The sequence below is a fragment of the Chiloscyllium punctatum genome, chromosome 11 (assembly GCF_047496795.1).
Source record: "Chiloscyllium punctatum isolate Juve2018m chromosome 11, sChiPun1.3, whole genome shotgun sequence".
NCBI lineage: Eukaryota > Metazoa > Chordata > Chondrichthyes > Orectolobiformes > Hemiscylliidae > Chiloscyllium > Chiloscyllium punctatum.
Window position 1 is genome coordinate 55,660,336 of NC_092749.1, and position 72,089 is coordinate 55,732,424.

General features: G+C 40.9%; 1 protein-coding gene across 1 annotated transcript; it reads right to left on the reverse strand.

Annotated features, from left to right (window-relative positions):
• Positions 1 to 7,304: 7,304 nt before the first annotated feature.
• Positions 7,305 to 42,582, reverse strand: dusp10 (dual specificity phosphatase 10). The gene is made up of 4 exons (XM_072580848.1): positions 42,409 to 42,582; positions 41,114 to 42,085; positions 11,430 to 11,798; positions 7,305 to 8,270 (listed from the first exon to the last, which is right to left on the reverse strand). Exons 2-4 carry the CDS (start codon positions 42,036 to 42,038, stop codon positions 8,005 to 8,007), a joined length of 1,560 nt encoding a protein of 519 aa, XP_072436949.1. The 5' UTR covers positions 42,039 to 42,085; positions 42,409 to 42,582; the 3' UTR covers positions 7,305 to 8,004.
• Positions 42,583 to 72,089: the final 29,507 nt, after the last annotated feature.

Below are 72,089 nucleotides of genomic sequence, written 5' to 3' on the forward strand. Positions count from 1 at the left end.
CGCATCCTAAACCTATGCTCTCTTGTTCTGGACTCCCCTACCCTAGGAAAAAGATCTTGTCTATTTAGCCTATCGATGTCCCTCATGATTTTGTTAATTTCTATAAGGTCACCCCTCAGCTTTCAATGGTCCAGAAAAAAAAAGTCTCAGCCTATTCAGCCTCTTCCTATAGCTCAAATCCTCCAACTCTAACAACATCCTTGTAAATCTTTTCTGATCCCTTTCAAATTTCACAACATCTTTCTCATAGGAGGGAGACCAGAATTGCACACAGTATTCCAAAATTGGCCTAACCAATGTCCTGTACAGCTGCAACATGACCTCTCAACTACTGTACTCAATGCTCTGACCAATAAAGGAAAACCTACCAAATGCCTTCTTCATTATCCTATTTACCTGCGACTCCACTTTCAAGGAACTATAAATCTGCACTCCATGGTCTCTTTGTCCAGCAACACTCTAGGACCTTACCATTAAGTGTATAAGTCCTGCTCAGATTTGCTTCCCCAAAATGCAGCACCTCACACTTATCTAAATTAAACTCGATCTGCCACTCCTTAGCCCATTGGCCCATTGGCCCATCTGATCAAGATCCCTTTGTACTCTGAGGTAATCTTCTTTGCTATCTACCACATCTCCAATTTTGGTGTCATCTACAAACTTACTCACCAGACCTCCTATGTTCAAATCCAAATCATTTATATAAATGATAAAAAGCAGTGGACCCAGCACCGATCCTTGTGGCACATCACCGGTCACAGGCCTCCAGTCTGAAAAGCAACCCTCCACCACCACCACCATCTGTCTTCTACATTCGAGCCAGTACTGTATCCAAACGGTTAGTTCTCCCTGTATACCATAAGATTTAACCTTGCTATCCAGTCTACCATGAGGAACCTTGTCGAATGCCATATAGATCATGTCTGCCACTCTGCCCTCATTAATTCTCTTCATTGCTTCTTTAAAACATCAAGGTAGTTGCCAAAGTTCATCACTCAACTCTTAAAAAGCTGATTGACCATGGGTTTTCTTAGCACTATTATAGAGCATGGCCTCAGGAAAGAGGGGTGCCAATTTGAGAATGAGACAATGAGGACTTATTTCTCTCAGAAGGTTATGAGTCTTTGGACTCTTTCTCATAGAGTCCTTTTATATATATGGAAGGCTGCAATAGATGCTTGATCAGTAAGGGTGGTTGAGGGTTATGGGAAAATGCAGGAAAGCACGCAAGCAACATTGGATCAACCATGATCCTATTGAATGGTGGTACAGGCATGATGGGCCGAACAGTCTGCGTCTGTTCCTACCTTTTTAAAGTCTGATGGCCACTAGGGGTAGAGGATTAGTTGACACTGAATACACCTGCCACCATACTTGGCCAGAAAAAGGGTAAATTGTGATCCTAAACTTTACCACCCACCCATCCCCATTGCCGATGCTGCCCGACGGTTGAGTTTTTTCAAACTGTTTTTGTTCAAATTTCCATTATCTCCAGTATTTTGCTTTTTACATTCGCTTTACAAGTGTTGTCGTGTCTCATTATGTCATTCAATCAGTATAATGATAAAGTTCAGCATGGCGAACAATACATTACCTGCAATAACATGATTCATTAACAGTATAGATTTTTTGATAATTTCTTTATTCCCATAATAATACTTACCCATCTATATGAAACATAAAAAAATTAGATCAATAACAAAATTGTAAAACAAACACAATACATAAAATTTCAAATTATATTAAATGTTTTCTGCTGGTAAACAACGAATGAAGTTTTATTGTGGATATTTTGAATACCCTGTTCTTCTCAATGGGCAGCATACCAAACTCCTTTGTGGCTTCATATTTTGGAGATTACTTTTGTTACACAGGCCGATCTGCAGGATAAAGCTTTAGCCACAGTATGTAGATGGCTATGATTACCATTAACTGGTTCATGGCTTGTCTGAAAAACAGGTCAAGTTCTTTGCTTGTAAACAGCACCAAAATAGTTTCAGAAGAGTTTCTAATTGCAACTGATGAGCAACCCATCATATTAATCCTCTGCTATCAGCACTGTATACTCGTCTGTATAAGAATAGCCCTGATCTCAGCAGCTCTGTATTCAACCTTGGATTTCTTTTTCGACGTATTTGGAAACACCAGCTTCTTTGCCTGAGCCTCTGTGCACAAGAGGCAGACATGTGCTGGCTTTATATGGTTTGACAGCACACAATGAAATCAGTTTCTGAGCAATTTTTATCAAGCCAAAAACTCGGCTCGAATTTTAAACCTTCTTCCCTTGTTACATCAATACCAGATATAAATTTAAATGAAAGACTTCACAACCCATAAAATGATTTAAAAAAAAAGAAGACACAGACACACAAAAGAGAAATGGTTTTAATTGTTTTAAAGAAGACTATGCCCAGCAGACATCTTGTTTGTACAGCATATTGCTGTTCCCATGCACTATTTATTTCTGGTAATTGGAACATGTAGATTTCTTCCGATTCTTCCACACACAATGAGCTTCCAAACCACAGTCATGCTACTTGGTCTTGGCCAGTCATTGTCATAGGCAAAGAGGAATCAGCTGGTAAACAGCACAACTTTAACATTACATTTCTAATATGTGACTAATTAATAGTTGTTTGCTGGTACAGAAGTCGAGTTCTGTAGTTGAATTACTTTTAAAACAGTAGCTTTGTAGAATTGACAAACTACTTAGGATATTGCTGAAGACAGACATATCTCATCAGATTATTTTTGTCTTGCACTCAGAACAACTTGCAAGAGACACCGAAGTAAAAGGATAACATTTATACTGTTCAAGAAGAGAGGGCTGATTGGTGGAATCAATGGCATAGCTAATTGCAAAGGGTGGTGCAGTGTCATTTTCCCTACCTCTGGGCCAGGAGCCCTCTGATCAAGCCCCACCTGCTTCAGAGCTGTGTAATGAAATCTCAGAATAAGTTGACTAGAAAATAACTTTTTTTTTGCAGTCGAGTTTACTTTTAAATCACAAAGTGTACCCATATCGACTGCATTGCCATGGGAACCCCATGGGGTGCCATGAAAAATGCTTTTGATTGAATGACACCTTGCACTTTTCTAATATGTCGCTAGAATGTTTGCTATGTTTGAATTTTAGGTACATCGGCCATATGTTCCAAAGACTGGCAGTTGTATCAAACAGCAAACCTCTTCAACTGTTCACAGCAGGTGATGGTACTCAACTGACCTGAGCTTACAAATCTCAAACTTCAGTGACCACCCTTAGATACAATTCTGCGATTGAATATCATTTGCTAAGTAATAGGACTCTGCTAATAATTATGCTGATACTATTGTCAATTGAACCTGTGGTATAGTGCACTTGCATATAATGGAAACTACATCCAATCACACACAGCACCCTGCTTTTTCCAGGCAAAGAACGTGTGCATATTCTAACAGCTACAAGTCAGAATGATAGGTGACAGTAAATCACAAGTTCATTTCTCAGGTCTTTGTCTTGACCAGAGTAAAACCTGCATGGTTACAAATTTAAATAAAATTTGGCAGTTAACTATCTGTCATCACCTAACTGGTCCATTCTTCAATGATAATGCCTACACCAGTCAGCACACACTATTCATGCAGTACAAATGCTTTTCTTCACATTGTTATTTCTTCCAAATTGACTTGAATGAATGTTTTTGCCTTTCACTCAAACAACAAAACATGCCTATTCAGCAATAGACTAAGTAATATGCCAATTTTATACAGCTACCATTTTGAAGCTAATTCAATAAAAATATCGCTGGGATCGTGACTAAAAGTGAATATGTTGTAAGGGATATACGAGGCTGGAAGCTGTATACCTTCAAGTCAGTTCGAATAACTGTATAGTAAGAACCTTATTATCATTTGACAGAAACAAGGCTTACAAATAGCAAAGCTGTGGAGGTGCCGATATTGGGACTAGGGTGGACAAAGTCAGAAGTCACACAATACCAGGTTACAGTCCAACTGGTTTATTTGAAACCACAAGCTTTCGGAGCACTGTTGAAGGGGCAGCGCTCCGAAAGCTTGTGATTTCAAATAAACCTGTTGAAGTATAATCTGGTGTCATGTGACCTCTGAGTTTTAACATATAGCAATGCTCTGCCCCTCATTAGAGTTCGCCCACATGGTTATATTTTGCACAAAATGTTCAACTAGAAAGAGCACTAGCAGTGCAATCCTTATTACCAAATTACAGTTCCTCACCCAAGCCCTCTGTTACATTTTCATTCTTCAAATATCTGAAGTTGCTCCTCGTCACCACTTCTCAAAATCCTTGTTAAATCCACTCTGATTTACAAAGATATCTTCCTTCCTTTCATACTTCATGTTCTGTTTTGCAATGTTCATTCCAGATCCCCTTGTCCTCCTTCCTTGAATTCACTGAACTCCTGCTTTTTCTAAAGATCCCCTGTGGCGAATACTCCCAACCATATTAGTGGATGTACCCCCAACTGCCCTATCTTCAGATCAGGCTGACCTTGACAGTGAACTAAATTTATAACAAGAATCTGAAAAAGAGTATTAAACAATACAAAGTGGTTAGAATGCAGCATGTGCAAGAATAAATGCCTTTCATAATCACAATTGTGAAGACATCTTAAATCAATTCACATACAATTAATAATCCTTTCACTATTGCAAAGTAGGTGAAGCAAACCATATACGGCATCAGACTCTTAGATATTATTGCTATAAGATTACCTTGGCTCATAACTGGTACAATGGGATAATGTCAACTAGGAGAAAGTGAGGACTGCAGATGCTGGAGTTAAGAGTTGAGTGTGGTGCTGGAAAAGTACAGCAGTTCAGACAACATCGGAGGACCAGGAGAATCGACGTTTCAGGCATAAGCCCTTCATCAGGATTCCAGCACCATACTCTCGACCAAGTGATAATGGCTGTACTCAGTGGACACAAATGATCTCAGCACCAGGTTATCACTGTAAGAGATCCACAGAGCAATATCCAATAACTTATTATCTGCAGTTGCTTCAGTATTAACTTTTCTTTTATCATAAGGTCCAAAGCTGAGCTGTTCACTAGTGATTGCGGTGTTTAGTTGCATTCCCGAACTCCCACATACAGCATGACATACCACCTATCAGCCCAAGTCTGGACGGTGTGTAAGTAACGGTCAATCCACACCAGTGTCAGGCAAGCCTAGTTATATTATGCAAGATATGGATTACTTTTATTGGATCATTATTGACCTGAAATTCAAAAGAAGTAGCCAAATAAGTACTGCAACTGCTACAGGAGGTCAAATGCTGTGCATTTTGCTTTATATTTGACATCCCAAAGCTACCTGACCATGGTAATTAAAGCCAGATTGGAAGCCTGTTTTGCAACCTATTTGCTTACGCTCAATTTCCACCACCACTCAAGACAAATTTCGTCTCTCAAGAGATTGGTCAATGTTCCAATTTAAGGTAGAGCAAAGAAGATCACTGACTGATGGATCAAACAGGCCTTCATTTCACACAACAAAGTAATGAATGGAAGGTCAATTCCTCTCCCTGCAGAAGTTGCTGGAATGAAAAACCCAGTTCAGGAGGAGGATGAAGTCAGGCCAGCGCTTTGACTGATGTCTGAAGATATGAGGTATAAAGTTACAACCAACTGCATCTGTTGGACAAGATTAATTTAAAATACACATGGAAGCGTTGGTAAATTTGAGTACTCTAGTTTTAGGAAAAAAGCCACTGGAAGCCAATGTTTGTCAGTACCACATTTGACTATCCAGAGCTCTTTTGGCAACTCTCCATGCTTTGTGAACTTCAGTTCATCCGTAATTTTGTTGCCTCTCTGATTCTATTCCCTTTCCACCAAATTTCTTCCTGAAGATTCAGAGGGCCCACTGCTATTGCCAGAAATGGCCAAGAAGAGATGATCTCCCAACAGCTGACCAGGAACAAATGCTACTGACGCTCTGAAAGATATTCACTCTGTCCTGTCAACGCAAGAAAGGACAAAGAACAAAACAACACAGGAACAGGCCCTTCAGCCCTCCAACCTGCACATTTTGTCCCTCCCTATTAAAATTGTCTTCACTTAAAAAAGCTTCTACAACTATGGCTGCAGGACACATCTTGAATGGGTTTCCCTCTGCTAAAGTGGTCCGACAGTTATGGCCATTGATATTCCCCAATTGTTTTGAGAGGCCATTGCATCCTATAGATATCAGGAGCTGGCCAACCTTCCTTAATTGGACAGTAAGTGCATTCTTTGGTAATCCAAAAAAAAAAGGTGAATTTTGGTAATCCAAAAAAAAAAGGTGAATTGAACAGATAATGCCTACACCATACAGCCACCCTGAAAATGATCCTGATGTCTGTGGTCCTCCTACATCACTAAAGAGTTGCCCCTTCACCATTTTAAAAGTCATTTTGGATGGATAAAATTCCTTTATTGGGCAAAATGCAGATTAAAATCACAGAGATTGCTAACAATAAAATTAATTGCTGTACATTTGGATATTGCAATCTAAGCAGTGCCTCTTTGATTGACTAGTATTTATTAATATCTATCTGGTGATCGCAAAGTGAAAAGTGAATCCAGTCTTTATTTTAAACTTGCATCTCTGTACTCATTACAATTATTTTTTCTGATCAGAATGATTGAATTCAGCATTTAATTTTAAATGCTCCCCAAACAAATCCATTACTCACTGTATAGCTTGCACTTCTACCTACAAGTTTAACCATCAATAAAACAACACTACAGCTGAATACAACCATCTGTAAGCTTTGTTCAAATCAAATAAATTAATCCAAACACTTGCTATATTGGACCAGTTTAGAAAGAGTTCATCTATCACCTCAGCCATTTGAACAACTGAAGCCGGTGGCAGGGGAAGACTCTCAAAAGCAGAGACAAATATTTCAACTTCACAAAGCGCACCTGGAAAACCAAGTACTCACTCACCTTGCTATCCAGTCTAGTCATGCTATTTGGAAGAACTTAAAACTGGCAAATCTGATCTGATAAAGATAAATCGATTTTACATGAATTATAAATATAAAATTGGATTTTGCAGGGGCTAAGGAGTGTTCATAAGTGTTGCATAATCCTGTTACTAAAAGTTTGCTCTCAGAGGGTGGCTCATGTATGATTAACTGCTTTCACACTATTTGACAGGAATTAGCTTGATAGTGTGCAATTCAGATGGGTGTCCTTGTTGCTATGACAAATGTTGTTTTATATTAGTTTTACCAATCATACAATAGTCCACAGTTTTTCTTTTATAAAAAAATACACAGCCAATAATCAGATTGTGAAAAATATTAAATAACATTTTACTTTAACATTCTGATCCAACATATTTCAAAGAAGTTGCATCAGTACATATGGTACTCTGACCAGAATCTGAACAAAAATTGCTTTTCATTGTTTTAATTCTCCCCCTAAGTTCGGAGTAGGTGCATGTTACTGTCTATTTACATGAAGGAATAGGCACCCAGTTCCATCCATTTGGTATTTCACACGCAAATCAATTATTGCACAATGAGCCTCAAAAGGGCATGTAATTAATGAGACCATTTTTAATTTAACTCCCAATATTCGCTTTAACCCTCATAGAAAAATATAACCGTCAACAGAACCTGAACATACAAAATCAGGTTTCACATTACATCTTTCTTCATTAGCTTAAATTGAGATTAGGAGCAGCCACGTGTGTTGGGTTTTGTCACTGCAACCAATCTGCTTTGGCAACCTTTGGATAGTTAAAAGGAGATTCCTTAAGTAGTCTCCAGACCATATCATCATCATCAACACTTTCTTCCCTTCACTTCACTTCCAGTTGTTTGCTGCTGTCTATGAACCTGCACAGACCATCAACTGCATAACTCCACAAGTAATGACTGTGCAGTCAGTCAGTCTTAGGTTCTCAGTTCCAGCATTCTATAAGACACTGCAAAGCAGCGAGGGGATCATTTTAAAAATAAACTACAAAAAGGCAGCCAGGTCATGTTAGACAACAGTTTCCACCCCGACCAGCTTTGGTGTGAGAATACGAGGAGTGACACCATTGTTCAGGTCTTCTTCAAACTCCAGCAATTGTCCCATGAAATTGAGGTTCGGGGAAATAATTGGTCTTTTTCCTTTCACAAATTTGTAGGCATCGGTCATGGTCATCCGTGTGTGTTTCATCAGGTAGGCAATAACTACTGTAGCAGAACGAGAAACACCAGCTTGACAGTGAATGAGAAGCCCCTTACCGCACTGGTGTGCTTCCTCTGAAAGCAAAGGAAAACAAAACATGTTAAATGTTATGTCAGAATATGAAGTTAACCACTTCCAACATGTTTTGATGATACAGAAAATAATTAACATTGAATGCACATCTGAAGACAGATTATAAAAAATTTTAACTGATGAAAATAAGAATGAGAAAGGATGGTGCAACATATGAACTCCATAATTGTTACCTTGTTTGTTAATTATTTGAAACTGCATATCTTTACCTTTCAGTCTTTGCCTTTCTATTTCCATTTATCTAATTGTATGTGTACATGATTTTGAAAATGGCTGAAATTACTGCAACTTTATTTTTAGGTCATCAGCAAATAGGTGTTATCTTGGCCATTTATCAATATTAAACAAGATAATATTTGAACACTGGTCCTTTTGGGACTCTACTCAGGACATCGTAGAGTGGCATTATCCATACCAACTGCCTATTTCCAAATTCTAATCAGTTTCTACTATGAATTGACGGGTTAATAGACAATGTCTTTTTCCTGAAGTGGGGGAGTCCAAAACTAGAGAGCATAGGTTTAGAGTGAAAGGGGAAACAATTTTTTTAAAAAAAGGGACCTAAGGGACAACTTTCATGCAGAGGTTAATGTGTGTATGGAATGAGCTGCCAGAGTAAGTGGTAGAGGCTGGTACAATTACAACATTTAAATTACAACAACATTATCTGGATGGGTATATGAATAGGAAGTGTTTAGAGGGATATGGGCCAAGTGCTGCCAAATGGGACTAGATTAGGTTAGGATATCTGGTCAGCATGGACGAGTCGGACAGAAGGGTCTGTTTCCATGCTGTACATCCATGATAAAATTCATATACCTTTTTGTTTAAGTAAAAGTTTATCATGTAGAAATTTGTCCAAGCTTTCTGAAAAAATGAAAGTTGAGCAGCAATATGGGCAAAATAGATTTTTGAGCCAAAAAGTAAAGAATATCTGCAGTAAATGACTGGCTTCATATAAAATGCCTCAAAGTACAAAAAAAAACTTTCATTTAAATTTAGCAACACATTCACCTGAAACATAATGGTTGGCATTTAACAAGGTCTTCAAAAATACAATTTGTTCTTAATTTTTCAGAATTCAAAACATTGCTCTCCGTACCATTTATAACTAACCATCACACAATTAAAAATGCCAACTTTACATATGGACTTAGAACAAATTTGAAAAGGAATCTCTGGTCTAGGAGATACAATACAGAGAGATCTGGAACCAGTAGGGAAGCATTTATTTCCTGATCAAAGAAACATCTTTGCACATGTCAAAATAACAACTAAACCCACTCAACTCTAAAGCTCAACAACATTCCAGGTTTTCTGATCACGTCTGCCAAGCAAAATCTTAATGCACAATACTATAACTGATTATCAAGAGGTTCATAAGGGCAGTGCAGAATAAGTCTAACACATTCGTTAGGCTCAGTGAATGACATATCAAACAAACAGTCTACTCGAGCATAATAAATACAATCAATCCTGAATTTTAGATGCTGTAGCAATTGAGCAGCTGCAATAATCGTACGTGCTCACAGATAAAAGCAACAAAAACACAAACACTATGAAGAAGAAATCTCCAGCACGAGTGACTTAGGGTACATAAAGCAGCTTTACAGAATATGAACTTAGAAATTTTGATTGACCTTTCAATTATTTGGTGCACTTACCACTGCAATTTATGACAGTCTTTAATGTATATTGCTTCCTCTTGAAATAATAAAATGAACAATAAGACCTGCAGATGATGTTCCCTAGTCGATCAACAGTTTTAAAAAACCTTTCATTTCAATGCTACTGTTTAAATACATGCAGCAGCCTAATTGATAGCATTTTCCAATACACCGAATGGCAAGCCCTGCAAAACAGCACTGGCAAACCACAAAGAGGAACTGCTCTGAAATCTTCAGCCACATAGAAAATGCCGGACGGTGCAATGACATCTTGCTTGAGCCAAGCAAAACGACTTGCTAGCATGGAGAAGCATTCCGTATATAACCAGATTATCTAAAAAATGCCACACCAGCAATTTTCATCAGCAAGGGTCAAGTGGACAAAGTTGGGAGCTGCTGTCTCAACATTGCTGGCACCATTGCAGAGCTGCAATTTCATCTAGTCTGGAAGGAGCCATGAGGGACATTAGCACACACTTATGGTTTGTAGGTGGCAATGATGACAATTGGCAAGTGGTCAAAGGGAAGATCAGCTTTGAGAAAGTATAAAGTGCTTAGATATATCTAAAGTGTTATTCTTCATTGTAGAATTGGAGTTTCTGACCTGATGTGTGTAAGACTGAAATATCATCATGGCTTTGATATGTTCTTCCCCTTTGATGCTCAGCTCAGTCAGTTGTTTAGCTGTTTTAAAACCATAGTAGATAGCAGAGTTTTTAGCTGCATTCAAATAATTTAACAGATTCTGCTGAAAGAAGTTTGTTGACAGCTGTTCAGTGGAATCTATTAAGCATGCGTAGCTGACTTCCCACCCATTAATGGATTCTGCTCATCAGGGGTTGTTGAAACAGTGGACAAGGGGAAGGGAAATGTGTACATTTTGATAGATTTAGGAGCTAAGAGAATAAATGTTGTGTAAGTAGATACTACAGAATGCTGGTTTACTTTGAAAGAAAGTTCTGAGCTTCTCAAAGACTTCCCAATATTACAGGGCTTGTGAATTCGGTTTATAGTGGATGTCGACTGAGAGATATTAGAGAGGTTAAAGATGGTATGGAATGGGGATGAAAGGCTGAGATTAGAGGGTCTCTGGGCTGTCTTACTGAACAAATGCAGACCTTTCAATCTGGCCACTTTTGAACTAGCCCACTTTCAGTAACAGACCGGAATCCAAACTGACCTAGCTTCAAATTGATAAAATAGCACCGATGGGAAATCTCCCTGACTACACATCCCATCTGAAAGAAGAAAATCCAGCTCAGAGTGCCAATTTCAACATTTGCAACTATTGCCTTCAAGCACACCTTGTTTTCGGAGCAAAGTGCACTGAAGTGTAATTTTAAAGCACTGCAAACTTTCTTAATCCCGCCTTTTGAACTGCACATTGTATTAAGGGGTCTTTGTCAACAGACACTTTGAATGTACCTTTATTTCAAGAATATGAGAAAGAGTACACAGTAAAAAGAAAATTACCAATGAATTCAAAGGCCTCTTCGAAGTATTGCCTGAGATTCTGCTTGTTGCTATCAGTGGCAGGTAGCCGTTTGTAACGGAAGATACCTTTCTCGTAATGGTAAAGAGGCAGATGGGTAGTTACATTGATAATGTAGCCAACATTCATCCGCTGCATTTTTTCAATATCCTGAGCATCCTGCTCATTTCCAAGAAACAGGAAGGGTAGGATGGGGGTCAGCTCGGCATTTTCAATGTCAGGGGTAGTGGGGATGGACTGAGGTAGTTGAGTTGGAATTGCTGAGGCTGCCCCTGCATCTGGGCACTCCTGAAGTTGCAGAGAATGATCACAGAGATTCTCGTGGTGTTGCTTGAAACTGCTATGTCCACCTTTGGAAAGAAAGAAAATAGAAGTTAGCCACTTGTAGAATTCCACGGCATTCCTCATCCAGCAATTGCACTGTGCAATACTGCACAACTATCACTGCTCTCAAATAGGACATGTTGGCATTTTAAAAAAAAGTGTAAAAACCCTACTAGTTCTTCTATTGCAGCACCACACACTGGCCATAAAAAATACGTAACATAGAAGGAGACGATTCAATACAATATTTCAGTTTGCTACAGCAATCCAGAATTTATCCCACTTTCATCCTGCTTTCTTTCCACAACCTTCATCTCCGTCCACTTCAGTTATTTATCAAACCTTAACCACATGTTTCATTACCGCCATGCTTTGCAAATGGACTTGTGCTCTTTTATACAAATACTGCAAATAAATTGGTCTGTGTGCCTTTTATCAAGTAACCCCAATAACAAAATTAGCTACAGTGCCTTTTTTAAATACAGTGACAGATTAGTGTTAACAAGGATATGTAGTGATCGATCAGATTACTCACTATCCTGTTTATACCGGAACGTTCTGGCCACTGCTGTCGGAGGGTCTTTAGATCAGCAACAGGAGACCCTTCCTTGCTTCAGTTTGCCGACCATTTTTGACATGTGTAACTGGGTTCTATGGCATATTATGCCCCTTTTACCTTTGAGATACAACTGAGCATGAAGGAAGTTCTGTCCAATTATGCAGCATTAACTGGCCTAATTTTAAAGTGGGCCACTGGGGTTTTGATTTCTTTTTAAAAAAAAGGAACAAAAGCCCAATTCAATCTTTTGTTTTCACTCCTGATTCCACACAAACATTCTGATGTCCAGAGATTTTTGCGGGACCATGACCTTGGGTTCACTTCCCGACTCCAATTGCCAGTGCACTCCATATAGGACCCAGCTGCTTTCATGGCTCCCTTTAGTGGTATGTATTACTATGGCAGTCACAATGGATAAAGAGAAACAACTCCTGGTGGCTCACATACCATTCTGAACACTGCAACATGGGAAAGTTCCTGCTGGAATAATGTACAATGAAATAGTTTGTCTTGTAAAACTAGAATGATATGTTGCTACAGTATATCAGGCAGGGAGTAAAAGCCAAGACCTCGAGTCTTCTGGTAATGGGCCTTACTTTCAGACCTTTTGGCTATCAATCAATGTTCAGATCCACAATTATGCCATTACAGTTTAACATAGGTTTCCTAGGTTTGAATTCTGCACAAGATCCTCAAATATTAAACCAGCTGATCAGGGTCCCACAGGAACACAGACTTTAGCAGCAGAGTGTAGCGTTTCACAAGATGAAATCCTGCACAGTGATACCACCATTGAGATTCTCTATCAACATTCCACCTGGAATAATAAGTTTAACTCCCAAACATACTGTACAACACATAGGTTAGACTGTAGCTGTTAAAAATCACTGTACTAGTTCAGGACTGCATTTGAAAATGGTCTATTTGGAAGAATACCCAGGTCAAGAAAACAGATTCTGGATATTACTCCCAAATATCTTGTTCAACACGGGCAGTGCTTTGGACACAGGACTGCTTTCAGAACAGAAACTCAGTCGGTCCTGTGGCTTTAGCTTTCTTGGATATTTTCAATGAAAGCCTTTAACAACCTGAATGTTAATGTGTGACTGTTTTCTGTGGAATGCATTTGCAAAACGAAGATCATTCCTGTGGCTGTCAATTTATACTTAATTTCAGATAAATTGCTGCCTGTGTTTTTCTAACACGTTTCTAGCCCAGTTTTCACACACTGCTGAACATTTTTACAGAATATCTAATATAGAATGAATGGATATGAAAACAAGTGAAGAACTCTAGTTCTTACCATATCGGCTAGTAGTTGTCAATCAAACAAAAAGGAATTGTGGCCCTTAAATATTTATAATAATGCGCCATAATTTGTTGACAAAATAACAATGAGATGCATTAACAAAGAGTGCAGCATCTTTAAGGAGGGGCACATGCCTGATTAAACTGAAGTGTCCAAGAAGGACTTCCAACATTAGCTTCACATAAAACATCTTGTCAACTACCTCACAGTTAACATGCATTGTGTAATAAGACCTTACTTTATCTGTGCAAAGATCTGATAGCTTTGATATGCCCACATCAGTCCAACAGTCCCTTTACAATGCAATCACTAACCAACCTCACTTACACAGAACATTAATTAGTACAAATATCGAGTCTCATCTCTCATGTTTAAGAGGCATCAACAATAACCAAATTTCAAACCTTTTCTTTAAGGCTATAAGAAATAGGATCAGGAGTAGACCATTGTGCTCGTCAAGCTTGCTCCATCATTCATTAGACTGATGGTTGACCCAACATTCCTCATGGGCACTTTCCTGCGTTTTCCCATAATCCTCAACTCCCCTACTGATCAAGAATCTATCCCAGTCTTAAAATATACACAAGAACTCTGGAACTCTTGCCACAGTTGTGGGGAGCAAAGACTGTCAATCTTCAGAGGAGAAATTCCTCACCTCAATCTTAAACTTCATTCCGGAGACGATGCCCTCTGGTCATGGAGATTCTTTCCACTGAAAATTTCCAATGTGCAGTTCCACTATTCCTGAAATCCTCCAAAAGACTTATTTCATCTGAACTATTTGATTTTTAAATGAAATGAAATTGTCACTCAGAAAAAAAAAGTTATGATTACATATGTAATCTAAATCCTGAACAGCTATTAACAGACAGACTCCATACTTGTTTCACACCCCGAGCACTGGGACCTGAAGGCCGGTCTCCAAACCCAACCCATATCCACTACCCTTCTCTATCCCCTTGAGATGCAATTGACACGGTCCTCTTCCCACGCCCTGCAGACCAGACAGCAGCTGTAAAAGTGGCTGACGGTACTTCAATTTCAGAATACGGCAGCTGACTACTGTAGGCTTTTTAAAAAATGGGGTGTGGTCTGCTTTCTCCTGACAGGTTTGCACCGAACATTTGAGGGATCCAGAGTGAAATCTCCTCAGAAATGTGGAGATCACTTCTTCTGTAAAAAGACTGGAGTGGTAATGTGTGAGAAGCTACCGCTCTGTGGAAAATCCACCCACAAAGTTCTTTCACGTTTACAAGTTCTGTAACCATGCTTGGTTGATAATCACCTACACAAATGAATCCTTATGTCTATTTGAACTAATCTGGCTTAATTTCTAATGGCAAGAACCACAGCTACAGTTATCACAGTGATTACCAGTCTGAAAATACAAAGCATAGAATATGCGAAGAAACTATTTCTGAAGACAGATAAAATGCCTGAAACTACAAAATGAAGCAGGTTAACCACAAGTCATAAAGCGAAGAGCATGCCATTTTACTTTTTACCAAGTTGAAGTCCGTTATGATTCTCCTTGACAAGATTTTGGACATTACAAGCTACACAAATGAGGTTTGTGTCAAATTCCTGTTTCCAGAAGGCAGTTTAAAAATATAGCTGATTTTACATTTATGGAAATGCTACTGTGTGATGACAATGTTATTCTGAATGAACAGAAAAAATTCTTCAAAGCGAAGTTCCAAGCTGGCCAGAAAAGTAAGAGAAAAACAAATGCATAACAAAACAAAGCAGCCGTGCCCCCAGGCTCAAGACATCTGAAGTGTCAGTAAAATGATGGGGGAGGGGAGAGGACCAGAGAGAAAAGAGGGGAGAGGCGAAGAGGAGAGGAGGGGAGAGAAAATCAGGCTCCAGTGCCTACCCTGTAGGTTTCTCTACCTCATACTTATTCAGTTTTCCACTAAAAGCTGTAATGATCTCAGCCTCGCACTTCTGCCAAAAAACATTCAACATGCTTCAACAGCGCATGTAAAAAAAAATCGTAAAGTAAAATCTCCAACTGCAAGATGTTTGAACATAACTACCTCTCCCACAAATTCCTCAAATCATGATTTTCCTTATCCTCCAAGGAGCATTAGCCAAAGTAAAGAATGACACTTGCTGGCTGTAATAACTGTACACTATTCATTTTTTAAAAATCTTTTTGCTTTTAACAGTCATTAAGCCACACAGTTGTCCTCCACATTATACAGCTTCATTTGACTTGGTCCACAGCACCTCAAGCTCAGGGTCTCGTGTCTCTCTTCATGACTCCAATATTTCATGTTGGCATCATGCTGATAAATTTACACCAGGTATCCTCCCAATGGCTTTAACATTAACTCTTCATTCTGGGGCACTGGGCTGTGCACCAGTGATTTGCACAATGTTGTTAGCACTTCTTTATTAGGATTTCTAAAATATCATCGAATTTTCCCATGGTTTTATGTATTTTCACTCTCAGGAAATTATGTATCCAAAAACAGTAATCAGTCTTTTCTTCAGTTATAGTTCCAAGAGTATTAAACCAATAATGAAACACATTTTAAGAGACATCTAATAAAATAACAATTCAAGTATCAAAGTATTCTGTATAGTGCCATAAGTAGAGATCAGTTGATGTTATTATCCATAAGCAGCCAATGCTGCTCTAGGCATGTGTCTGGATTCAGCAATAACCTTCCAGAAATTTCTTCAAAATCAATGTCAGCCAGACCATCAACACCCAAATACATCCTAAGGGGTGTGGGATGATATAATCAACTACAAGAAAAAACTCACATCAGAATTGCAAATCCCATAAGATGATGATGTGTTAATGATTTTCTACATAGCCAACATGATCCATTCCAGGGCTCATTTGAAATTTATCTCGATGGCAACTGCTTTATCTTCTAAAGGAGACCTGGTCATGTGACTCAGTATTTAACGCAACTGCCCGAAATAGTATGCAATTTAAAAAAAAAATTCAGAGTTTAGCGGTCAGTTCTGCTTCATATCATATGTACTGACTAAAAGATCCTTAATTCCAGGCAACAAAAAGGAAAGCTCATGGCCTGTTAAAAGCAACCATGAATCTGTTTTTTGTGCATTCTGCAAGTAAGTAAAGTAGAAGTTACATTGACAAAACAAAAAAGGCTCTCTCAAAAGATCTGAAGAAATTTACAAAGAAACTCTACAATTCAAATGCTGGCTAGCCAATTCACAAAGCCCCAAATGGGATTTCAGACCAACTACAACAACTTTGGACTTTTTGACTTCATTGCAAAAGCAAAGACATTAATAAACTGTTTGCATTTAAGCTGACACTAATTACATACTCTCCTTTGATTTTGTACATTTGCAAATGCTCATGTGTTGAAAGACACTGGCTGGGGAGGAGAGGAGTTCAAGTGTATGAAATAAATCCCAGTTCTGGTTTAACTCTACCAGAGTGGTTGTGTGGTCCTTACAAAAGTCATAGGCCATAAGTAGATGAAGTTAGTAGGGTGCAGAAGAAAGATGCATGAGAAGACAAAAATAAAATACAGTTGTTAAGAAAAAAATAAAATTACCTGCTTACAAACAGGTGGAGAGAATAGGGAGGGAGGAGATTTGTTTTGACACATTTCTATTCTGGACAAATATCATGACCCTAATTACAAACTGCTTTGAAAAGATGAGTTTGAAGTCCAGTTAACATCCAACTAGATAACTGTTTAATACATTCCATCTTTCAGTCTCACATGTACTTGCAATAACCTCTCATTGGTTTACTTTCTGAATTTGCTGGTGATGAGCTATTTGTTTTACCTTTTTTGTTTCATTGTGATTTTCATTTTTAATTAATAGAATATCAGAAAGCTAACAAGAGGAACCGATACCTCAAATAATTATAACAGGAATATGGTGGAATTAATACATGTTAATCATACAAAAGAGAAGTGAGTCATTACACTCCTCAAATGAACCTAAACCTCTTTGGACATTTGTTTTTAGATTTACACCATTCAACAGAACTTGGATCTACAAATTTAATGCAAAATGAATACCCCACAGTTAACTAGTGAAATTAATCCAGCACAGTTTCACTTATGCACTTCATTCACCAGTCTTCTTGCAATTTTCTGTTCCAACTATGTTACACACTATAAATAAAACAGTCAAGATTAGAGTGTGCTGGAAAAGCACAGCAGGTTAGGCAGCATCCGAGGAGCAGAGAGAAAAAAAAAACAAAAAAAAAAAAATCGACGTTTCGGGCAAAATGATTTTCCTGCTCCTTGGATGCTGCCTGACCTGCTGTGCTTTTCCAGCCCCACTCTAATCTTGACTCTAATCTCCAGCATCTGCAGCGTCACCTTTGCCACAAATAAAAAGTGTCATTGGCAAACTTAGATATACCATGACGTTCTCTGGGTCATTATTAAATATGGTGTCTAGTTGATACCCTTGTACAGATTCTGATTATTTCCTTCCAAGTAGGACTTACTTACGAAAGGTTCTGTTGAATGTCAGGGAAAAAAAAAAGTGTTAAAAAAGGTAGGAAACCAACAATCTGCTAAAATGCATCAAGAAGTGTTTTCCTGTAGCATGTCTTGCAATAACACGGAAGAAAATAGATCAATTTGTAATGACACCAATTCTTCCATACTAACTAGCTTCAAGGCAATAATTTGCTGTTTCTAACATCGCACAATAAAAGTAAACAAAGGGTATTATCTACTGAACTTAACGTGAAAAATAGTGTTACTGTAGCATTTTCAAACCACCAATGCACTTAAGTAATGGACAATGTGACTATACCAAGAATAAACCACTGGTCACTTGAACATGCTTCATTCTGTGGTGAGCCATTACATTTCCTGTAAATAGTAATTCTGGTTCCTTTAACATTTATCTTCTATTCCCCCATTTAAACATTCCAATTGAACTTGCATCTAGTGAGTTCCATCTCCAGATTAAAATATTAACCTTTACCTTTCCTACAGCGCTCCCTCGGCGCAACTAAACAAATTTCAGATTAAAAAAAACTCTGGTTCTATAACATGCAGTAAAATATCAACAGGGCTACAAATCAGTCATGGCCCATTTGCACCTAGGACTTCATACACAAAGTAAGAGACTGGAGGACTTGATATTTTCTAATCAACCTGTTCAGGGATGTTGTTACACCCCTCCAGAACAGGTGAAACTTGAACTCAGGGATGCTACTATGGTACCAAGAGCCCCATCCAGACTGGATGACCAATGGAAACTGGTTAATAGGTTTCAGGTCATTAGGCCCTTGACTTCATATTCATAAAAAGGTCTAATGGAAATTTGAAACCTTGGCCTTTTAAATAGCAAATTAAAACTAATTTGAGAATACAGTGTGAAAGATGGCTCCATTTTGGGAGCTGCACCCACATAATTTTTCACCCCAAGCCATTGATTTCTCTCAGTGAGTTACACAAAGATGCCTGTTACAAAGTCACCTCAGTACTTCTTCCTGAATGTCCACATGAACCATCACTTATGTCTTTTAAAAAAAAAGTATGCAAAAGACAAACAACATTTTTGGAGTTAAATCCAGATTGGACTTCACTTTAAAATGAAATAAATGAAAAAACAAAACAAGTCAGGTATAAAAGCCAAGTCAAATTTGTCAAATTGAGAGAGAGTCATAAACCAGTGACACAGAAGTGCACAGGGAAAAAACAATTGGAATGGAGGAAGACTATTTATGAGGTTTAATTGTTACGATGTTCATATGGACATTATTTGAATGGGGACCTTTGGGATAGGTTCCTTTTTGTCTCATTTCCTTTGATTTTCAATCACAAGCTACTATCTGTATGAATGCATTCTCCCTTCCCCTAACCTTTGACTATGAAAAGGACGAGGAACTCACCACATGTTGTTCTCCCATTCAGTTATTTTCTTCACCCAAAGTTAGGGTAATGCAACACCTCTTTTCCTTAATATTGCTCAGCTTTGGAGCACACCTCCATTTTAAAATGTTAACACATCACCATAATTTCTTCCATATCAATCTGACCGGAACTTAACCTTTAGTTGTTCTGTTTGCTTAAGTATTTCACTATCAAAGAAAACACTATTTTGGCCCTAACCACTCACCCTGCTAATTGAGAAAAATTACTATAAATAAACATATTTTCCTAAGCTCATGAGAAAGTGAAGGATATATTTTAGCAAACATGGAGTGAAACAATTTAAGAATGGTTCTTTCATTTAATAAAATAAGCTATTCAGTAACAATGTAAATACTATCGACCAAAACCATTAAGTTTTGATCCTATCAAAATAACCCGTGTGACAGCTTTTCTCTTGGAGGTCTTTCAAATGCTCAGGGGTTATAAACAAGTGAGTTAGCTTGTGTTGGTATTGAAAATTTTAAATGAAGTCCTGATACAGTGGCTGTAAATTTAAAATTTAACCAAAGATTGTTACCTCAGGTTCACATAGCGAGGACCTTGTATCATACACACACTAGCATTTAGACGTCAAAATGCAGACCTGCCTTTTGCAGAATAAAAAAAAACATATTTTGGTCTACTAAAATATCCATTAAGTAGATCATTTCAGACATAATCACACTGACAAGGAATTCCTAGCCTAAATCAATAACCAATACTCCTCCATGATAATAACCTCTTCCTTACCCCCAAATGAGCTTTTAACATTTGATAGAATTAAAAGGTAACAATAACTGCTTTTGGTGGGACACCTACAAAGTCCAGTTCCACCTGATGTTGAATGATGGAAGTCAGAAGTGTATATTTCCTAACACAAAAAAGTTCTCACTTTCAAGGGAGTTTGCTATTTTAACACACAGTCGTCTGTAAGACAGTGTGTTGGAAGAAGTTAAACTGCAGTGGTCTGACTTCTACCTTGCATAGTTTTAGCTATAGTTTCTTTTTTGACAGTATTTGTGCTGACAAACTCTAACCACTTCGGTTTGGTTTTGGGAATCTATTTTTTTTTAAAAGAACTTACTTCCCTCTCATTCATAAATGCTTCTTCCTTATCCAGGGATAGATCTGGTTGTGAGCCCTTAAGATAAGGCCTCCCAGACGGGCAACTGGAAGAAAAATGGTACAAGAATTGGAACCTCGTCCAGGTCATTGGAGTTTAGTCTGACAGCAGCTACTGGCACCATGGTCTTCGTCCCACTTGAATAGCAACATTAATAAAATACTATCCCATCACACATCACCTGGTCCTACATCACTGAATACATGCCATCATTGGAGTTCCAATATTTTGAGCCAACGCGTGACTACTTTGTGGAATCAATCATTCTTAAATGACATGGACTGCAATGTCTCAAAAAAGGCAGCCCAACACCACTTCCTCAGAAGATCTCGGGAATGGAAACAAATATCAGTTTTACCTTCTACAGTCCTAGAATAAAATCTTCCCTTAATTATTGTGGGGAAATATCTTGCTCCTCCTGATTAACTGCATAAGTGCTCAACTGAAATTAAGAACTCATTAAACTAGGGAACCAGACTGCTAATGAAATGTAGCAATACACTTGGAGCTTGCAATACTAGAAAGACAATGGATACAGAAACAGGCCATTGAACACAAAGCTTAACATGCCGTTCATATGGCTGAGCTGATAACCTTCAGCTCCACTTTCCTGCTTTTCTCCCCATTATGCTCGATTCTCTTATTGATTAAAAAACCTGGTCTCTCACAGCCTTGAATATTCTGAATTTGGCACTCTTGACAGCGCTGTAGAGAATTTCACAGATTCACTCTGAAGAAATGCCTCCTCATCTGTTTTAAAATGGGCGATCCCTTATTCCAAGATTACATCTTCTGAACCTAGAAAATCCCACAGAAGGGTAAAACAACCTTTCCATGCCTACCCTGTAAAGTCTCTTAAGAACTCTGTATATTTCAAGAAGGGCACCTTTCATTCTTCTAAATTCCAATGACTATAGGCCCAAGCTACTTAACCTCTCTTCAATAATAGTCCCTCCATACCCTGAATCAACCTGGTGAAGCTTCTCCAGACTGCCTTCGAAATCAGTATATCTGGAAAGTGGGATTAGAATAGTTGGGTGGTTGTTTTTATCCAATAAAGAATCAATAGGCTGGAGGAACTTTTTCCTATGCTGTAGAGCTTTAGGACTCTTTCCTTAGATAAATGGCCCAAAGTTGTTCACTGTATTTCATTTGTGGTCTGGCTTGTGCCTTGCAGTTTTAGTAAGACTTCCCCATTTTTACTGTCCATTCCCTTTGAAAAAGGCCAATATTCCATTTGACTTGCCAGTACCTGCTGAACTTGTATGCTAGCTTTTTGAAAAGTATGTGTAAGAACTTGCAAATCCCCATGCTGTAATTTTCTGCAGTTTTTCTCCATTTAAATAATAACCAGCTCCTCTATTCTTCCTGCCAATGTATATAACATCATATTTTACTCCAATTGTCAAGTTTTGCTCTTTCACTTAACCTATTCATTCATCAGAGATATTTCACAACTATTTATGGAATAAGCATTACATCTATTCTGCTTCCTGTATTTCTTGCTCTTTTCATTAACATTAAAAATTAGCCTCAAAATTGGACAGAGCCTGAAAACAGTTATGAGCATCTGTGTAATTAAGCTGCACCAGTGGTTTCCCATACAGGTAACGTACAAACTTCACGCTGTCTGCTTAAGTACAACCACCTTTAAATATACTGGTTAATGGCTGCAAATCTCTTGTCCGCCCCTCCAAGCTTATAGACCGCTAGCATCACTTGAACCAAGCTCACTATTTAAAACCACTTTCTGACTGGAGCAACTGCTGGAACTGGTTGCTGAAGACAGCACAATCAAGCAGAAAGCTGGACAACAGAGGAGGGAAGACAGAACATGCTCCAAGCTTCTCTAATATAGGATGGGGGAGAACACCACAAGGATTGAAGAAGTGGTTCTCCAGCCGTAGGGATCCAGATAGACTGTGGGCATAAGCAAAAGGAAACAGACAGTTGTGGCAGTGAATGACAGATACTGCTCCAAGCAACTGAATGCAGCGTCACAAGAAATTCAAACCGGAATGGTTAAGATTAGTGAACCTCCATTTGAGTTCACATCAACTGCCGTGTCTCACTGCTGTACTACCCACCTACCAATGGTACATCAGTCACGAGCCCCCACCTCTCATTCATTGCTTCATCACACCCTCACTCTTTTCTGCTGCAGGCAACACACCGTCTCCAGCCAGTTCTACCCCACCCTCAATCTCTCACCTCAGTTTGTAAATAGTGCCAACTATTCTTAAGAAACAAAATATGCTATCTACGTCACCCTCACTGACATCCGAACTTACAGGGCCAAGTGTTGGATAACAAGAAACAGCTTTATTTAAAGTTTAAAATTCACAAAATAACATGGCCACCTTCATTGAAGCATCCCCAGCCTAGGCCCTAGCAAATATGACAAGGCGAAAAAAAAAACAAAAGTTTGCACCTATATACCTAATTCTCCTCCTCACAATTGCTTCCCCCAAACCATTTTCATCCCCTCAGCAAAAGCCTCTGTGCCTCCCACCTTTTAGAAGTCAGAGAATGCAAGCAGGCCAGACAGTGCTGCAAGAGCAAGAAAAACCAAGAAGATAGGAGAGGTCCTTCTTTCTGACATTCTTAGCCTTTAATTGTATTTAACTCCATTAGCATACTTGCAGACCCAACCAAGATGCAGTCTCCAATGTCCAATGTGAGCTTCAAGAGCAGCACAAACAGAAGCCACTCAATGTCCGGGTGCTGAGCTTGTTGCTTGGTGAAATCAGACTAGTACCCTAATGGCTACAGATACTGGGGTTCAAAAAAGGTGCGTGCAGTGTCAGAGCTGTTTGCCTCCAACAGGCTGTGGAATTAGAGTGGTTCTTTGGATCGTCTCAGTTTAAAGATAACTGAGGTGGGGATACATTCTGCACCACAGCCTACTTCACCAATTTTCGGGTCAAGTGGTTTGTGCAGAATCCTTTATGTCAAGGATCACCCACTAAACTTTAGATACTTTTAACTCTGGAAACCACCAAACTCTGCCTTTGCATCAAGAGCCAGTACAGAATTCAGTAAAATGACCTGAAAAGTTTGACATCCACTACTATTGCTGTGGTGGTGGGAGTCTTCCTTATTACTAAGTACATGTTTGTCTGTGCAAGATTAAGGGAGTATAATCTGGATCACTAGACTGAAAACAACTGGCAGCTTGTATCAATTCAAGATTACCCACTGATCAACCTGCTGACTCTACAGATTTATGGTGAAGTACTTCTATGCACACACACACCGATGTCCTCAAAATGCCATGCACTATAGAATGGACACTATGGAGGCAAAAATCATACCCACAGTGCTAAAAAGGAATAAACAAAATTAGGGCCATGGAGCCCAATTTCACTCTTTTTATCCAATTTAGGCTGTAATTACTTCGAGATCGCCCAATGGGAGTTCACGCTCACTTAAAAAAGTGTTCATTGTCCTTCACAAAACAGTACAAACATTCGTTAACTGCATTTTGAACTATACAAATTTGACATCTCCAGGCCAAGGATCATATCATTAAAATCTTCAATATATGGTAATTTGGACTCATTTTCTAACTGGCTTCACCAATATATTTTGACACCTGAACAATATTTAAATGAGATATTAAAAACTCTTGACAGACTGTTTAATAGTGAAAGACATAATTAAATCCTGAATGCTCTCTTTAATAGGAATCTATTCAAGACACCCAATCCACTGATATCACACATTGTTAGTTCATTCAGTAAAGGTAGCAGTATAGTCCTTCATTGAAGTACCAAATGAGACTCTATTTTTGTATTTCAAGAGAATTAGCTGTACCATTAGCCAAGTTATGATATCAGCATTCAGTGACAGTGTGCAAAACTGCTCTGTTATGTGCTGTACATGAAAAGCAGGTCAAATCCAACCGAGTCATTTGCTGCCCTATTAATCTATTCCTCTCAAAGTGATGGAAGGGGTCACTGCCAATCCTATTAAGCAACACTTGCAAAGGAACAACCTGCTCGGTGATGCACAGCTTGAATTCAGGCAGAGTCGATTGGCTCCTGGAACTCAAATGAAGCCTTGATACAAACATGGACAAAAATATGTACCTCTAGAGGAGAGATCAAAATGACAGCCCTCCAATGAACTTCTCTCCATCATGAGGGCCAAAATGATAATGTTTGTCAATAATTCCAAAAAGGTCAACTCCATTTGCTTCTTCACATTTTGCATATGGGCATTAGCTATTAAATGTTACAGGTTCAAGAGTGGTGCTGGAAAAGCACAGCAGTTCAGACAGCATCCAAGGAGCGGGAAAAATCAACGTTTCGGGCAAAAGCCGTTGATCAGGGATACCCTGATGGAGGGCTTTTTCCCAAAATGTCGATTTTCTTGCTCCTTGGATGCTGTCTGAATTGCTGTGCTTTTCCAGCACCACTAATCCAGAATCTGGTTTCCAGCATCTGCAGTCACTGTTTTTAATAGAGTTAAATGTTACATACCACTTAGCAGCCAGGCAGTAATCACCACTAATAAAGAGAGAATCTAACCACCACCCAGTGATGTCCAATGGTATTACTGAATAGGAGAAAGTGAGGACTGCAGATGCTGGAGATCAGAGTCGCAGAATGTGGGGCTGGAAAAGCACAGATTAGATTAGATTACTTACAGTGTGGAAACAGGCCCTTCGGCCCAACAAGTCCACACCGACCCGCCGAAGCGCACCCACCCAAACCCATTCCCTTACATATAACCCTGCACCTAACACTACATGGCCAATTCACCCAACCTGCACATCTTTGGACTGTGGGAGGAAACCGGAGCACCCGCGCAGACACGGGGAGAATGTGCAAACTCCACACAGTCAGTCACCTGAGGTGGGAATTGAACCCAGGTTTCTGGCGCTGTGAGGCAGCAGTGCTAACCACTGTGCCACCGTGCAGCTGATCAGGCAGCATCCAAAGAGCAGGAGAATTGATGTTTCGGGCACAAGCCCTTCATCACTGAATACCTATCAATGCCCTGGAGGTGATTATTGACCAGAAACTGAACTAGACCAGCCACATATTGCGCTGTGGCTGTAAGTGCCAGTCAGGAACAGGGAATTCTGAGTTGAGTAATGCACCTCTTGTCTCCCTATTCCAAATCAGGAGTGGGTGTATGACCTCCCTTGTCTGGCTAACTGCAGCTTCAACACCACATAAGCATGGCACTATCCAAAACAAAGTACCCTGCTTGTTGGCACCCTGTTCATCACTTTTCACATTCACTCCCTTCACCAATGGCAACAGTGTGTACCACCTACAATTTGCACTGCAGTAAGTTAGCATGGCTTCTCAAACAAACATCCAAACCCACAACTTCTACCACCTAGAAAGACAAGAGTAGCAGATGCATAAATACACCATAACTCACAGGTTCTTTCCAAGTAACACTCCATCTTGAACTGGAACTGTAATTGCTATCCCTTCACCTGTTGCCAAGCCAAATTTTGGAACTTCCTAACAGTGCTTTGGGTGTTCCTGCCTCAAGGACCGCAGCAATTCAAGAAAATAGCTCATCCCTTTTTCCTCTGTAATTAGAGACAGGCAATAAGTGCCTGCCTAACCAGTGATACCCACGTTCCACTGAACAAATAAATGCAAAGAACAAACAGGTTCATGGCCAGTTTTCACTTACACCTGATGGCAACTGGTATGAGTAGGAGAGTTTGATGGTCAAAATCATTTGTACCCTCAGTTTCCATTGTCCTTTTAAAAGGGTAAGCATCTTTTAACTGGATACAAGTGGTTTGACTGGCTTAATTGTTTAAACCAAAACAAAAGTAGCACTGAACAGACCCACTTGGTTTAGGCGTTGAGTCCTAGAGGAGTGTTCTGGAAGTCATTAAATAGAAGTTCTAAAAAAGTTAAGGAGAATTGTTGGGCAGGAGTGGCAAGGTCTGAATGCCTGTTTGTCAATGTATCCACTTCTGGCTGCACAGACCATTCTGAAAGGTAAAAACAATGACTGCAGATGCTGAAAACCAAATACTGGATTAGTGGTGCTGGAAGAGCACAGCAGTTCAGGCAGCTGCTCGTTGGATGCTGCCTGAACTGCTGTGCTCTTCCAGCACCACTAATCCAGACCATTCTGAAGGCCGTTCTCTCCAAGGCAATAGATGGAAATTGAAGTTTTTTTTGTCATCAATTGTATTTGGTACTGATGAACTGTATTTAATGTTTCTCTGATATGCATCTACTAAGTTTCTGGTGCTCACTATATTCCTTATATCTCCAAAACAACAATAGTTGTGTTACATCCATTAGCGCAGAATGAAAAACAAACAAACAAACAAACAAACAAACAAGTCATAGGCTTGGGAGTGTGCAGTTGATTTTTGTTTAGTTTTGACAGAGCTGTAAAAGGGCTGTTATACATAAACCATAAATAAATTAGAAGCAGGAGTAGGCTATTGGGCCCCTCGAGCTTGGTCTGCCAGTCAAAACGATCATAGCTGATTCAATTGTTCCTTCCTTTAGTAGACAAAGCAATATAAATTGAGGAGGTACACTACCTCATTTGATGTATAGGACCATCAGTCTTTTGGGGGGGACATTGACTGCAAACCATTCCCCACTTCCCATTTTGTACCTCAAGAGGACAGGGTCTGACTCAGTCTCCCTGATGTTTGTTACATTTCTAGCCATCATCCTTTTCGTGCAGATGGTCACTTCTTCCAGTACCTTTCTCTGACAAAAGGGAGATTTTATAACTACAAGGCTTTCATTGTACGATTTTACTGTCTGCGTATCCAGCAGTCTGACAGCCAAGTGGAATATTCTTTCCTCTGTTGAAGTTTTCTGCCCCACATTACACCCACCACCTCCCAATTTCTCACCCAAGTTCAATTGCTTAAACTGCAGCGATATTTCAAATATATTTAATTTAAATTTGAAATTTATGGCAGTGTCTACTCCAAGACATCTTAAAAAATGCATGTCCTAAGTTTCAGTCTTCCCGAACAAATTTTCGATAAACTAAAAAAGTACACTGTTTTAAAACAAAATATAGGATATACAGAGGAGCTGAGTTAATTGATCCTGGTGAGCTCCAAGGAATGAGGAATATAAATCCAGAACAGTATCATTGATTGATAATATATATGTAGTTAACCCAACATCTTTAACCACAAAGATAGGTCCCTGAAGCACTCAAACATCTGACCAAATGAAAATGGTTTTACAAACATTAAAGTTGTGAGTTCAGGCTTGTATTATAATTAACTTAGAAGCCCAGAAATAAGAATATTTCATCAACTTTGGGTTAAGCAGTCACCAATTTTTGTATACAAATATCTTTTGTCTGACCAAGAGTCAGCTTGGCTATGGCATTTTCCAAAACATGCATATGATTTGCATAGGATAATTATGCTAAATTCTGGGTTTTTTTTGAAAAGCAAGTTAGACATGTGCCTAGCACCACCTGTCAGGATTACATCATTTACCACCACTTGTGGCCCTGCCTAAACAAAGTATGATCATTTGTATTGTTCGTATTCAAGAGGTTGATATCATGCCAACTGATGTCATTGTTATTATCTAGCTCCACAGCATTTCCATAGTAACAAGGCAGGTGGAGGGCTTCAAGTCAATGTCAGAAATAAAAAGGAGGAAAATTACTTTGAAAGACCAAGCCCATATGTTCAGGGAACCACTCTCCTGTAAATAAAATTTAAGAATTCACAAAAGGGGATGACAATGTCCCATCGTTTCCTTTACTGGCACCTGCAAGCCAAAGTGGGCAGTTTAATCGTGCCCATCATGATTCATTACACATACTGGATTTAGTTTTCCCTTATTCGTAAATCAGCCTTAAACTGCATAATAGCTCTAAAAGACAGAATTTTTCATTCTCTACCCAAATACTTTCAATATTTTTCCAAATATACTAATTCCATGTTAGATAGAATACTTGATAAGGTAATATTTCAGTCTTCACTTGGCAGAACTGTTACTTAAATGGCATATACTTAAGATATACAGTACAAAAAAGAAACAGCAACATCAAAAACTTGGATTTTTTAAAAATGTATTCATTCACATGACAAGGGTGTCACTGGCTAGACTAGCATTTATTGCCTATCCCTAATTGCCCAGAGGGCAATTTAAGAGTCAACCACATTGCAGTTGATCTGAAGTCACATGTAGGCCAGACCAGGTAAGGATCCAGATGGGTGTTTCCAACAGTTGCAATGGATTCACGATTATCATTAGGTTTTTAGTTATAGATTTTTGTATTGAATTCAAATTCTATCATCTGCCACGGTGGCAGTTGAAACTAGATCCCTAGAACGTTCCTGGTCTCTGGATTAACAGTCCAGTGATAATACCACTAGACCATTGCCTTCTTGCAATGGCCTGTTTGACAGGGCAACAAATTTCTCAGTTTCTCTTTCTACCATTGGGAGCTCTGGAGCCCCCTGTGTGACTCAACATTGACAAATATATTGTGGACTGGGAGTACGTGCAATGCAAGTAGATGGATCTAGATCTTCTAATACATCATTCAAGTTGAAGTGAAAGTGTGTGTAAGCAAAATTACAAAAAAAAACAACCCATTTAGAATCCCTACAGTATAAAAACAGGCCCTATGAGTCCACACAGACTCAGACCCATTTGCTTGCCTTATTACTCTACATTTACCCTTAACTAATGCACCTACCCAACAGATCCCTGAACATTATGGCCAATTTTAGCATGGCCAATTCACCTAACCTGCACATCTTGGAATGTGGGAGGAAACCCATGCAGACATGGGGAGAATAAGTAAACTCCACACAGACAAACAGTCGCCCAAGGCTGGAATTGAACCTGGGTCGCTGGCACTATGAGAGAGGAGTGCTAACCAATGAGCCACTGTACTACCCTAAATCTGTCTTGTTCTTATTGTTTTCTAACCATAGAGATGATCTGAGTGACAAGGGCCATCATTTTAAAATTATAAACAAAGGAATGAAGAACAGCTAAGAGAAAACAGCTTCTCATGTAAAGAGTTATTACAGCTTGGAGCTCTTCTTGAAGGTGTATGCAGTCTCTTTTAAGAGATGGATACATATTGATCCAAAAAGAAATTAGCTATGAGGAATTAGTCACAAGATTGGTCAAGTAAAGAGACAATACACAGAAGATATGCCAAATTTCCTCTGTATTGTAAAATAGCATGGTTTTACTGTAAACATTTGGGTCCATAGACTGAAAGTCAAAAATTGGACCTTCTGATAGTCTGAGCTCTGAAGTCCAATTCAGAAAACTCTGAACACTTTAGAGGAATGTTTGCAGAGATCAAATTATTGCAAAAGACTGCAAAACAAAAAGTGTATCATGCTCAGAAAGCCACTGGTACATTTTCATTGCAGTAGAACTTTTAAAAAAATCAATGTTGGTTTTATAAATGCAGTGGGTACTTGGTGATCTATAACACAAGGCTAAAAAGGCAAAAATTGTGTCAGCAAGCACTCCTTTACCAATGTAGAATATATACCAATGCGTCAAATAGTTAAGGTAGTTCATGATCCAATTATTAAGCTCAGACTGAATACAGCAAATGGTGCCATACAAGGAGTCCACAAAGAGCAAATGTTCCAACAGTGCTTTATAAATTAATTTCAGAAATGTTTGTGCTGCATTAGCTGTCAGAGTTAGTATGTAGTATATCATTAAGCAAAATGTTCATGATATCACTTTCTCAGAGCATGCCAACATGGGGGCATTAAGATCTGACTCCATCTTAACTGGATTACATCAGGAGCTGTAATAAATATGTTGAATCTTTCAGTACCATGTTACCCACATTTAGTTCTTATGTTACAGCAGCTAACATAAGCATTGACACATCAGTCACAAATAGCCTGGGAGGCAAAACCCTACACCTTGCAGATCAGTAGTGAGCACTGTTTTTTCATTGGCTTGGAGGATTTTTCTCACCGTGGAGCTGATGACCTTAAGGTCTGGCAGATTTGAAAAAAAAAAAGGGTTAAAAATCACACATTACCTTAACTGGACAAGTCACATCTTTTATAAAGAGACAAACTTTTCCTCAGTTGTACACAAGAACCATACAAAACACTTGCCAAATATTCTCAGCACCCAGCAGTCCCTTAAAAACACACAACTTTGTCAAGAACAGATTGGTTAACCTTGGAAGTTAGTTAAAACTACAGTTTTGTTTTTTCAAATCAGGATGCTTTAACTAGATTTCAAGAAGCATTACAAACTTAATGTAAACTACTGCAACTTTTTGATGAACCTAATTACATTAGTCATAAGTTATTACTTAACGACCTTACCAAGCAATATCTTTTGCATTGCTCAGTTAAGCCAGAGAATCAGTTGTTTTATGAAAGACAAGACACCAGTATCATGCAGTCTGATTCTAATATGGAAGACTGCACACCATCAAAGTTACAACAGCATTTATTCAAGAGATCAGATTATCTTTGTCATTAAATTTAAGTCCAGCATAAAAATTAACAAATAATGCAGCTCTTGAGTATGATGCCCATATATCATGGTCAGTACATTCAAGCAGCAGTAAGTCAGCATGCTTTTAAGAGAAATGCTCATGAAAAGCCCTAGCATAGCATGTCACCCAACAGTATTAGTGATTATATACTCCATCTTTACTTCAATCACTGGAAGTATGACATGCTGCGAAAATGCTGCTCTATAAGTTAGTAATGTACAGCAGACACATGTCCTCGTGAATGTCATATACAATAGGTTATTGCAATAATTTCTACTGGTTTCTTTATTTACATATTCATATCCGGTTGTGAGGTATTATGTAGACATGGGTGCAGCAGGTAAAATATCCTGCTGCACTCTATAGGCCAAAATTTAATGGAGTGGAGGACCTAGCAGAAAAAAAGGTTACCCTTCATTGAGAAGGATGGTGGTGGTTGTGGCGATGAGACAGACAGAGACAATGATCACAGAATCTAGGAGAGATTTTTCAACACAAGTATTAAGAGATTTTTTTCCGTGGAGCACGGGAAACAATTTACATTTCCAGGCAAAGAAATAATTGCTATTTGAGTTTCTAAATGCTTATTTTCAATAAATTTCCCATATGAGGGAGTGGAAGCTTCCCAAAATAAAACATCTTAAATTTGTGAATTGCTTATCTTAACCATCAATATAAATACAATCAACACTATAAACTTGGATTTGCAGTTTACTGAACTTAGTGGGAAAGCAAGTGGCAAGGATGACAGTCTGCAAAGGGATATAGAGAGGTTAAGCAAATGAACAAGAACTTGGCAGATGGGATAGAAATATGGGAAATATGAGGTTATGCACTTGGGCAAGAAGAGGTGCTGAATATTATTTAAAATGAAGAAAGATCGCAGAAAGCTACAACACAGGAGCTGTCCTCATGCATAAATCACAAAATGCTAGCAAAACATTCAGCAGGTAATAGGGAAGGCAAATGTAAAGTCTGGAATAAGTGCAAAGGAAATAGAATGTAAAAAATACAGAGGTCTTGCTAAAATTATAAGGCATTAGTCAGACCACAGCTGGAATACTGAACAATTTGATTCTTTATGAGGGAAGCAGAGGCACTGGGGAGTCATTGGAGTTTAGAAGAATGATAATTAAAACATACAAGATTCATGGGGGTTAAAATAATATAAATAAAAACAAGGAAGTGCAAATGCTGGAAATGTGAAACAAGAAAAAAAAAACTTGCTGGAGAAAAGCAGTAATCTGTCAACATCTGTGGAGAGTTTCACATTCAGTGACCCTTCATCAGAACTGATTCTGAAGGAGCATGACAGAATAGATGTAGAAAGGTTGCTTCCTTTGAGAAAGCCTCAGATCAGGCGCATAAATCTCAGTATTTTAAGACAGTATTCCTCTCAAATATCAATGAATCTGTAGAATGAGCACCACAGATTATTGCACAGGCTGAGGTGTTGAGTATATTCACAGCAAAGGTAGATGAGGCATTGAATCAGCAAGAGAATCAAGTGTTATAAAGGTAAGAAGACACAAAAGTGGAGTTGAGGATAATCAGATCAGCCATGACCTCATTGAATAGTGTAGCAGACTTGATGGGCTGATTGGCCTACTTTTGCTCCTGTGTTTTATGGTTTTATGAATGGAGTTTCCTGAGCTAGCAGTGGCATGCCTGAGAAACTTTAAGAAATCCAAGCTCAGGCTTTTCCAAATAGGTAAAGGCCTCCTGAAACAAACCACTGTTCTGTCGTTATAGGTAACTTCAATCATTTCTTGTGAATATTGCACTTTTGTCCATTTCACTCAAGCCAATTTCCCACAGAAAGTACTCAGTTTAATGAAAAACCCAGTTGGCAGCAAAAATAAAGTCAATAGTTTAATAGAAGTCATTGGGTTGCTTCAGCCTCTCTTTTTAACAGATTGTTGAAGAACCATTTTGATGGATTTTTCTCATTCTCATCATTGCCTCCCGATTTTTTTGTGTGCTTATGAAGGTCAAATTTGAATTCTAAAAAAAACAGCTAAAAAGTGTACACTCAATGAGTCCAAAGAATTGTAGAAGAAGTGCAGCAGACAAAAAGGGCAGAGGCTTCAAAAAGGCACACAGTGATGCAAATAGATTTAAAGCCACAACTTCAAAAGATGTATTGCAGATTGGTGGCTTTAAAAATATTAGCAGCATTTACAGAAAAGGTTGGTATTTATATATCTATAACAGCATATGGAGAGAGTATAATATGCTCAGTGGAAAAAAATTAATTAAATTGGAATTTTCACAGTTTAAGGGAATCACTGGGTGTAACAATGTGTCCAATAACCATTCCATAATTGGCACTATCGGTGCCACAAACTAAAAATAAAAGTAATTGTCATGGCACATTGAAGTACAAATAGTCCCAAAGGTACCAAGTTAATTTCCTGTTATCTCCTATTGTTCTGTATAACCATCGTCATTTTTGCATTCAAACTAAGAATCTTTTTTAAGAAGTTTTACATCAGGTTAAATTTATTATAAAAAAGGAGTACAATTGCTGAATTGCAACATGAATAAAAGATTGCCTGAGGAAACTGTTTTACTGATCTGTACATAATTTAAGAAACTTTTTTGCTCATTGCAACAGTATTTAAAAAGTAAATTATACAGATCTTAGACTAAAAGGGGAGAACTGAAGAGTGGAGGTTCAGCTCTGTCACATTCTTAATTTGCATTCAATAAAATACGTCGAAGACACTGGACATTTTGTTAAATCATTGAAGTTATGGAATTAAACAACATTTTCTGCATGCAATAATCAGGAATGACCTACAAAAAGTCAAATGCATACACAAATCAGATACAAGCAAATCCTTTGTAAAATCCTAATACAAGCAAACTGTCAGGATGCCTTCCTGACTCAGTAGGTTATATGCAAATTTGGTGAAACTCAGCCTTTTTCTCTCATCACTGACCTAAACTGTTTATTTCCAGTTAAAGAACTTTGCCCAATCGGAATTGGTAAAAGCACCCTTCCTTCAGTACCCTTTCTTCCTGGACAATTAACTTAAACAGTAATTTAATCCCTCAAACAACTGTGACCTCTTGATCAATTTATATCCAGATACCTCTGCAACAGTAATAGCCCTAACAGGCAATACCAAACTTGGAGTGGACAGCATCCAGTCTCCAGACTCTAGACTTAGATAGGCCATCACCAAGCAACAGTGTTTACAAACAGACGGAGATTGGATACTTGGCAGACATTTAGATTATAAATACACACTGATCGTTTGAAAAGCAAGGCTGACAAAAATGCCATACTGAATCACAGCACCAGTATTTTCCCCAATGTATCAATTTAAACAAAACTCCATATTTAATTCTAATGTTGTAGAATTCTGTAGGTCACTAGCACTTTAAAAATTTTAAAGTCCCATTTGAATTTTCCTTATATAGGATGAACCATGAAAATATACTCATCTGACCTGGCAAGATTTCAATTTCTTCAAAATTTGTTTACCACTTGTGATCTGGTGTTTATATTAAATGATGAAAACAGATCTATTTGTAGGCTATGCTGACAATAATCAGACAAATGGCAAGTGTTCGAGCAAATCCATGGGTACCTGTTCAGTCATTATGCTTTTGTATTAAAGTATCACTGGGGCAGACTGCAGAAAGGAGAAGTCTGTGAGGAATGGTCCGAGGTGGCTTTAAAATTGTGATGTCACACAGAGCATTTTCACTTGTGAGCAAGTCCAAAATTAGGACCATATATAAAAATAGATTGTCACTAATAAATCCAAGAAATAATTCACAAGAAACAAATACAAATAAAATCGAATAGTTCAAAACTTCCTATCACTGAATGGAAGTAGTGAATGGGCAATTGCTGTTTTTAAGAGAAATATAGGCAAGCATGAGAGAAAGACATGTAAAATGAGTGACTTAAAATGTGAATCTTGCATTGTGCTATATATATTGAAATATGATTCTCATGTGCTCAGTTAATGATCCCAAGTTAAGGTTACCAGCCAGGGAAAAAAAAAAGCAAAAGTGATTATGGTTCAGATTGCCACCTGGTTAAACTCAGGGACAGGAGTAAGTTATTCTAATCACATCATGATGGAGCTTTATTTCCCATAGTCCCATATCCCTTGATAACACCGCGTTTAAAAAAAATTAACACTTCTTTGAAGTTCCAATTATTCTAGCAACCTTTAGGAGGAAAGAAAACAGCAGATTTCTAGTAGCAGTAATAAAGGGTGCACTCAGATTTCTTCAAATATCTATATTTGAAGACAACATCCCCGGACTGTTGATTATCCAGTCAAATGAAATAGTTTAACTTTAATTTTAAATAAAATCAGCTCATCCCTCAACGCTGAAACTCAAAAAGGTATATAACCATTTTACCATTTGTCCTCCTAGCTTTATAGAATCAAAGCCTGACAGGGCAGAAAGAGGCCATTCAGCCCATCAAGTCAGCACCAACCCTTTAAACAGCATCCCACCCAGTTCCAACAATATCCCATAACTCCACATTTCCCATGGCTAACCTGAGAACGGGTTAGCCTGTTAGCTGCAGGTTAGCCTGCACATCCCTGGATACCAAGGTCAACTTAGCATAGCCAATCCACCTAACATGAACAGCTTTGGAGAGAGAGGAAACTGAAACACTTGGAGGTAATCCATGCAAACACAGGGAGAATGTCGGTGTGGAGTTTGCACATTCGCTCAATCAGCCAGATGCCTGGTTCTGTGGGACAGTATTGCTAAGTGCTGAGCAACTGTGCTGGCCCTCAAGTTAATTCTTGAAGCTTTGATATCATTCTGGAAAAGTTCCAAAGAACCTCCATCATTGTCAATACATACCTTCCCTGAGGTGGTAGCCCATAGCTGAACACAGTACACCAGATATGATCTACAGCACTCTACAACTGAAGCATATTTTTAAAAAAGTAATTTCTATGCATATTTCAGCTCGCTTTCAAATAAGGTCAATATTCCATCAACATTTCGGTCCACACCCTCACACTCGGACATGTTAAACTTCATTGGCTATTATTTTGCCTATTTGCTTGTTTATGATCCTTTGTAACTTCTTGTTCAAATCACCATAATTTGTTTCCATTTCCATGAACATAGTGTTCTAATCCTTTATTCTATATAAAAAAAATACCTGGGGACCATCACCAGCCACATCCCTCTAATTAGAGTAAATGCCTCTTCCCCAAATAATCTGACACCTACCCTATTTTCCTGCTCCTCGGATGCTGCCTGAACTGCTGTGCTTTTCCAGCACCACTCTAATCCAGAACCTACCTACCAATAACTATCCAGTCATGTCACATTCAATGTGGTCTTGACTTTGCCAACCTCTTGTGGACTCTTGTTAATAATAGTGTAGAATGACCCTAATTTTGAGACCAGACAGAGACTCCATTGTCTATTTACCATGTTAGCAACTGCCTCAAAAAACAAGTTAGATTAATCAGACATGGTTTGCCCGTCACACATTTAAATTTTACTCTGACCAACTGCGAATTATTTGGATGTTCGGTCACTCGGCTTGTCAGGACACATTCAAATAACACCCTAAATTCATGCTAAACTGATGGATCTGAAGTTGTCCATTTTCTCCCACCTTTTCTAATGGAGTGACATTTTCCAAATATAATTCTGAAATCTAAGATTTAGAAAAATGACTTGTGGACCTGAAATTTTCAGACCTGTTTTCTTTAACATCCTGAAGAGGAACTCACCAGCTTTGAGAGATTTGTCTATCTTCAGTCACACTATTTTCTCCATGACCATTTTTCAGGCAAACTGAGCTCTGGTCCCTTACCATAGTGGAAACACCAGCAGTACAAGAGGTTCAAGATACCAACTGAATACCCACCATTCTGAATTCTTCATCATCTTCAATGAAACCCTACTTCACACTTACTGTCCTTTTATCTTGAGTTAACATATATAAAAACACATTTTTTACTAATAGATTTTGTGTTCTTTACAAGCATTTTGCTGCATTTGATACCAATCTAGTCAGTTAATTTCTGCTTGATTTGCGTTGTGTAAACCTGGTCTTTAAGGACGACACTGCCTCATTATCACTTGAACAGCAGAGTTGCTTAAAATACAATAAAAAGAGCTTTGAATAAAAATCTTCCCCCGCTCTATAGTTTTTCTTATTTAAGAGAATTGTGAATGTTGGCCATTTGAAACTCAGCGGGTCTGACAGCATCTGTAAAGACAGAAGCAGAGTTAACATTTCAAGTCCAGTGAACCTTAATCAGAACTAAAAGTAGCTAGGGAAGGGTGGCAGTTATGCTGATGACAGTGGAGGTGGGAATGGAATATATGCAGAAGATGAAGGAGTGAGAAATCATATGCAAACAGAGTTTGCTCATAAGACTAGAGAGTTGGGAGGGTGCTAACGCAAAGTGCAAATGATTGAGAATGCGTTGGTACAATGATAGTGTCTTGACTTTTGAGCAAAGAGGCCTGGATTCCGGAGTAGAGTGGCGCTGGAAAAGCACAGCAGTTCAGGCAGCATCCGAGGAGCAGGATTCAAGTCCAAACTGCTTCAGAGGTATGTAATAACATCACTGACCATGTCGATTAGAAAAATTCTGAACTCCCTGGAAGCAGACAGATACTGAATCTGGGCCTAGGATCTTATGATCCAATGGTATTGTCTCTACCTCTAGGCCAGGAGGTTTGAATTCAAGTCCCACCTGTCCCAAAGATTTTAAATACCTGAACAGGTTGATTGAAAAAAATGTTTTTAATACTATGGTTATTTTGGTTTTGCACATGTGCAGCCTAACAGATGAATATGCAGTGCTCTGAGCAGCCCATACGTAAACCCCTATGGGTTTGAGGGAAGGTAATGAGTGAAGAAGAGAGAGAGTGTTCATGGTTCTGAAACTGTTAAACTCAAGTCCCGAGGCGGTAAATGTACCTCACAGTGGGTGCAAGATGAGATGCTATTCTTCCAGCTTACATTGAGCTTCACTGGAATACTGCAGCAGGCCTGAGACAGAAATGCTGGTCTGAGAATACAGTGGTGTCTTGAAGTGGAAGGCAACTGAAACTCGAAGTCATTTTAAAGGATAGAGTGGAAGTAGTCTGTAAAGCAATCACGTAGTCAGTATTTCATCTCCCTGATGCAAAGGGGGCACTATTGTGAAGGGAGATTACATTCTGTCCATAAATATGACGCTGAACTTCCAGCTGACCACCACTGCAACACCCCATTGTATTCTCGGGTCAACCTTTCTATCTCAGAGCTGCTGCAGTTTTCCTGCAAGGTTCAATGCAACCTGGGGAAAGAAAGCATTACCTTCCACCTAGGTACCATATAGCCTTCAGGGCTCAAACATGGAGTGTAACAATTTCAGAAAATGCACACACTCCTCAGTTTTCACTACCTTCCCCCAAACCCTCCAGCGTCCTGTTAGGTTTGGGCTGCTCGAGCACAGCCAACCCATTTATAACCATTTATATTTTACACTGGCACCTTTCTAAGAATTATCTCAATCTCAGCTTATCCTCAGTAATCTCTATTTGCTAACCCTTTTCTTCTCTCTGTCTAGGCACGGTGTATTCTAAATTTCCACTCGACACCTTGTCACCAGCATAAATACAATCCTTCCTCAGCTATTTTCAGTTCTAATGAAGGATCACTGGTCTTGAAACATTAACTCTGTTTCTCTCTTCAGATGCTGCCACACCTACTGCGTTTCTCCAGCACTTTATTTGTGGCACCCTTCTCTCCTTGTAATTCAAACTCAAATCACAGGCATCATTTCATCATTTATATAAATGATTTGGATGTGAATATAGGAGGTATGGTTCGTAAGTTTGCAGGTGACAACAAAATTGAAGGTGCAGTGGACAGCAAAGGTGACCTCAGAGTACAATGGGACCTTGACCAGATGGGCAAATGGGTCAAAGAGTGGCAGATGTAGTTTAATTTAGATAAATGTGAGGTGCTGCATTTTGCAAAAGTAAATCAAAGCAGGACGTATACAGTTAAATGACAAGGTCCTGGAGAGCGTTGTTGAACAAAGACTTTGGAGTGCAGATTCATAGTTCCTTGAAAGTGGAGTCACAGATAGACAGAATACTCAAGGTATGCGGTACGCTTGTCTTTATTGGTCACTGCACTGAGTGTAGGATTTGGGAGGCACGTTGCTGCTGTACAGGGCATTGGTGAGGCTGCTATTTGAATAGTGCATGCAATTCTAGTCTCCCTGATATAAAAAGGATGTTGTGAAACTTGAGAGTTCAGAAAAGATTTACAAGGATGTTGTCAGGGTTGGAGGGTTTGAGCTGTAGGGAGAGGCTGAATAGACAGAATACTTTCCCTGAGAGCATCAGAAGCTGAGGGGTCACCTATTAGAGGTTTATAAAATCATGAGGGGCATAGATAGGGTAAAGACAAAGATTTTTCCTTTGGGGGGGGGTGGGGTGCGTGGGGAATCCAACACTCAAGGGCATAGGTTTAAGGAGAGAGGGGAAAGATTTAAACAGGGGACCCACGGGGCAACTTTTTCATGTAGAAGGTGTTGTGTATATCGAATGAGCTGCCAGAGGAAGTGGCGGAAGCTGGTAATATTATAAAACATTTAAAAAGGCATCTGAATGGGTATGTTAATAGGAAGAGTTTAGAGGGACATTGGCCAAATGCTAGCAAATGGGACTAGAGATTTATTTCGGATGTCTGGCCGGCATGGACAAGTTGGACCGAACGGTCTGTTTCTGTGCTGTATATCTTGATGACTAAATCTCTTGTCATCTTTGCAAAATCTTTGTGCTTCCAAAAGCAGGACATTCGGAATAGGCCACACTTTGTCTGACCTATCACCGAACCAATGGCTTCTGGATTTACTGTGACCAATTATCTTTCCATTTAAGTTGGTCTTTTTATCATTTACAAAGTATTCCACAATGTTCCTGCTTTGATAAGTGTTATACCACACTCATCATGTAGTTTATAATGTCTTTGCTCCTGTCCTACCACTTTTGCACATTTTCCAAAATGGGGCCTCTTTCTTGACCGTGGTAGTCTGTCAAATTTTTCAGATCATGCTCTGCAGCTAACCAACAGGAGGAAGCATGCTGTAGTGAGACCAGACAGGCATATTATCACTTTTCCATTGTCCTTGAAACAAACAGCACTGGCAAAAGTGCTCCACCTAGCAGCCTGGCTAAAATTGGCAGATTTTAATCCCAACTGTTGCAGGCAGATTGGAGTGACAAACCGCTTTAGGACTCAAACCCACATCAATTTGTAGGGAAGGTCAATGCTGCAGCTGCTAAGCTGGTTTGCCTTTGCTACTGTAAATGCCATCAATACTGCTCACTCCTTACGTGATAAATCTACGAAATTGAAAAATGCATATACTGCACTGCATTCGAACGAAACAAGGTCAATATCATTAAGCCAATGTCTCTAATTATGCTGCATTGGAGATTATGTTTGCCATGTAATCAGGACCTTTCAGAAGTTGTTCATATCTGCAGACCATGCATGAATCATCACTAATGGTCTCTTTCCCCCCTCAATTTCTGTGCTAGGAAAGCAGTCATGCACACTCGCCGGGGTGACGTGCTACACATACTGTATTCGTTTGCAGGATGTTGCCCTGCGCTCCTGCAATGTGACATTTCAAAACAGGCATTTTCATTCAATAAGCAGAATTGAAAAACAACACCGTTTTCACGTCAAAGTCAATTGCTTTATGCATTCCACGTTCAGGCTATGCAACTAAAATGCTTAAAATGGATCGAGTCTTGAAACGAACCGATTTAGTTCCGCAGGCTGTGCCGTTCACAAATTACTACCAACTCCTGGCGACTTTTGCTTTTCGAAGCAAAACTGTTAAGGCAACGAATCTCTCTGTGCCTGCTTTATACTTGACCCTAACAACAACTCTGGAAACCTCCGATCGTTAAAAAAAAACTTCCTTATTTTAGAAAAAAAAAGAAAGGTCTACCTTTTAAAACCAGCGGATCCTTGCCTTCTCGTTTCAACGATTCCAGCACTATGTGGAGTGGCTGAGAGGGCAGCACCCGGTTGGGCTCAATAGTGTTCTCATCATAAACTATTATCTCCTTGGAGAATATCCTTTTATAGGAGTCCTTGCCTTCCCTGCAGGAGATGAGATCCAAGACGGTGATCTTGCCCTGCTGCAGCCTCCTCCTGCTGATCTTGTCCGAGCAGTTGATGTGGACGGCTCCCTGGATGTGGCTCTTGTTGTATTCCATGAAGGGGCGACAGTCGATGATGACCGGACCCTGGCTCTGAGACGGGGGGCCCTTGATGCCGCCGCTTTTGGTCAGTTTCTTGGCCAGCTCGGCCGGGGGGATGGTGCGGACGGCCGCAGCGGCCGGAGGGGACGGGCTCCCTCCCACTCCGGGAGCCGGGGGGCTTGCAGAGCCGCCGTTCTCATTGCCGCTCACCATCGGGCTGCCGGCGCACGAAGGGCAGCCGGGTTTGGCGGCGGTGGCGGAGGCAGCAGCAGCAGCAGCAGCAGCCGGGGCTGGTAGAGGGTGGCTGCCGCCCACCACCGAGCCCGGGCTCGGGTCGCCCTTGTTGGGGGGGTAGGTGCTCACCGTGCAGCAACTAGCGCCGCTGCATCCGCAGGACAGGGAGCGCACCGAGCCGTTAGATGATGGCATATACGGAAAGTTGCCGCTTCGGGACGGGAGCGGAGCCGCCGCCTCCGCCAGGCTCTGAGCTTTCGGATGGCCAGCTGCCGGACTCACCGCTCCGGGACGAGAAGGAGGAGGAGGTGGTGGTGGTGGTGGTGAAGCCGCCACGTAGGTGTGATCCAAACGGAGATGGAGCTCCTGCGGTCTGACCGGCCTCGGCAATGCCACCACCCCAACAATCCGTTCGTCTAGAGGGGATGGAGGCATCAGGATGATGTTGATGAGCCCTGCTGGCGATCCGTGGAGGAAATGGACTGAAACGGGATCAAATGTACTGTCAGCATCAGAGCGGAGGGAGGGGAGGGGAGAGCAATAAATTCAGAGGCACGCATTGGTTATTTCTGCCGCAAATAGAAGGGGATCGCAACTAAAAATAAACTCGAGGCACGGGCGCCTTCATTGGGCAACCTGGCGGACCGACTTTTTAACAAAATATATATAAATCAACAAACTGCTCGCTTATTCTCTGGGTGAGGTGCTTGCAATTTAAAGTCCAAGTTGAGCAGCAACTTTGTGCGGAATTGGGCTTTCACTCCGCATCCGCTGCAAGAGGCCATTGAGAAAAAAATGTACTCACATCACAAAGTGCAGCTCCTCCCGTTCTCCTGGCACTTACTGTCTAATCGTTATTGATCTATTCCCAGAGAAACTTCCCAACACTTGTAGTGTTTTTTTATTTCTTTCTCTCTCTTTTGCTACATTCATTCAGCTGATCCCCCGCCACTGCCGCTTTAATTCAGCTACACTTTTTTATAACAACGCGATTCGCCTTCACCTGACAGGGGCGGGATCCGCTCTCCGATGGACAGGGCGCCCAACCAATGCGACCCCAGAATCCCTGGGGTTTGACACGCCCTCTTGCCCCACCCACTGCCTGTTTGACCAATCACCGGTGGAAGCGGACGGATACCGCACCTTCATTGGTCGGGACGCGGCCGACGCTATCATCATTATGACATCATTGGCAGCCAATGGGCGGGCCGGCAGCGAGGCCGCTCCCGGAATTGATGGGCTGCTCGTTCTTTCCAGTCCAGGGCTGGTGCAGCCGATACCAGTTTAAACTGACCGTGCAATCAGAGCCAATGCAGCCGGGACCAGGACAGTTAGTACCAATAGAGTGAGTGTGAACAGGGTCAGTACACCTGGAGTCAGTGTGAACAGGGTCAGTACGATCAGAGTGAGTGTGAACAGGGTCAGTACACCTAGAGTCAGTGTGAACAGGGACAGTACCAATAGAGTGAGTGTGAACAGGGTCAGTACCAATAGAGTGAGTGTGAACAGGGTCAGTACACCTGGAGTCAGTGTGAACAGGGTCAGTACTCCTAGAGTCAGTGTGAACATGGTTAGTACACCCAGAATCAATGTGAACATGGCCAGTATCATCAGAGTGAGTGAACAGGGTCAATACACCCAGAGTCAGTGTGAATAGAGTCAGGAGAAAGTGAGGACTGCAGATGCTGGATATCAGAGTTGACGGTGTCGTGCTGGAAAAGGTCAGGCAGCATCCGATGATGATGAGAAACAATGATTTGGGCCTAAGCTCTTCATCAGGAATGAGCAGGACCAGTACAACCAGAGTCAGTGTGAACAGGATCAGTACACCCAGAGTGAGTATGAACAGGATCAGTACACCCAGAGTCAGTGTGAACAGGACCAGTACACCCAGAGTCAGTGAACAGAGCCAGTACACCCAGAGCCAGTGTTAACAGAGCCAGTATACCCACAGTCAGTGTGAACAGGGCCAGTACAACGAGAGTGAGAGCAGCGAGAGTCAATGTGAACAGCGTCAGTGGACGTGCAAGCAAGGCCAGTGAAACAAGGGCCAGTGCTGCCGGGACAGTTTTAATGAAAAGGAACAGCCAAGTCATCTCATCCTATTTTCCCCTTCGCACCCATTTGGTTACTCATTAAGAAATTGCACTCCTGTTTCGAAAACAGGAAGAAATCATTCAATACAGTTCCAAATGTGGAATATTCCGCAACACTTACTAGTTGGAATTTTGAAGATAAACCAGACAGCAAAACAAAAACAAGGCAACCGGGTATTCCTCCCCAGCCTGTATTAAGTAACACCTCGAAGTTGTGCTGCCCTCAGCAGCATACGGCACAGCATATGGTGTTTGCAAGCAATTTTTAAAAAAGCCCGCCAATGTTGCACTGGGAACTTTAAATTGCACTTGACACGAATTCACTCCCAAAACCTGAAAAGTACAGCAAAAACAAAACGATGTGTCGAGCTGGAAATGATACTTTCTAAAACTTTTTTTGTTGTTTGAATTTGGTGGCAGATCTTATGGAATATGTTAAAAGAATCTGTGAATGGTTGGGTTAATGATGATGGGAATCTTAAACACTACGAACACATGGCACGATGTCATTATTTAAAGCAAAGATTAAGCATGTCGTCGGAGATCATTTAACTTTTGCATTAAATCATTTCGACATAGTTTATTCTTCCCACTACGAAAACATTTCACTAAACTGTATGACGTATGTTTGCACTAGGAGGCAGGATTTGCTACTACTGCATATTATATGGGTACAATGCATGCTAGTTGCTTGTGAGCAGTCCCGGCAAGCATACCTGAAATTGGAGTTATCAATTGAGGGGAGTACAACATAGATTTCTAAGATGCTTGGACTTCAAGGGTTAAATAAGTTGGAGGAATGCACAAATCGGGTTGTTGTCACTGGCATTTAGAAGTTTAAGGATGATTTGATTAAAGTTGCAAAATAAAAATAATTAATATAAAAATAATAATTGAGGGAAATTATTTCTGTTGGGAGTCTCGAACTAGGGATCATATTCTGAACATTGGAGCCAGCCAGATCTTTCAGGAATCAATTTTGGAAAGACTTTTACATTTAAAAAAATGTTTAAAATTTGGAAGTCTCTTCCACAAATAACAGATGTTAGATATATCTTAAATTTAAAACTGAGATTGGTAGAAATTTGTTCTTTGAAGATTTGAAGAGATATTGAATGATGATTCAGACTTGAAGGGCTAAATGACCAATTCTTGTTCCTCAGGGTGGGAGATTACATACCAGCAGTAAGGGCAGCTGTTCACTGTACATTTTTTGTTGGAAAGGCAGGTTTCTTTTTCCTGTGAAAAAATACCCCTGTGCAGGTTGCTAATGGTTCAAGTCCAACTCTAGCACCTTCAGCACATAATATAGGCTGCAATGTAAGAGCAATATTGAAGAAATGGTGCGGATCTGTTATATTTCAGGTGGGACTTTAAGTAGATCCCCTGTAAGAGAATCTGTGGCATTGTTTGTCAAGAGCAAGGGAATTCTTCCTGATCGTGAACCAATATTTAAACCTCATTCAAATAATTAAAACAGCTTATCTGTTCATTACCATACTGCTGTTTTCACAACTTGCTGTATGCAAATTGGTTGCATTGTTTCCTTCATTGCCCCATTGACCACACGTTGAAAGTATTTTATTTACTGAAAAGAGCTTTGCAAAGTTTCATTGAAAGTCTTCCTTTTGTTTGTTTAAAAGTGTAAATAATGTTACTTGAACTGATGTAATCATCAAGCATCTTTCACAACAAAAGTACTGCCAACATTTAAGTAGGGGGAAATTATGATTGGTAATTCCCTCAAAGCTGTTCCCACTCCATTGACATAATTGTGAAGGAAAGCTGGCATAAACCCTGTTTATGTTGCTTTTCTGGTAAAATTATACCAGTGGAATGGAATAGGTTGGAGGAAACTCCCAGCCTATGTGTTCAAATTTAGACTTTTAAGAAAAATTCCATGCCACACAAAGCTTTTTGTGATAAAGCTTTGTAATGTTCGTGAGCGAGCTCTTTATTTATATTTTCCTCAAATAGCACTGTCTTATTCATCTACAATACACTGCTCCAGGCTAACTTAATACTTATGACTTATCGAGTTTTGAGATGATTTGTAGCTCAGGTTGAAGTTTCGGATGTAGGTTTGCTCACTGAGCTGAACGGTTCATTTCCAGATGTTTTATTACCTTACTTGGTAACATCTTTGGTGGACCTCACACAAAGCAATACTGAAAATTCCTACTTTCTATTTATATGTTTGGGTTTCTTTGGGTTGGTGATCACATGAGGTTCACTGAAGATGTTACCTAGTAAGGTTATGACTTATATTTTTTAAGTTTAATCAAGAGACATATCCCAATAAAACATATAATCAAGAAAGAGCCCACTCTACACACGACTGCAGACTTAATGTAAGGCCACACTTAAAAGTATTCACTTATCTGTATCTGTGCTGTGGCCTCTCCCAAACACGTTCCTCCGAGATCAGTTGTGAAGTTCACTGTTTGTTAGTTATCCCATTCGCACTCCGATGTCCAGCGATACATTAATTCAAACAGCAAAGGCAGTAACTGCACAGGTTCACTGCTGTGTCAGAGAGCAGTATGAGTTTCTCTCTTTCTCTCTCTCTCTCTCTCCTGCAACTGCCTGACCATGTGCTGCCTTTGTCTGGTCCTCTCCCTTTTAAAGAGCTGCTGTTTTGACTTTTTTTTCCTCCAAAGTTCCAAAACAATGCAACAGCATATAAAATAGTAATTGCTGCTCCTGGAATTCGAGGAAATCGCCTCAAACAACTAAAATACCTCAAAAAAGGAGCAGCCTGTTGCAGCCAGAAATTTTTCCCATCCTCCATCTTGGATTACCAATTAGGGAGTGATGGATTCTCAGGGGAATATAGCACCAACAGCCAAGTTCCTGGTATCAAGACTAGCTCTCATGCGACGAGAGGTACGTCGGGTTCCAAGAGATCAATTGTGTTAGGGGACTCTCCAGTCCGAGGAACAGAAAGACAATTCTGTGGCCAGCTGCAAAAAATCAGAATGGTTTGTTGCCTCCCTGGTGCTAGGAACAAGGATGTCTCAGTGAGGGTGCAGAATGTTCTCAAGGGGGAGAGGGGGGCCAGCAGGAGGTCATTGTCGACATTGGAACCAATGACATAGGAAGCAAAAAGGATGAGATTCTGAAGAGAGATTATAGGGAGTTAGGCAGGAATTTAAAAAGGAGGTCCTCGAGAGTAGTAATATCTGGATTACTCACTGTGCTACGAAATAGTGAAGGCAGGAATACGAGGATGGAGAAGATGAATGCATGGCTGAGGAGCTGGTATGGAAGAAGGATTCACTTTTTGGATCATTGGAATCTCTTCTGGGGTAAAGGTGAACTGGTACAAGAAGGACAGATTGCACCTAAATTGGAAGGGGACTAATATACTGGCAGGAAGATTTGACAGAGCTGCTCGGGAGGATTTAACGAGTAAGGTATGTGCATGTGTGTGTGTGGGGTGGGGGGGGCGTGGGCAGGGAGATAGTGAGGAAAGAGATCAATCTGAGACTGGTACAGTTGAGAAAAGAAGTGAGTCAAACAGTCAAAGCAGAGAACAAGGTAGGACTGATAAATTACACTGCATTTATTTCAATGCAAAGGGAAGGCAGATGAACTCAGGGCATGGTTAGGAACAGGGACTGGGATATAGCAAATACAGAAACATGGCTCAGGGATGGAAAGGACTGGCAGCTTAATGTTTCAGGATACAAATGCAACAGGAAGGTCAGAAAGGGAGGCAAAAGAAGAGGGGGAGTGGCGTTTTTGATATGGGATAGCATTACAACTGTACTGAGGGAGGATATTCCTGGAAATACATCCAGAGAAGTTATGTTGATTGAACTGAGAAATAAGAAAGAGATGATCACCTTATTGGGATTGTGTTTTATAGACCCTCTCATAGTTAGCAGGAAATTGAGAAACAAATTTGTAAGGAGGTCTCAGTTATCTGTAAGAATAATAGGGTGGTTATGGTAGGGGATTTTAACTTGGAGAAAGTGAGGACTGCAGATGCTGGAGATCAGAGCTGAAAAATGTGTTGCTGGAAAAGCGCAGCAGGTCAGGCAGCATCCAAGGAGCAGGAGAATCGACGTTTCGGGCACAAGCCCTTCTTCAGGGGATTTTAACTTTCCAAACATAGACTGAGACTGCCATAGTGTTAAGGGTTTAGATGGAGAGGAATTTATTAAGTGTGTACAAGAAAATTTTCTGATTCAGTATGTGGATGTACCTACTAGAGAAGGTGCAAATCTTGACCTACCCTTGGGAAATAAGGCAGGGCAGGTGACTGGGGTGTCATTGGAGGAACTCTTTGGAGCCAGCGACCGTAATTCGATTAGTTCTAAAATAGTGAAGGAAAAGGGTAGACCAGATCTAAAAATTCGAGTTCAAAATTGGAGCAAGGCTAATTTTGACAGCATAAGGCTAGAACTTTCAAAAGCTGATTGGGGGCAGATGTTCGCAGGTAAAGGGATGGCTGGAAAATGGGAAGCATTCAGAATTGAGATAACGAGAGCCCAGAGACAATACATTCCTGTTAGGGTGAAAGGAAAAGCTGGTAGGTGTAGGGAATGCTGGATGACTGATGAAATTGAGAGTTGGGTGAAGAAAATGTCAGGTGCAAACAGCAGAGATCAAGTGAATCCTTAGAGAAGTATAAAGGCAGTAGGAATATACTTAAGAGGGAAATCAGGAGGGCAAAAAGGGGAATGAGATAGCTTTGGCAAATAGAGTTAAGGAGAATCCGAAGGCTTTTTACAAATACATTTAAGGATATAAAGATAACTAGGGAGAGAATAGGGCCCCTCAAAGATCAGCAAGGCGGCCTTTGTGTGGAGCCACAGAAGATGAGGGAGATACTAAATGAGTATTTTGCATCTGTGTTTACTGTGGAAAAGGACATGGAAGGTGTAGAATGTAGGGAAATAGAGAAATAGATGGTGACATCTTGCAAAAATGCCCATATTACAGAGAAGGAAGTGTTGGATGTCTTGAAACGCATAAAGGTGGATAAATGCCTATGAGCTGATCAGGTGTACCCTGGAACTCTGCGGAAAGCTAGAGAAGTGATTGCTGGGCCTCTTGCTGAGATATTTGTATCATCGATAGTCACAGGTGGTGACTATTTAGGGGCAGCACGGTGGCACAGTGGTTAGCACTGCTGCCTCACAGCGCCAGAGACCCGGGTTCAATTCCAGCCTCGGGTGACTGACTGTGTGGAGTTTGCACGTTCTCCCCGTGTCAGCGTGGGTTTCCTCCGGGTGCTCTGGTTTCCTCCCACAGTCCAAAGATGTGCAGGTCAGGTGAATTGGCCATGCTAAATTGCCCCTCGTGTTAGGTAAGGGGTAAATGTAGGGGTATGGGTGGGTTGCGCTTTGGCGGGTCGGTGTGGACTTGTTGGGCCGAAGGGCCTGTTTCCACACTGTAATCTAATCTAAAGGTGAGGTGCCAGAAGACTGGAGGTCGGCTAATGTGGTGCCACTATTTAAGAAGGGTGGTAAAGAAAAGCCAGGGAACTATAGACCGGTGAGCCTGATGTCGCTAGTGGGCAAGTTGTTGGAGGGAATCCTGAGGGACAGGATGTACATGTATTTGGAAAGGCAAGGACTAATTTGGGATAGTCAACATGGCTTTATGCGTGGGAAATCATGCCTCATAAATTTGATAGAGTTTTTTGAAGAAGTAACAAAGAGAATTGATGAGGGCAGAGTGGTGGATGAGATCTATGTGGACTTCAGTAAGGCGTTCGATAACTGATTGGCTGGGAGGCTGGTTGGCAAGGTTAGATCTCTTGCAATACAAGGAGAACTAGTCATTTGGATACAGAACTAGCTCAAAGGTAGAAGACAGGGGATGGTGGTGGAGGGTTGTTTTTCAGACCGGAGGCCTATGACCAGTGAAGTGCCACATGGATCGGTGCTGTGTCCACTATTCATCATTTATATAAATTATTTGGAAAAGTGCATAAGAGGTACAGTTAGTAAGTTTGCAGATGACACCAAAATTAGAGGTGTGGTGGACAACGAAGAAGGTTACCTTGGATTACAATGGGATTTTGATCAGATGGGCCAATGGGCTAAGAAGTGGCAGATGAGGTTTAATTGAGATAAATGCGAGGGGCGACATTTTGGGAAAGCAAATCTTAGCAGGACTTATGCACTTAATGGTAAGGTCCTAGGGAGTGTTGCTGAACAAAGAGACCTTGGAGTGCAGGTTCATAGCTGCTTGAAAGTAGAATTGCAGGTAGATAGGATAGTGAAGAAGGCATTTGGTATGCTTTCCTTTATTAGTCAGAGTATTGAGTACAGGAGTTGGGAGGTCATGTTGTGGCTGTACAGGATATTGATTTGGCCACTTTTGGAATATTGCATGCGATTCTGGTCTCCTTCCTGTCAGAAGGGTGTTGTGAAACTTGAAAGGGTTCAGAAAAGATTTACAAGGATGTTGCCAGGGTTGGGGGATTTGAGCTTTAGGGCGAGGTTCAATAGGCTGGGGCTGTTTTCCCTGGAGCTTCAGAGGCTGAGTAGTGACCTTATCCAGGTTTATAAAATCATGAGGGGCATGGATAGGGTAAATAGACAAAGTCTTTTCCTTGAAGTGGAGGAGTCCAGAACTAGAAGTCATAGGTTTAGGGTGAGAGGGGAAAGATATAAAAGGGACCTAAGAGGCAACTTTTTCACGCAGAGGGTTTTTATTTTATTAGATTCCCTACAGTGTGGAAACAGGCACTTTGGCCCAACAAGTTCACACCGACCCTCCGAAGAGTAACCCACCCAGACCCATTTCCCTCTGACTAATGCACCTAACACTATGGGCAATTTTACCATGGCCAATTCACCTGACCTGCACATCTTTGGACTGTGGGAGGAAATGGGAGCACCCGAAGGAACCCACACAGACACATGGACAATGTACAAACTCCACACAGACAGTTACCTAAGACTGGAATCGAACCTGGGACCTTGGCGCTGTGAGGCAGCAGTGCTAACCACTGAGCCACCGTGCCACCCTTACGTGTTGTGTGTATGGAATGAGCTACCATAGGAAGTGGTGGAGGCCATTACAATTGCAACATTTAAAAGGCATCTGGATGGGTATATGAATTGGAAGGGTTTGGAGGGATATGGGCCGGGTGTTGGCAGGTGGGACTAGATTGGGTTGGGATATCTGGTCGATATGGACGGGTGGGACCGAAGGGTCTGTTTCTGTGCTGTACATCTCTATGACTCTGATTCTAACTAAATAGATTACATGAATTTATAGGATGGGAACTGGTTGAATGGCCACACAAGCCTATCGTGTTCTGTAGTTCGTACAGTTGTGCAATAAAATTGTAACTTATGGCTAAATCTTACATTGTTTGGCAGAATGTCAGTCATGCAAGTTTTTGGAGGGATTTTTTTGCTGTGAGGTGTAGCCAGATCTCTAACTATGTTTTATCAAAATCACCTCATTCCCAACTTTCCCTGCCCCTTGGTATTCCTCTTGCTGGATTCTAATCCCATCTCAACACTTGCTGTTTCTGAAACAACTCACCAATCACTGGATATTGGCTGAAAAACTGGCATCTCTGGCATTTTAAAAAGGCTGCTGTGCACCCGGGCAAACTTTAGCAACCTGGTGTTACCCCTCACTGGCAATGTAACAACACAGCAGCCACAAAGCCACAATGCTCGGGGCTCATAAAGTCACACAATTGCTACAGCATGGAAGGTGGCCATCTGGCCTAGCATGCCTGCATTTGCTTTTCAAACAAGCGTCACTGTTTAGTGCCAATCTCCTATGTTTTTGTCATACCCTTGCACACCATTTCTATCCAATTAATCATCCAATACCCTTTTGAAATCCTCAATTGAACATGCCTCCATTAAATTTCCAGGCAGTGCATTCTGTACTTTAAATACTCACTGTGTGAAAATGTTTTTTCTTACATCCATCTTCCTTCTTTGCACATCACTTTAAATCAATGCCTTCACATTCTTGTTCCTTCTACAAACTGGAACAGCTTCTCCCAATCTATTCTGTTCAACCTGCTTTTGATTTTGAAACTCTATATCAAATCTCTTCACAGCCTTGTCCTCTCAAAGGAGAACAGTCCCAACTTCTTCACTCTATCCTCACAGCTGATGTTTCTTAGTACTGGAACCAAAGTCATTGTTTAACCAAAGGCTAGTTTACCTGTCCTTAACAACATCTTCTCTAAATGTCTTCTCTAGGTCACCACTTTTCCTCCCCACTGACATTTGTCATTGCCCAATAGAAGAACATCACTTCCAAGTGAGTAATCAGACAATTCCAAAGATGAGCTTCAATTTGAATTCAGCAAATGCAAACGCATATAAAGTGAATAGAGGATGCAGTTCACCTCATCAATGCAAACTAAATGCTGATGACCAGCAACTATTTAACATTCCACAATGATCTGCTGTACCCAGCTCTCATCTGCTGGAACAAGGTAACAATTAAATCCCGTCATACTTGTAACACAGAAAACAGCTAAGTTCTGACATGCACAAGGAAAGCTTCCTCGTCCCCATTGTCCTCATTCTCCTCTCAGTTCCTTCACATCCATCCCATCGTTTTGTCACCTGCTTCAATTGTGCAGAGCACAGCAATCCAGGGTGGTGCAGCACACCCTGTGCGGACTATACTGACCCCTATCCTATCCCAAGTAGCTGAGTCTCATCTTCAGCATTTCTATCATCTGCTCCACTGTGGCACTGGTCAAAGTATTTAGACAGTTGTTCAATGTGTCATCAATCACGGTCGCAATGGATCACCCTTATCCCTAAGAAGAACATCACTTCATGAGAGTGATGAAACCAGATTCATGAGAGTGCTTCAGGGTGTAGAAGTCATGTCAGCTGTTTGGCAACTGGCAAGCATGTCTAGAAAATGGTAATAGTGGTCACAGATCACCTGAACATCAATCAAATGGAACCACTTCCTGTTGATGAATTTAGCAATGTTGTGATATGGCACTGTCATTGAGTCCATTATTTGTAATGTTTAGTGAGGTCTTTTTTCACATTTTCCTTATTAATTCTGTAGTTAAATAGACAGAGGAACTTACTATACAGAAACAGATCAAATGGCCCAACAAATCTGTAACTTAGGGCTGAATCTTAGTCGTATTAAGGATGAGATTATGGAGTACTTCGATGTACTTGGTAAAATAAGGCTGAATCAGCATTGAATCATTAAGGGGAGGTCATACCTGACAAATTTGTTTGAATTCATTGAGGAGGTAATGAGCAAGTTAGACAAAGGAGAGTCTGTAGATGTGATCTATTTGGATTTCCAGAAGGCCTTAGACAAAGTGATGCACAGGAGACTGCTAAACAAGATAAGAACCCGTGGTGTTAGGGACTAGCATGGATAGAGGATTGGCTGACTGGCAGAAGGCAGAGACAGAGAAGATAAATGAAATTGTTTTCATACTAGTGGAGTTCTACAGGCATGAGTGTTGGGATGATAGCGATTCACGTTTTACATTAATGATCTGGATGTTGGAACTGAGGGCATTTTTACTAAGTTTGCAGATGACACAAGGATAGGTACAGGGACAGGTAGTGTTGAGGAAGTGGGGAGGTTGCAGAAGGTCCTGGACAGGCTAAGAAAGTAGGAAAAGAAGTAGCATATGGAATACAATATGAGAAATTGTGGAAAATGCACATTGGTGAGAAGAATAGAAGCACAAACTGACGAAAGACTTCAAACATCTAAAGCACAAGTCCTATTTCAGGATTCTCTTAAAGTTAACATGCAGGTTCAGTTGGCAGTTAGGAAGCAAATGCAATGTTAGCTTTCATTTCAGGAGGGCTAGAATACAAGAACAGAGATGTACTGCCAAGGCTGTATACGGCTCTGGTCAGACCACATTTGGAATATTGTGAGCAGTTTTGCATCCTGTATCTGAGGAAGGATATACTGGTATTGGACGGGGCTCAGAGAAGTTTATAAAAATGATTGTGAGATGAATGCCTTGTCACATGATGAGCGGTTGAAGACACTGTGTCCGTAATTGACGGAGTTTAAACGGATGTAATGAAGTTTAGATTCCCTACAGGGTGGAAATAGGCCGTTTGGCCCAACAAGTCCACACCGACCGTCCGAAGTGTAACCCATCCAGACCCATTTCCCTCTGACTAATGAACCGAACACTATGGGTAATTTAGCATAGCCAATACACCTGACCTGCACATCTTTGTGACTGTGGGAGGAAACCCACGCAGACACAGGAAGAATGTGCAAACTCCACACATCCCCAAGGCTGGGATCGAACCTGGGACCCTGGGACCCCCTCACCTTGAACCTGTGTCCACTAGTAATTGACCCCTTCACTCTTGGAAAAAGCCTCATTCTTTCCAATTTATCCATGCCACTCACAATTTTATAAACTTCTATCAGGCTGCCCCTCAACCTCTTGCATTTCAGTGAAAACAAAACCAGTCTATGCAACATCCTGGTAAACTTTCTGTACCCACTCCAAACATCCAATCCTTCTGGTAGATGATGACCAGAACTTTATGCAATATTCCATGTGTGACCTCACTAAAGTTCTATAAAGCTGCAGCATAACGTGTCTACCCTTATACTCAATGTCCCTTCCAATGAAGGCAAGCATGCCACAAGCATTTTTTACTACCTTATCAACCTTCAGTGATCTTGGACCTGCACACCCAGATCCTTCTGCATATCAATGCTCCTAATGGTTCTGCCATCCACTGTATAATGTTCATCTGTACATGACCTTCCAAAATGTATCACCTCACATTTGTTTGGATTAAATCTATTGATCATTTTTCTGCCCATGTCTCCAACTGATCTATACCCTGCTGTATCCTCTGACAATCCTCCTCACTACCTGTAACACCAACAATCTTTGTATTGTCTGCAAGCTTACAAACTAGACCAGCTACATTTTCCTCCAAATCATTAATGTAGGCCATGAATAGCAGAGGTCCCAGTACCAATCCCTGTGGAACATCACTCATCACAACCCTTCATTCCAAAAAGCATTTTTCCACCGTTACCCTCGGTCTCCAATGATTAAGCCAGTTCTGTATCCATCTTGCCAGCTTGTCCCTGATACCATGTGACTTAATGTTTTGTACCAGTCTGCATTGAGCGACCTTGTCCATGTCGACAACATAAAGCACTTTTCCCTCATCAATCATCTTCGTCACCACCTCAAAAAAACTCCAACACGTTAGTGAGGCACGACCACCCCTGCACACTTATCACCAATAAGTCCATTTGCTTCTAAATCTGTATAGACCTTGTCCCTGAGAATCTTTTTCAATAATTTCCCTACCACTAACGTGAGGCTCACAGACCTGTAATTTCATGGATTACCCGTGTTACCCTTCTTAAACAATGGAACAGCATTGGTTATTCACCAGTTCTCAGATCTTACCTGTGGCCAAAGAAGATATGAAGATGCTTGTCAATGCTCCAACAATTTGTTCTCTTGCATCCCTCAATCCTCTAGGTGAGATCCCATGAGGATGCAGGGACTTATCTACTTTAACACTTCCTAAGATATTTTTCTTGACACAACCAGAGAAAGGGTTATACTGGACCTGGTTTTGGGAAATGAGCCTGGCCAGTGAGTGAAGTTTCAGCAGAGGAGCATTTCGGGAGTAATGACCATAATACCGTGATTTTTAAGATACTCATGGATAGGAATACCAGCAGTTCTCGGGCGAAGGTGTTAAATTGGGCAAAGTAAACTCCAACAATATTAGGCAGGAACTGGAGAATGTTGATTAGAGGTATCTGTTTGAGGGTAAATCCACATTAGACATGTGGGAGTATTTCAAATGGCATTTGATAAGAGATCAAATGGCAGTTGGTAAGAGTTCAGGAGTGGTATATCCTTACCTGTGGAACTCTGCCACAGAATGCTATGGAGGCCAAGTCATTGCATGTATTTAAACAGAGTTGGGTAAGTTTTTGATTATTAAGAGAATCAGGAGTTACGGGGAGAAGGTAGGAGAATGGGTTTGAGAACTATGTTAGCCATGATCTAATGGCGTTGCAGACCCAATGTGCTGGACAGCCTATATCTTCTGGTCTCTGTACCATGTGTTAAATCGATGGAAACATGTACTTGGGGGAGCTTGGCTATGTTTCTAAATCCTGGTGCCTGGGCTGCAGTCCAGGTCTTGTCATTGAGAAATACCATGAATAGCTCACTGTTCTGGTGTGTTTGTTGGTACATGACTGAGAGATCCCACACAGGCCACCTGTGGCTCCCTGAAAGACACAGTAACGTAAAAGTTCAGAGTGTCTGTCACCTTCACAATCATTGGAATAGGTTGCCTGCCATTCGTCCAGTCTTTAGGCCCTGCTGTCATTTTGGCATAGTTCTTTCGCAGTGTCCCGGTACATACCGAACCTGCATCGACAATGCATCCTGATCATCCCAAGGAAATGGAGACAGAAGTGAAAACCTCTAATTTTCCTTTGAACCTCATGCCTCTGCACACTCTGCTTGAGCTGGATGCTTCTTGACCTTGGCAGCAGCCTGTTGCTGCTGCTCCTAAACTTGCTGGCAGCCTCTGTCCCCCTACATCTTCTTTTATCTTCTTACCAAGGGAGCTCCAACCCCTGTCACCCCAGACCCACAAGCATGAAAGTCATCTATTTTGTTTAGTAGAGTCTGTCCTAATATCTTTGGAAACATCCCAGGTTATGGATCACTCTTGGCCAGGATTTCCCTCTTTTTGAGCCATTGCCATTAACATTTGCATCACTGAGATGCCAGTTTTCAATTTGCAAAATAACAGTAGTATCATGCAAATCACCATTGACCAATATTTGAATACTAAGCACATTCACTCTGCATGCTTTGCAAATGGATGATGAAATGATTGAAATTAAATGTAGCTGGAGTTTGCAAATTCTTGTTTCATGTGTTTGCCCCTTCCAATGTTCTAGTGTCCATCCAACTGATACTGACTGTGCCCACCCCACCCTGACCATTGTCCCAGTCATTTTCCAGTTGCAGTTACCATCCAGTGAATGGCAAGTGATGGCAGAGCCAGTAGCACCAGTTTTTGCCTAGTCACAAGATTACCCCCAGGAGTCTCCCTCTCCCCTTTTACCTTACATTATTATGACAGCACACTACTGCCCATTCTCCCCATGTGGAGACCCAACACATTGAACTTTGTCTCCAACTGTTCTCTCTGCCTCCTTATAATTTGACAATTCCCACCCTGTTCCACAGCACTTTCACCTGAGGAGACCACAGTGGTGGTCGCTGCCAATACCATCCACTCCTGTAACTTACCATGCTCTCTAATGCACTGACAGCAGTCCTCCCTTTACTGGACTGAGGACTAGCCCATTCCCATTTCCGACATGGCTATTTGGCTGAATAAATGTACAGTGTGTTTGGTGTGCAGACAGCTAACGTATGCTATAAGCGTTATGTTGATGTCTTGGTGTGCCATACAGAAATAGTCCCCAACACAGACAGATCACAACTGAGAAGCATGATATGCAGCTTTGTGTGCCTGTGCAAAGAAGCTGCAGTACGACAATGCTGATAGCATTTAGGCTCTGACTGAACTGCCACTGCGCTAACAGGCATGGCATTACTTGGCAAGGCAAGAGGTGGGGGTGGGGAGGGGGGGTGTGGGGGTGGCGGGGAAGTGCGGGACGGGGGGGTTACCCAGGGAGATAGTGAGGAAAGAGATCGATCTGAGACTGGTACAGTTGAGAACAGAAGTGAGTCAAACAGTCAGGGCAGGCAGGGACAAGGTAGGACGAATAAATTAAACTGCATTTATTTCAATGCAAGAGGCCTAACAGGGAAGGCAGATGAACTCAGGGCATGGTTAGGAACATGGGACTGGGATATCATGGCAATTACAGAAACATGGCTCAGGGATGGGCAAGACTGGCAGCTTCATATTCCAGGATACAAATGCGACAGGAAGGTTAGAAAGGGAGGCAAGAGAGGAGGGGGAGTGGCATTTTTGATAAAGGATAGCATTACAGCTGTGCTGAGGGAGGATATTCCCGGAAATACATCCAGGGAAGTTATTTGGGTGCAACTGAGAAATAAGAAAGGGATGATCGCCTTATTGGTATTATAGACCCCCCCATAGTCAGAGGGAAATTGAGAAACAAACTTGTAAGGAGATCTCAGCTATCTCTAAGAGTAATAGGGTACTTATGGTAGGGGATTTAAACTTTCCAAACATCGACTGGGACTGCCATAGTGTTAAAGGTTTAGATGGAGAGGAATTTGTTAAGTGTGTACAAAAAAATGTTCTGATTCAGTATGTGGACGTACCAACTACAGAAGGTGCAAAACCTGACCTACTCTTGGGAAATAAGGCAAGGCAGGTGACTGAGGTTTCAATGGGGGAGCACTTTGGGCCCGTGACCACAATTCTATTTATTTGAAAATAGTGATGGAAAAGGATAGACCAGATCTAAAAGTTGAAGTTCTAAATTGGAGAAAGGCCAATTTTGACGGTATTAGGCAAGAACTTTCGAAAGCTGATTGGAGGCAGATGTTTGCAGGTAAAGGGACGGCAGAAAATGGGAAACCTTCAGAAATGAGATAACGAGAATCCAGAGAAAGTATATTCCCGTTAGGGTGAAAGGAAAGTCTGGTAGGTATAGGGAATGTTGGATGACTCAAGAAATTGAGGGATTGGTTAAGACAAAGAAGGAAGCATATGTCAGGTATAGACAGGATAGATCGAGTGAATCCTTAGAAGAGTATAAAGGAAGTAGGAGTATACTTAAGAGGGAAATCAGGAGGGCAAAAAGGAGACATGAGTTAGCTTTGGCAAATAGAGTTAAGGAGAATCCAAAGTGTTTTTGCAAATATATTAAGGACAAAAGGGTAACTACGGAGAGAATAGGGCTCCTGAAAGATCAGCAAGGCAGCCTTTGTGTGGAGCCACAGAAAATGGGGGAGATACTAAATGAATATTTTGCATCAGTATTTACTGTGGAAAAGGATATGGAAGATATAGACTGTAGGGAAATAGATAGTGACATATCGCAAAATGTCCGTATTACAGAGGAGGAAGTGCTGGATGTTTTTGAAACGTTTAAAGGTGGATAAATCCCCAGGACCTGATTAGGTGTACCCGAGAACTCTGTGGGAAGCTAGAGAAGTGATTGCTGGGCATCTTGCTGAGATATTTGTATCATCAATAGTCACAGGTGAGGTGCCGGAAGACTGGAGGTTGGCAAACGTGGTGCCACTGCTTAAGAAGGGCGGTAAAGACAAGCCAGGGAACTCTAGACCAGGGAGCCTGACCTCAGTGGTGGGCAAGTTGTTGGAGGGAATCCTGAGGGACAAGATGTAGATGTATTTGGAAAGGCAAGGACTGATTTGGGATAGTCAACATGGCATTGTGCGTGGGAAATCATGTATCACAAATGATTGAATTTTTTGAACAAGTAACGAAGAAGATTGATGAGGGTAGAGCAGTAGATATGATCTATATGGACTTCAGTAAGACATTCGATAAGGTTCCCTATGGGAGACAGATTAGCAAGGTTAAAACTCACGGAATACAGGGAGAACTAGTCATTTGGATACAGAACTGACTCAAAGGTAGAGGACAGAGGGTGGTGGTAGAGGGTTGTTTTTCAGACTGGAAGCCTGTGACCAGTGGAGTGCCACAGAGTTCGGTGCTGGGTACTCTACTTTTTGTCATTTACATAAGAGGTACAGTTAGTAAGTTTGCAGATGACACCAAAATTGGAGCGAAGAGGGTTACATCAGATTACAACAGGATCTGGACCAGCTGGGCCAATGGGCTGAGAAGTGGCAGATAGAGTTTAATTCAGATAAATGCGAGGTGCTGCATTTTGGGTAAGCAAATCTTAGCAGGACTTGTACACTGAATTGTAAGGTCCTAGGGAGTGTTGCTGAACAAAGAGACCTTGGAGTGCAGGTTCATAGCTCCTTGAAAGTGGAGTCACAGGTAGCTAGGATAGTGAAGAAGGTGTTTGGTATGCTTTCTTTTATTGGTCAGAGTATTGAGTACAGGAGTTGGGAGGTCATGTTGCGGCTGTACAGGATATTGGTTAGGCCACTGTTGGAATATTGCATGCAATTCTGGTCTCCTTCCTATCGGAAAGATATTGTGAAACTTGAAAATGTTCAGAAAAGATTTACGAGGATGTTGCCAGGGTTGGAGGATTTGAGCTATAGGGAGAGGCTGAACAGGCTGGGGCTGTTTTCCCTGGAGCGTCGGAGTCTGAGGGGTGACCTTATAGAGGTTTACAAAATTATGAGGGGCATGGATAGGATAAATAGACAAAGTATTTTCCCTGGGGTCGGGGAGTCCAGAACTAGAGGGCATAGGTTTAGGGTGAGAGGGGAAAGATATGAAAGAGACCTAAGTGGCAACTTTTTCACGCAGAGAATGCTATGTGTATGGAATGAGCTGCCAGAGGATGTGGTGGAGGCTGGTACAATTGCAACATTTAAGAGGCATTTGGATGGGCGTATGAATAGGAAGGGTTTGGAGGGATATGGGCCGGGTGCTGGCAGGTGGGACTAGATTGGGTTGGGATGTCTGGCCGGCATGGACAGGTTGGACCAAAGGGTCTGTTTCCATGTTGTACATCTCTATGACTCCATGACTCTATGATGTAGATGCTGCAAACATGCAACTCCCCCTCCCACTCCACTAAGGACATGCAGATCCATGGACTCTTCCATCGCCAGACCATAGCAACACGACGGCTGGAGGAAGAGCGCCTCATCTTCTGCCTAGGAATCCCCCAACCACAAGGGATGAACTCAGATTTCTCCAGTTTCCTCATTTCCCCTCCCCCCACCTTGTCTCAGTCCCAATCCTCGAACTCAGCACCACCTTCCTAATCTGCAAATTTCTTCCTGACCTCTCCGCGCCCCACCCCTATTCCGGCCTATCACCCTCACCTTAACCTCCTTCCACCTATCACATTTCCAATGCCCCTCCCCCAAGTCCCTCCTCCCTACTTTTTATCTGAGCCTGCTGGACACACTTTCCTCATTCCTGAAGAAGGGCTCATGCCCGAAACGTCGATTCTCCTGCTCCTTGGATGCTGCCTGACCTGCTGCGCTTGTCCAGTGCCATATTTTCAGCTCTTATCTCCAGCATCTGCAGTCCTCACTTTCTCCTTGAAGGCACGAAGTGACCAAGCAATTGAGCAGGTGATCCAATCCCTGTGCTGAGTGTCTGTCCCTACAAGAAAAGTGTTTTTTAATGCTAATTATTGATACATACTGTAACACAGGTTGGTCCTTCCTAAGCAACCTGTAAGTGGATCAGAGCAGTGCCATGGACTTCCTGAGGGTTTGGTAAATATTAGATGTGAGGGGTGTGTGCAGCTGGTGCCCATGGATGCTGTGCTCGGTAACAAGGAGGATCTGTGCAGTAAGTGGTGAGCTGGAGTCACCCGATATGGAGAATTCTTGGCGTGAAGCTTGCTCGTGGCAGGTGATAGGAGAGGAACTAAAATCGTAACTAAGAAATAATCCTCTTTAATAGGCAATTTCACTGCTCTCTAGCAAGAATCTTATCTCAATACCTGGAACTTAGTTAAAAGTAGCAGTGAGTTGTGTTTGATGACAAGATAGACCTCATCAGATTTCTTACATGATTCTGCCAGAAACCTTGCCATAGCCCAAACTGTTCAGTATACGTTTGTGATATTATGCAATATTTAAATGGTGCATTTTGATTTGTTTCAGATGCCAGCTAAAATATTTATTTTCAATTTATCTACCAATTTGTGGAGGCTTCCATATAGTCATTAATATTTAGATGACAAATATGATAAATTGAAATTTTAGTCTAGGCATGCAGCTGCTAACTAATTCTGCAATTATCCTTTCAAACGGAATCTACTACTTGGATTTAACATTATTTGAAAAGTCTGTATCAATGGGCTTTTTTGTTTTGTCAATGTGTAGTTAAATATAAATATCATGTCTTCCTTCACAGCCACCTCATGCTTATTTTGGGGCATTAATTTGGTCTATTTCAGGCAGTTCCAAATATTGCCTATTCATTATCAGGTGCCTGGTGGGATAAGAGCCGGCTTTTAAAACCTCATAGAAAAACAAGAGTTTTTCTGTTTCAAGTCCCAAATTAATTTCAAACTAGTACACCTTCCCTGGCATTGCTCCAACACATTTTTGAAATGTCTTCCTTGATCTAACCATTCTTCTGTTCTCTCTCTGTGTTTTATATCTTCTAGTTGTGTTTCTGTAAAATCTCTACGTTCATTGCTTTCGTTACCTCATTGTAAGTGAAGCACATAAATTATCTTTTCCAACTTATAAGTCCATTCCTAAAAAAAGTGCAAAAAAACATGGAAAGTCCTAAACTTTGACATTGTATGAATGAGACTGAAACTTGATCATTTCTGCAATTTATTACACATCTTAAAAATAGCTCCTTTTTATATTTTTTGTCGTACTCTAATCAATCTTTATTCTATTTCATTTAACTTTATTGAATATCCGAGGGACAGTAACAATAATAGCTCTGAAAGCAAAGCAGTCAGGGCAATGGAAATCTGCTCCATTAAGAACCAGCCTATTTTATGGAAAAAGAATTGACCTTATTGTGGCTCTGAATGCTTGTGAGAAGGAGTTCTGCACATGTGGGGCCATCCAGTTGACAAATGGGAAGCATTCTGACTCACAGGTTGAAGCCAAGAAGGTTATCTGGGATTTGCTGACAGCAACTAGAGCTTGGGTTAAAGGGGAGGGCAGCGAAGGTGAAGAGAAGAGATGCTGAGGCTATGTGAAATGGTGAAGTACTGACAAAAATCTCAAATCTGGCTCATGTAATGAGGGAAAAGCTGCAAACAGGGCTTATGAGCTATTTAGAGCCAATTGTTGGATACTAATTGGGGCATTTAATTAAAATCTAGAACTGTCCCAACAAAACCTTTCCATCATTTGCTGACTCTATGAATCCAATTATCACCATTTGACCATTAGTGTGAGGAGTGGCCAATCTGTCTTTCATTTGGACCTGAGCTAAGATTTGGGAAAAGCTGTGGACAACCCAAGGTATGAACCAGACCACAGGATATAGTTCCACAATTATGCTGAAGCAATAGAACAACGCTACTAAGGAATGTTTTAATAGAAAACATGACCAGGCTGGAGAAGATAGCAAGTTGGAAGCAAGGAGGGAGGAATTATTAGCATGAACATTCCTTTTGTCAGCTGTGTAACCTTATCTCAGTCATGAGGTCAGAAGGATGTTCACTGATCACTGCACAATGCTGAGCACCATTTGTAACATCTCAAACACTGAAGCAACCCATGTCCAAATGCAACAAGACCTGGACAATGTCACTTACTGACAATTAGTAAGTGACATTCATTCTACACAAGTGCCAACACTTCCTGACTCCCCAAACCCTGTCAACCATCTTACAAGTCACAAGTTAGAAACATGATGGAATAATCCCCACTTGCTTGGACGGGTGCTGCTCCAACAACACTCATGAAGCTTGACAATGTCCAAGACAAAGTAACTAGCTTGATAGGCACTGCATCCAAAAATACTCCCTCCCTCCAACATTGATGCATAGTAGCAGCAGTCTGTACCATTATAAGGTGCCTTGCTGAAATTTACCCAGTCTCCTTAGATAGCATATCTTGAACATATGAGCACTATTATCTAGAAGGACAAGGACAGAAAATACATGGGAAAAACCATCACCTGCAAATACCTCTCCAAATCAGTCACCATTTTGACTTGGAAAATACCACTGTTCCTTCAATGTTGCTGGGTCAGAATCCTGGAACTCCCTCTTGAATAGTATTCTGTGACTACCTAAATAAATGGACTAAGCAGCTCACTAGCACCTTTCCAAGGACAACTAAGGATGGGCAAAGCACTGTCAACATTCCATGAACAAATTAAACAAACATTTTTTTGTTGTCTTAAGATACTGTACAGACTTCTCAACGTGAGCTTGGAGATATGTGATGTTTAGTATGAAAGGATGTTCCTGAGACATCTGAGATAGTGAATTAAAGCTGCAAGTAAAATCAGATAAAGATGCAATTAAAGCTCCTAAAAAGAGATAACTATCTTGTGTGTTGGAGGAAGATAGCGGTGTGAAATTGGATAGACTGGGAAATTTACAGGTATGATTCTGATTTTGTTGCCAAATGAATTATTAATTTTATGCATTAATATAGTGTCTATTTTACAAATATATAGTACAATGTGTGATAAGTTGTCATGGTTTCTATATACTCCGCACTTTCTTGTACATCATGATTGTTGCTTGCTTGACTAAATTAAACACTAAGTTTGTTGCATTAGATTGATTGGATTGATGGGGCATAGCTCCTTCTTCTACAAACTGATTGTTGAATGAGAGGATTCCACAACAAACAGCAACATATTTGCAAGCTTCAAGATATGTTGTCCTCGCTGGGTGCCCCATCACACAGATTGTGTGAAATGCACTAGACTGTTCAGAGGAATTGTATGTGAGAATTCTGCCGTGAACCATTTACCAGGTACTTGCACATGTTAAAGTTAAGACAACCCGAGGAAAAGCAGCAAATAGAAGGCCCACAGCACTTCAATGAGAGGAGGTAATACTGAGAAGACAGCACTGGACTCTTTGCAAGTGTTTGTCTGCCTTTGGGCTTTCTGAAGACTCAGCAATCTACTGAGGTCCTGATCCAATCTCTACCAGCTACCATTCTGCGGCAGCACCCCACACTCTAATAAGAAGACTAGTGCACGATGAGAAATTGTGAATGACTTCTCCCTGATCTTTGCTACTGTGACTACACTTAAATAAGATATGCCATTTGCTGGAAGATCATAAGGACATAAAAAGTGCTTCATAATTGCAATCTTTATTTTATCTAATTTTTCTTCTAGTCATCACTGAAGCACATACATCCATTTTTCCTGTACAACATACTTGAGAACTAAATTTTAGATGTTCTGTTGTGAATAAGCTAATTCTACAGTAGAAACTCCTGGTTACTGGAAAATAAAGAAAAAAGAAAACATATTATCCTAATCGTATTATATTTTACCAATAATCTGTTGTGGTGATTTGAAGTCTCTGGAACTCTGTAGCTCACTACTGTTTACTGCAAAGTAGTTTCAGGGTATAATTGAGTGCAGGTATACAGTTAGTGAAAGCTAACTGTATATCAGTAAAAGATGGAAATGTAATTTACATCAGACAATAGTCAAGAAATTCAAAGATTAAGATTCTTAAATTGAAGGCAGGATTCAGAAATTGGTGCAGAGCACTTTTAATTCAGTTATTCTGAAACCAGATATTTTGAATCCTATCGGAATGTAAGCATGTGATACTTGAAGTTCCGAATTTACTTATGTCAAAAGTCGTACAGCACAGAAACAGAACCTTCAGTCCAACTTATCCATGCCGACTTAGTTTCCCAAACTAAACTGGTCTCACTTGCCTGCATCTGGCCCATATCCCTTAAAACTTCCCTATTCATGTATCTGTCCAAAACAGATATCTTCTAAATGTTGTAACTGTACCTGCATCTACCACTTCCTCTGGCAGTTCATATGAACCACCCTCTGTGTGAAAAAAGTTGCCTCTCAGATCCATTTAAATCTTTCTCATCGCACCCTAAAAATATGCCTCGTAGTTTTGGACATCTTGACATGAGGGAAGAGACCTTTGTTATTCACCTTCATGATTTCAGAAACCTCTATACAGTCAGCTGGTTCAGAGATTAGATTAATAAATTCATGTTGGGATTCCAGAGTTTTTGAATCTTCGACCAGCATTCTGTCAGTTTGCCTGAGACAAAGTCATGTATAAGAAAAACCTATTAGCACTTCAATGCTTATTCCTATAAAACATTCTGGTATATGTTTTCCTTTGTATACTATCTGAACAATGGTGGTAAAGGAGGGAAAGTAGACTAGACAGGATAACATTGGATATGTCATATGTGGCTTGTGAGCAAATAATTTATATTTTCTGTTAGTTCTGAAAGTTCTGGTGCCCTCTTTCTATGGATAAAACACACAGAAGTTAGTTGTCCTCTGTTCCAACTGAGAGAACCTAATTTGTATTTATCTGATGCACTGAATGCAAAGAATTCAGTACATGTATCATGGGAAAAACATGTTTTTCATGCAAAACGAAAGATCAACATAAAACTGCCAATTGGCCTTTGTACATTCCAGCCTTGATTTCTCAAGGATCCATCCATGCTGTCATGGATTGTTGGTGCTAGTTGGAAAATCCTGACCTGACTGTGCAGCCCAATTTATTCCAATTTCGCTGAAAGTAAAAGAGTTCTTTCTGTAAGCAAGGACAATCTACATTACTCTGGGGTGAATTTTCTCAACTTTTGGTCTAAATGTTTTTTCCCAGTGAGCTTCATGGCGCTCAGTCTGCCATGCCTCACAGTGACTTTTCTCCCACATTCTTCCTCTCTTCTCGATCATTAATTATGTGCCCGTTCTCTACTTTAATTATCTCATGAAATTGTATAGGAGAAGAGGCAGAAATGCAAGTCTCAGCCAGTACCTTCCAGTGTTCATGTTGCTGGCACCATATTTAAAGCCCAGTTGCATGCCACTTCTGGTACTGTAACAAAGCAACTGTCCTCCATGCTGTTGCAGGGCAACTATAACTGAGGGTATGCCCATAAAGGGAAGTAAGCTTCTCACTTCGCCCTCAGGGACCTGGAAATGCTGCTGTCATAGGACAGTGGAGAGGCAAACAGTGCTTCATCATGCTGACTGGTAAAGGAGGCCAGGATAGCCCACCCCGGTAATCTGGACACAGATTGCAGCACTGAGCCATGCTGTCTCTTAGATAAACTGCATTGTACTGCAGTGTAAGACGAAGGATAAAATCTTCTGCACTCCGCAAGAATAAGTGCCACAATCTCATGTCTGCTCCCTCTCACTAACACCTTCACCAAGAATTACGGCCTTCAACTCTCATTATTGCATCCAGCATGACCAGATCTCACACACCTCACAATCCCAAGCTACAAACTCTGACCACTCATGTGAGGATGGCGAGACCTTGATAGAGACAATAAGCTTCATTGTCATATGTCATGCTGATCTCTCATTGGCACTGGTGTTAGCAAAGTCCAAATCTGTTCCAGCTTTTATTCTTCTTGCACAACTAATTCTACCTCTGCTTTTTTTTTGACACCCAGTGAACTTTAACCTCAAAGATGCCAATGCTAGAGACTCTCAGCTCTACCTCCACTTCAGAGTAAGAAACCACGCAATGATACATTAGTAAGTAGGGCCTGATTTCTGCACCGAAACATACACCTCAGTGGCTTCTTTATTTCAGTTCGACTCAGAAGGACAGTCTGGTGAACATTGACACTTATTGGCAACCAGTGGAGGAAGGAATGTCCAGGTTTTCTTCACTCAGAGGTCATAGAATCATAGAGATGTACAGATGGAAACAGACCCTTTGGTTGAACCCATCCATGCCGACCAGATATCCCACCCCAAACTAGTCTCAAACTGCCAGCACATGGCCCATATCCCTCCAAACCCTTCCTATTCATATACCCATCCAAATGCCTCTTAAATGTTGCAATTGTACCAGCCTCCACCACATCCTTTGGCAGCTCATTCCATACTCGTACCACACTCTGTGTGAAAAGGTTGCCCCTTAGGTCCCTTTTATATCTTTCCCCTCTCACCCTAAACCTATGCCCTCTAGTTCTGGACTCCCCAACCCCAGGGAAAAGACTTTGTCTATTTATCCTATCCATGCCCCTCATAATTATGTAAACCTCTATAAGGTTGCCCCTCAGCCTCTGATGCTCCAGGGAAAACAGCCCGAGCCTATTTAACCTCTGCCTTTAGCTCAAATCCTCCAACCCTGGCAACATCCTTGTAAATATTTTCTGAACCCTTTCAAGTTTCACAACACTTTCCGATAGGAAGGAGACCAGAGTTGCATGTAATATTCCAACAGTGGCCTAACCAATGTCCTGTACAGCCGCAACATGACCTCCCAACTCCTGTACTCAGTACTCTGACCAGTAAAGGAAAGCATACCAAATACCTTCTTCACTATCCTATCCACCTGTGACTCCACTTTCAAGAAGCTCCAAGGTCTCTTTGTTCAGCAACACTCCCTAGGACCTTACCATTAAGTGTATAAGTCCTGCTAAGATTTGCTTTCCCCAAATGCAACACCTCGCGTTTATCTGAATTAAACTCCATCTGCCACTTCTCAGCCCATTGGCCCATATGGTCCAGATCCTGTTATAATCTGATGTAACCCTCTTCGCTGTCCACTACACCTCCAATTTTGGTGTCATCTGCAAACTTACTAACCTCTCATGCTCGCATCCAAATCATTTATGTAAATGACAAAAAGTAGAGGACCCAGCACCCATCCTTGTGGCACTCCACTGGTCACACACCTCCAGTCTGAAAAACAACCCTCTACCACCACCCTCTGTCTTCTACCTTTGAGCCACTTCTGTATCCAAATGGCTAGTTCTCCCTGTATTCCCTGAGATCTAACCTTGCTAATCAGTCTCCCATGGGGAACCTTGTCAAATGTCTTACTGAAGTCCATATAGATCACATCTACTGCTCTACCCTCATCAATCCTCTTTGTTACTTCTTCAAAAAACTTAATCAAGATTGTGAGACATGATTTCCCAGGCACAAAACCATGTTGAGTATCCCTAATCAGTCCTTACTTTTCCAAATACATGTCCATCCTGTCCCTCAGGATTCCCTCCAACAACTTGCCCACCACCGAGGTCAGGCTCACTCATCTATAGTTCCTGGCTTGTCCTTACCACCCTTCTTAAACAGTGGCACTACGTTAGCCAACATCCAGTCTTCTGGCACCTCACTGGTGACTTTGATGATACAAATGTATCAATAAAAGGCCAAGCAATCACTCCTCTAGCTTTCCACAGAATTTTTGGGTACACCTGATCAGGTCCTGGGGATTTATCCACCTTTATGTGTTTCAAGAAATCCAGCACTTCCTCCTCTGTAATATGGACATTTTGCAAGGTGTCACCATCTATTTCAAAACAGTCGGAATCTCCCATATCCTTTTCCACAGTAAATACTGATGCAAAATACTCGTTTTGTATCTCCCACATTTTCTGCAGCTCCACACATAGGCTGTCTTGCTGATCTTTGAAGGGCCCTATTGTCTACCTAGTTATCCTTTTGTCCTTAATGAACTTATAAAAACCCTTTGGAGTCTCCTTAATTCTATTTGCCAAAGCTATCTCATATCTCCATTTTGCCCTCCTGATTTCCCTCTTAAGTATACTCCTACTGCCTTTATACTCTTCTCAGGATTCACTCGATCTATCCTGTGTATAGCTGACATATGCTTCCTTCTTTTTCTTAACAAAACCCTCAATTTCTTTAGTCATCCAGCATTCCCTATACCTACCAGCCTTCCCTTTCACCCTGACAGGAATATACTTTCTCTGGATTCTCATTATCTCATTTCTGAAGGCTTCCCATTTTCTGCCGTCCCTTTACCTGCAAACATCTTCCCCCAATCAGCTTTCGAAAGTTCTTGATTAGTGGTGCTGGAAGAGCACAACAGTTCAGGCAGCATCCAAGTAGCTTCGAAATTAACGTTTCGGGCAAAAGCCCTTCTGAAGGGCTTTTGCCCGAAACGTTGATTTCGAAGCTACTTGGATGCTGCCTGAACTGCTGTGCTCTTCCAGCACCACTAATCCAGAATCTGGTTTCCAGCATCTGCAGTCATTGTTTTTACTTTCGAAAGTTCTTGCCTAATACCGTCAAAGTTGGCCTTTCTCCAATTTAGAACTTCAACTTTTAGATCTGGTCTATCCTTTTCCATCACTATTTTAAATCTAATAGAATTATGGTCACTGGCCCCAAACTGCTCCCCCACTGACACCTCAGTCACCTGCCCTGCCTTATTTCCCAAGAGTAGGTCAAGTTTTGCACCTTCTCTAGTGGGTACATCCACATACTGAATCAGAAAATTGTCTTGTACTCACTTAACAAATTCCTCTCCATCTAAACCTTTAACACTATGGCAATCCCAGTCTATGTTTGGAAAGTTAAAATCCCCTACCATAACCACCATATTATTCTTACAGATAGCTGAGATCTCCTTACAAGTTTGTTTCTCAATTTCCCTCTGACTATGGGGGGATCTATAATACAATCCCAATAAGGTGATCATCCCTTTCTTATTTCTCAGTTGCACCCAAATAGTTTTCCTGGATTTATTTCCAGGAATATTCTCCCTCAGCACAGCTGTAATGCTATCCCTTATCAAATATGCCACTTCCCCTCCTCTCTTGTATCCCTTTCTGTCCTTCCTATAGCATTTGTATCCTGGAACATTAAGCTGCCAGTCCTGCCCATTCCTGAGCCATGTTTCTGTAATTGCTATGATATCCCAGTCCCATGTTCCTAGCCATACCCTGAGTTCATCTGCTTTCTCTGTTCAGCCCCTTGCATTGAAACAAATGTAGTTTAATTTATTAGTCCTACCTCATCCCTGCATGCCCTGACTGTTTGATTCGCTTCTGTTCTTAACTGTACCAGTCTCAGATTGATCTCTTTCCTCACTATCTCCATCTGTCCCAACCCCCAACCCTATTAGTTTAAATCCTCCTGAGCAGCTCTAGCAAATTTCCCTGCCAGTATATTAGTCCCTTTCCAATTTAGGTGCAATCCGTCCTTCTTGTACAGGTCACTTCTACCCCAAAAGAGATTCCAATGATCCAAAAATGTGAATCCTTCTCCCATACACCAGCTCCTCAGCAATACATTCATTTGCTCTCTCCTCCTATTCCTGCCCTCACTAGTTTGTAGCACTGTGAGTAATCCAGATATTACTACCCTTGAGGACCTCCTTTTTAAATTTCTGCCTAACTCTCTGTAATCTCCCTTCAGAATCTCAACCTTTTCCCTTCCTATCTTGTTGGTTCCAATGTGGACAATGACCTCTTGCTGGCCCCTCTCCCCTTTGAGAACATTCTGCATCCTCTCTGAGACATCCTTGATCTTGGCACCAGGGAAGCAACACACCATTCTGATTTTCCGCTGCTGGCCATAGAAACGTCTGTCTGTACCTCGAACTAGAGAATCCCCAAACATAATTGATCTCTTGGAACCCAACGTACCAATCGTTGCATTTGAGCCAGTCTCAATACCAGAAACTTGGCTGTTCGTGCTACGTTCCCCTGAGAATCCATCACCCCCTGCATTTTCCAAAACAGCATACCTAATGTAATGTGTATATCCACAAAAGACACTTGCACTAGCTGTCTACCTCTTTTACCTTTCCTGGAGTTAACCCCTCTATGTGACTGTATCTGAGACTTTCCCCCCTTCCTATAACTGCCATCCATCACATACTGTTGCTGTTGCAAATTCTTCATTGCTTCTAACTGTCTCTCCAACCGATCCATTTGATCTGTTTGCAACCAGCAGCATTTATGGCAGATATAATCCACAGTAACCCTTAATCAAGAAGTACATATCACATTACTGAAGGCCATTTTTGCTCCTTCACAATCTTCAGACCCAAAAAATAATACCGTCTTATTCCTCTACAAACATTGCCCCAGGTTAAATTAATAGTTATGACTAATATTTTAAGTTTAATCAAGAGACATATCTCCAAAAACATATAGTCAAGAAAGAACCTGCTCTACTCACTACTGCAGACTTTCTGTAGGCCACACTTAAAACAACAATTAACTTATCTGATTCTGTGCCGTGAACTTCGCCCAACAGTTCCTCCAAGATCAGTTGTGAATTTCACTGTTTGTTAATTTTCCCAGATGCAATCCGATGTCCAGCCATACATGGATTCAAACAGCAAAGGCCGTGTCAGTTTCTTTCTTTCTCACTCTCTCTTCTGCACTGACCTCACCATGTCCTTCCTTTGTCTGTTCTTCTCCCTTTTAAAACTGCTGTTGTTTTGACTTTTTTTCCTAAAGTTCCAAAACAATGCAACAGCGTATAAAACAGTAATTGCTGCTCCTGGTATTCGAGGAAATCACCTCCAGCACCTAAAATACCTCAAAAAAGGAGTAGCTGTTACAGCCAGAAATTTTTCCCGTCCTCCATCTTGGATTACCCAGAATCCACAGTCTTGTGTTGTAGTGTAATAACATCTCTGAACAGTTAATTTAAAAAAAAGTTGTAGTTGCTTCACAAACAATTGAAAAATTCAGCACCCCATATTATCTCCATCGTAGCCTCAGTCAAGCAGCTTGCAAGGCAGCGCGGGCTGACAGCCCAGGGCGGCCGTGGAGAAGGAACAGGCTGCAAGGCAACAAGAGTAGGCAGCCCAGGGCAGCCCGCAAACAGGAACAGGCTGGAAGGCAGCAGGAGAAGGCACCAGGGTGGGGTGTGGTCGATCCCTTGTG

Bases quoted from the DNA above. Each gene is read 5' to 3' on its own strand.
- dusp10 (XM_072580848.1), bottom strand. From the start codon at position 42,038: ATGCCTCCATCCCCTCTAGACGAACGGATTGTTGGGGTGGTGGCATTG. The intron at 11,799-41,113 runs GTAGACCTTTCT...TTCTTTCCAAAG, and splicing joins GGATCCGCTGGTTTTAAAAG to GTGGACATAGCAGTTTCAAG. The intron at 8,271-11,429 runs GTAATTTTCTTT...CTTTGCTTTCAG, and splicing joins AGAGGCCTTTGAATTCATTG to AGGAAGCACACCAGTGCGGT.